The sequence below is a fragment of the Rhipicephalus microplus genome, chromosome 9 (genome assembly GCF_043290135.1).
Source record: "Rhipicephalus microplus isolate Deutch F79 chromosome 9, USDA_Rmic, whole genome shotgun sequence".
Classification (NCBI taxonomy): Eukaryota; Metazoa; Arthropoda; class Arachnida; order Ixodida; family Ixodidae; genus Rhipicephalus; species Rhipicephalus microplus.
The window spans coordinates 40,050,950-40,106,028 of NC_134708.1; the positions used below are offsets into that span (position 1 = coordinate 40,050,950).

At 45.8% G+C, this 55,079-nt stretch overlaps 3 protein-coding genes across 4 annotated transcripts in view; all 3 read left to right on the forward strand.

The window, feature by feature from the left end:
- Positions 1–5,091, forward strand: part of Nca (neurocalcin homolog) — a 120,223-nt gene extending 115,132 nt beyond the window's left edge. The window contains exon 4 of the mRNA XM_037415797.2: positions 1–5,091. This exon is cut by the window's left edge and continues 9,416 nt beyond it. The gene's annotated coding sequence lies outside the window, so the exon portion shown is untranslated.
- Positions 5,092–10,934: 5,843 nt separating this feature from the next.
- LOC142771676 (uncharacterized) lies at positions 10,935–30,203 on the forward strand. 2 transcript variants are annotated; one of them, XM_075873471.1, is made up of 3 exons: positions 10,935–11,132; positions 11,628–11,994; positions 27,438–30,203. In XM_075873471.1, exons 2-3 carry the CDS (start codon positions 11,695–11,697, stop codon positions 27,498–27,500), a joined length of 363 nt encoding a protein of 120 aa, XP_075729586.1. In that variant the 5' UTR covers positions 10,935–11,132; positions 11,628–11,694; the 3' UTR covers positions 27,501–30,203. The 2 variants fall into 2 exon arrangements, 1 of the variants encoding a protein (XP_075729586.1); XR_012886059.1 differs by lacking the exons at positions 10,935–11,132; positions 11,628–11,994 and adding an exon at positions 21,738–22,563.
- Positions 30,204–45,314: 15,111 nt separating this feature from the next.
- Positions 45,315–52,588, forward strand: LOC142771679 (uncharacterized). The gene is made up of 3 exons (XM_075873473.1): positions 45,315–45,455; positions 47,548–47,746; positions 52,270–52,588. The coding sequence occupies exons 1-3, from the start codon at positions 45,319–45,321 to the stop codon at positions 52,474–52,476; spliced, it is 543 nt and encodes a 180-aa protein (XP_075729588.1). The 5' UTR covers positions 45,315–45,318; the 3' UTR covers positions 52,477–52,588.
- The last annotated feature ends 2,491 nt before the right edge of the window (positions 52,589–55,079 follow it).

Below are 55,079 nucleotides of genomic sequence, written 5' to 3' on the forward strand. Positions count from 1 at the left end.
CTTGGCTTTTTCTCTCTCTCTTGTTTACATAACGATGGGCGCTATGCATCTTTACACTACACGACGTATCATTCATGGCTGCAGTGATGTGATTGCAGAGAAATACATGGTGCTTTTCTGCTTGGCACAATTCTCTCGTGATCTGTACTTTGATGCCGAGTTCTTGTGGTGGGCTGTATGATTCCTTCTACAGGCTGTTGATGAAAAGGGAGTGCCCAAAAGGCGAAACACCTTTGTTGTTACCGTCATCTCAAGATTGTCAAAACTAGCACAGGAGTAGAGAGCTCACGATTCTTGGGCTATGTTGATCTTGTCCTGGCGCTAACACACACACACACACGCATAAAGAAAATTTGTCCCCTTCGTGCTGCAGTATTGTAAGGCAGCAGTTTGGCGCCCTGCAACGTGTGCACTTCATTTGAAGGTTGAGGTGCTATTTGAAGTTTGATGTGTAACTTCGTTAGAAGGTTGATGTGGAATGAAATGGCCAGGAGTCCTTGTGCTAGTCCCGGATAAGCATTTGTGAACAGCATTTTCAGGCGTTTCTATGTGTCCATTTTTTCAGCATTCTTGCTACTGCACGCTTGTCTTTAGCGGAAACAGGAAATCAACGGTGTAACTCTTCTTCCTTAAAAGTGCTTGATTTGCGTAAAATAAGTGCTTTTTCATTAAAGTAGTTTGTCAGAGGGAAATATGAGTTGGTATAACGAGGCTTGCCTGCTTGATTGCTCCTCGATGAATAGCAACTACTCACTTAGGGGAATTGGCATTGGTGTAGTTTGCCTACTTTCTGTGGCTTATACCACTTTGGAGGATTTGCCAAGAGTTAGGTGATTTTATAAATTTATATAAATGCAACAGTAATTATGTTCGCTAAGTGTCGTCTTTTTTGTCGACTACTCATGCAAGCGTTTTACTTGTTTCCTGAGTGAAAGCTCTGAAGTAGGAAGTGGCTTTTGGTATTTTGTAAAGTAAGAACTTGGTGGATGAAACGAAAGAAGAGAAAACACATTCAGCAGCACCAGAATGGAAATACATGTGACATTCACTACCATACAGGACTCGGCAGAAGCACAGGTGTAGCTTTTGTGCCCTCAATAAGAAAAAAAGCAGTGCCCATTCTTTAGACAGTTGCAGCTGCTCGCTGTACACATGTCAACTACTCTGTCACACTATTGTGTATGTGCTTCATACTTTGCTGTGGCCTCTGACAGTCTTTATTGCAGTATAGTTTACAGGTAGGTATACAGGGCAATACTTTTGTGGTTGTAGTTGTGCAACTGAAAAAGTTCAGGAATACAGGAACTTATGGGAACAAGCGTATTGACCCAGTGGTATTGCGTTATATTCACTTCGAATCCCTGTTGCACATCACAAAGTTCAGAACTTTCATTGGATGTTGCAACTTGTCTTTACCATGCATGGAGCACGTTTAGCGTCGCATAAGAGCTGTTACTAGTCACGGAAAAGAAGTTCATCGGTGTTTCAGTGCTGTTTCATTGTGGAAATTCTCAGGCATAGTGACTGCTATTAAAAGCATTTTACTGCTCTCGTGCAATTTTGTGCCTAGCAAATGCAAGGACATGATCTAGGCATTGTTTATGGCACTTTGGTTAATTGGAGCGCACTTTGTAGACAGTTTGAAATTTAATGCAGCATCCACTGATGTCTTACACAGGACCTCTTCTGGTGTGTGAGCTCTGTAACAACACTCTTGTGGGAAGAGGTGAAAGCATTAAAGATTGTTAATCTGTGTAGAACAGTTGAGCCCAAGTTCAACTGTAGTAGACAAGTTCTTACACGGGGGCTCGTAAAACATTGTTTTACACTCCACTAATCTGTCTTCGCCATGCATGCCAAAAGTAAAGTTGACGAAGTGCTGTTTTTTTCATACCAGCCAATGTTGATTTTTCATGCACGTTGTCATCTTGACTAGCTTTCTTTCTTGCTGAATGTTGTTTGGATTCATGGAAGCAAATCGGCAGTCTCTGTTGGTGTATGTTGCCTTCTTTATTAAATCATCTTCTTTTTGACCGGTAAAAAGGGTGACTTAGAAGAGGGCCGCCTTTTTTACTGGTCTATACTGGAAGCATTACTGATGGGTGCATAAAGTCAAGGTGTGAAACACGAGCGTGATCATTGTTTTAGGTGGCACCCTTCCTCTAGAGGCAGCAGATTTCGAAACTTGCTCGCTGCGCGCTTAGCACTCCAATTTCAAAACCCTTTGTAGCCTGGAAAGTTCCTCAAGGACTGTAGGCGTGTAGACAACTTGTAGAGCCGAGGTCTTGCTCACTTCATTCGGGCTAAAGGAAGTGTATGTACAGGAACTTCAACTTTACTGTCCGTTGCTAGATTGAAGAGCATTCTGTCATGATCTAACATCAATCTGTTAATGTTGAGAAGTCAGCAGACTGTAGAATTTCAGAATTAAGGTACTACTTTTTAGAAAAAGGTGTAACTAGTACTAGAATCGCAAGCAGTGTAAATAGGAATTGGGCAACTAGCCACCTCCTAGTTAACCAGCTAATCATTAAGTATGAGTGCAATATTGGCTTTAGGGACATTTCTGCAGGTGGAAGGCAACAACTGATTACCACGTCGAACTGGAAAACTTAATTTTTAAAGAGAACTGTAGAAGTCGACCCTCAAATTCAAGCAGCTGTTTACTCTGTTAAACTTTACAAAAAAAGATTTAAGCCGTGCAGTTTTTCTGACTGACTTACTGTCAGTTCAGCAGATGTACTAAACCGTCTTAGCTTCTGCTTTATACAAAGTTTATTGTATAGCTCTACATTGACTCAGGGTCAATTATACAAACGCAAAGACACTTTGCAGCCTTGTATTTAAAGGGCAACTTTGCACCATGATTGTGGGCTTCCTGCACTGTACTTTAATTCAATTCTTAAATCTTCTTTCATTGAATATCTACTGCATCCTATTGACTCGTAAAAACATTTTATCGTATACAGTGACGTGCTTGTTTCCCAAGGCGTTTTCAAGCAATACCTATCTTTATTTAAATAAATGTGTGCTATCGATGGGCGGTTAGTAACGTTGAAAATCGAGAGATGTGCATAAGAATCGGAACTTAATTGAAGTAGCTGATGCTTCAGGTTTCCTAGCATCGCGAATATCTACTGGAAAGCAGAACCTTCTGTCAACAGTTGCCCTACAGATGGCTTCTTTGAGGTCGCAAGCCTGTATTAGGTTTTCACATTAAAGGGGAGATGAGACTGTGGTGTCGCTTATGATCCTGAGCATGAATTCATGCGTCGTACAAGAAACTGACAGCCCAAATGATATGTAGGAGCGCGCGCATTTGTGGTTTCACGTGTCGTTTTGTTTTGCGCTGCGGATTGCGAAGCGGAGCGCCCGAATCTAATTTACTGTTACGATGCTTCGTAAGCCGAGCTGTGTACACAAGAAAAAAACAGTTGTAGCAGTGGTCAGGTCGCGATGTGGTCGGGGGGCTATAGTGCCGTTGCCATGCTGGCTATCTCTTGTACAAAGAAAAGAAAAATGATGGTAGCTTTTTTTCTCGATGGAAAAAAGCATTAATGTCACGCAATCGATGTGCTGTCTACTCGAGTGTTTCGTCATAACACGCAGATGGGGAAACGGGATGAAAAACATACTTGCGGTGTCGAAAAAATGCGTGTGTAAGTGTGCGTGTCTGCGAACACAATCACCCGTGTTTGTCTTTGCGGTGGGGGGGGGGGGGGTGTCCTAAAAGGGATGATGGAATACGAGGAGGATTTTCCAGTGACCCGTCTACGTACTCGTGAATGTGTCGTACGACCATTTTCCCAAGCTGTTCGTGTAAAGCTACTCCGGAACTGAATGTGCTTGTCGAGGAAAGAATTAAGTAGCTCAGAGTCTCCATAAAACTTCTCGTCCCCCCCCCCCCCCCCGGCCCTTTCATTTTAGCTCGCTTAGCGTTATCTTATCGAAACTTATCCAGATGGAAGGTACACTGTGTGTTGTGGAAGCACCGCTGTATCTGCGAACTCTATTTGCTGCTACAAACTATTCGTTCATTCAATTGCACAAAGTGTGAGTGGCATTTGTTATTATTATAGTAAGTACTCTTGTGAAAGACCGATTGTCCTCTCCTATGCGTTCGTTGACTCCTGAACAGTGGCCGTTTCTTCTCCGAATGGCTCAGAGAAACAGGGGGAAACCCGAGGTTATGGCGAGATGTGTGAGGTCGCTCGAAAACTCTGAAGTTCTGTTGACGTATGATCTGTCTGTAGCGGGAACATTGATTATAATCTGGAGTTGAGTTGAATGAACTTTATTTGTCCAACGGTTGTTCCTGTGCCCTGGGCTAGGCTGCCAGGGACACATCGTTCGAGGAACATCTTTCGAGGTCCTCGGCGAAGACGCTGGACGGCCCACACCTGGTCTTCGAGGGCCCCGCTGAAAAGGGCGGCTTACCATTGCTCAGCAAGGCGCTGAAAACATTGTTTCTCTTCGGTCGTCCTGCCCGTAAAGCACCGCCGGCTATAACTGAGCGATGCATTGCTTGACAAGGTGCAAGCGAGATACATATGCACCATTTTCTCGTTTGCTGATGTGATGGGGGAACAAAACACACACACACAATCGAGCGATCCCCGCAAAACTGTTTACGCGAGACGGCGGCGCTTTTCTGTATTTATTTCTCGGATAGTTTTGCAAGCCTGCGGGATTGAAGGAATGTAAGTGGCCAGTCAGTCAATCCGAAATGTGATGGTTTCTAATTCCCTTCGTTAGTTTGTGACACCACGAATTATTTATTCTCCGCACCGCTGACGATGCCATTGCTTCTCCCTGCTTATGTGAGTCATATGGCGTCTTTGTTATGTGCATATTGTGTGTTGATTGTGGATGCGTTGAATCTCTTCATTCTTTCTTGTGGGGAAAAATGGGAGCTCTTGCGAACGCGAGCTGTCTCTTGTACTCTATTTTTTATTCGTCTTCACGTTTCCCCGTTTTGCGTATTCTAAATGTACTCAGAGATGACAAACCTATCGAGAAAAAAAACTGTACATTCTCAGAGCGCGTGCTATGTAGATTAAATGCTAAATAAAGTTCGGTTCTTCCCAAAGAGGGGCACTTGTCTTTGCTTGTCGAATAAAAGCTCAATTGCTTGGACATCATGTGGCACGAAGCATGAATACACTGTGGGGCCACAAGGAAATGCATAAGCCAGAACCTTGCTGTGTCAAACTTTTCTGCCATTTGGAACTCCGTCACGTCACATAAGTCGGTAGATGCCAAACAGGACAAAAACGAAACTTTGCAGATTGAGCAGTAACTTCAGACGGTGGAACGCTTTGCTATAGAAGAGTTGAATGAGGCCGCGGCCCCGAGGTGGCGCCACCGTCGGAAGGGCAGTGCGTCCATCTTAGTGCTCTCCGTGCTGGCGCTCAGCGCGTTCTATTCGTACAAACTGCAACGTCATGCACACAGTGCCTTTCGCCGTTTGTTCAAGTCATGCACGCGTCACGCATACAACCTCTCGCCGTTTCAACAGAACCGGTAAAGTGCGCCACCAGAGAACATAGTGCAACCATGGACCACAGAGATGGCTGGATGGATGGATGCTATGAGCGTCCCCTTTATAACGGGGCGGTGACAAGTATGCCACCAGGCTCGAAAAAAAAAAAAAAACCTTTTTTCTTTTTTTTATGTTGGCCTAATGCCTCTACTTCGATAAATTCTATCTTAATGGAAAAAAGGTAAATTTTCAGCTTAAGTTCTCTGCCATTTACGGCACACTGTCCATATTTTATTTTTCCAATATTTATTTTTGTCCTTTCTCTCTAATTTTCTGCCACCAATACTCTAACCGTCTCTTACTTATTTCTATCGCGGGTGTGTTCAGCTTTCCATTGTTGTCCCTAAAACCCAAGGCTTCCTGTAGGCTCGTGCCCAAACGTACACCTGGGTGGATATCTCCACATTCAATCAGAACATGCTCCGCCGTTTCCCTATCTTTCCCGCAGCATGTGCATTGTTCTTCTTCTTTACTGAATCTTGCTTTATAACTACGCGTTCTAAGGCAACCCGATCTCGCTTCAAACAGTAAAGCGCTTCCCCTTGAATTATCGTAAAATGCCTCCCTCCTTATTTCATTTTTGCCCTTTCGGTAGTTACTCAAAGCCGGTTTTTTCTCCATAGCTGCCATCCAGTAAATCCTCTCCGCCTCCCTGACTTTTCCCTTAACGCTCTTTGTTGACAAATGGCTTACAATACCAGCCGTATATTTACTAGTGAGTCTTCTAGTTCTTTTTCTCCACTGTGTGTCCACGCTCTTCCTATACAAATAACGGAACACCTTCTCTGCCCATCTACTCTCCTTCATATTTCTTAGCCTTTCTTCGAACCTTATTTTGCTCTGCGCTTCCCTCGCCTCAAAACCTGCCCACCCCATATCGCCCTTTACAGCCTCGTTTGTCGTCTTCCCGTGAGCACCCAACGCGAGGCGTCCCACAGTCCTTTGATTTACATCCATTCCCGATTGCACCTCTGCCCTCATGCACACCACTGAGTTCCCAAAAGTAAGCCCTGGAACCATTACACCCTTCCACAGACCTCGAAGCACCTCATACCTATTGTATCCCCACAACGCTCTGTGCTTCATTATTGCCGCATTCCTCTTTCCTTTTGCTGCCGAGGCTTTTTCCTGTACCTCCATGTATCTATCACTCTCATTTACCCATACTCCAAGGTACTTGTATTCACTTACCCTCGGTATTTCTTGGCCTTGTATGGACACCGTCTGATCACAGGGATCATTGAATACCATCAATCCACACTTCGTTACACTGAATCCTAGTCCAAGAGCTTCACCTTCCCTTCCGCATATATTCGCCAGCTGCTGTATATCATCTCGACTGTCCGCAAATAAGACGATATCGTCCGCATAAAATAAACCTGGCGGCGGATGCCGCTAGCGCACCAAGCGGATGACGTCACTTGCAACCCTCTTATAGGTTCTGGCAGATCGTGTATGAGAGGTATTCACGGAGCTTTTCCCGCCACGGGGTGCTAGCTAGTGCGCCGTCGCAGAGTTACTATATATGCTACCTTCAGTAGTGTACAGAGTTGCGCCAAGGTACGCCATCTTGGGTTCAAATGTCTTGCGGGAAAGCCACTCACCACCTGCGTAGGAGCAACGCTCGCGCTTTAGAGTGCTACATAGTCTCTCAATATTGAGGGATTATGGTACTAGCGTTGCTTTATTTATTTTTTCGCTTTCTTTAAATTTTTTAAAAGTATGAGTGAAACTCGGTTGCTCCGGTCACACCTAGAAGCCTTGATTTGATGCTTACGTTCTTGGTATGTAATAATGAAACAAAGTGCGTAGCTCGTTCAACCAGTGAGATACATATTTATGGTTGGTTACACTAGCTTCGCCTTTTCCGCTGTTTTTCCCATTTACAAATATGAAATTATTTTTGCACTTCTGAGCGCAATCCGACCAGTTAGGGATGAAATTTTTTCATCATGTTGGACTCATTCGTTAACTGTGTGAGGGAGCCAGGTGTAGTTGTATCGCCTTCAACTGAATTGAGCTGAACAGCGATCGAGAGTACCCATGCGACGCCCATATTACGCACGGCTCTCTATTGCGCCCGTATTACAATCGCGGCTCACGACAGCTGATGTGAAACAACAGCCGATGTCAACAACGCTTGATCCGCCCGGAATCATCGTAGCGTTGGCTTCTCCGCAGCGCATTTGAACCACTTATGACCACGTGATGGCGCTCGGCGAATAGGGGCGCTGAAGTCCTGTAGGCGGAGCGAGCGGCGCCCGGAAAACAGTGGCGCAACTCTGCTACCTAAAGGTAGCATATACAGTAACTCTACGCCGTCGTAGCCGTGATCCGTCAGCAATCCGGCATATGACAGCGTGATGTGTGGTGGCGCTGCGCTTCACGACCCCGTTTTATTAGAAAAATAGCATTACTCGTGCTGCCAAGAACAATGGTTTTGGTACTGAACAAGGGTTACGGCCTGATGATTATTTTTGTGCGCGAGACCACAAGTATGGATGGATTGATTGATATGGCTGTACCCTTTAGATCGGGCGGCTAATGCCACCTAGCCGTAGTACTTAGTGAACAAAAACTAAATTTATCTTTTTTTAATGGTGAAGTTAAGCACTGGCACTTTGCAGTGAAGAGTTTAATTTTTACTCGTTAATCTTACTCGTTAAGTTTAATTTTTACTTATAAACCGATAATTCTTTTTGGCTTGGCTTCCTGCAGTTTTTTAAGTATTTACCAGTCAATTTTCTGGTTCGCTTCCTCCAATTTGTATCGACATTCTTCATGTACAAGTAGCTGAATACCTTCCTAGCCCAACGCCCCTCCCCCATTTCTCTCAATCGTTTCTCAAATTTTATCTTGCTGCTAGCTTCCCTGCCCTCGAATGATGTCCATCCCCTATCACCTTGTACTCCCTGAATTGGTGTATTCATGTGAGCTCCTAAAGTATAGCTATTCTACGTTGCTTAATTTCTAATCTTGCTTGAACTTCTGATCTCATGCACAAGACCGCATTGCCGAACGTCAGCCCAGGAACCATGACCCCTTTTCATATTCCTCTCACAACATCATACCTATTATAATTCCACAGTACCCTGTTTTTCATCACCGCTGCATTCCTGTTACCTTTAGTCGTCACGTATATTTCGTGTTCCCTTAGGTACTCGGTCCCATTGCTTATCCGTACGCCCAGATATTTGTATTTATCTGTTATCTCTAGCGTGACCTCCTGTATTCTAAGGTCACTACCTTCATAATCATTAAAAATCATGACTGCTGATTTTTCTTTACTGAATCTGGAATCTGACCTATCTCCCTCATTACAGCAGATGTCCGTCAATTTCTGCAAATCTTTCTTGTTATCGGCCACTAGCACTATATCATCTGCGTACATCAATGCTGGTAGTGCCTGTTCAATGAGTTTTCCTTGTTTGACGAAAGAGAGGTTGAAGCCCAGTCCACTTCCCTCTAACTTGGCCTTTAATCCTTGTAGGTACATCATGAATAACAAGGGTGACAGAGGACACCCCTGCCTAAGCCCCCGTTTTATATGCGTGGGCTCAGATACAGGCAGGTGTCGTTTGCTCGAAGGGGGAAGAGCGGGAATGGAAGCAGCGCCACCGCACAGGGGAGCGCGAAGTGGGGTGGAGACGACGTGGCAGCTGCCGCAGAACGTTCAGCTGCAGAGTGGCTACTGCGGCAGTTGACTTTCACCATCACAGTAAAGGAAGGCCTCTCAGTTTCTTTGGTATATCCCTTTAATATCAGCGGAAGAATATTAACGTAGATAAGAATACGGCAAAAAGATGAGGGGTTAGCGTAGGGCTTTGTGCCAAGTTTTCTTAGTACAAAACTGTATCCATGGGCTGAACCATGAACCATGGGCTGGTTTATTCTAAAACCTTCATTATCTTAAAATTCCATAAGGTTTTATAACATCACCGAATTCTTGGTCAATACTCCACAATGGGGGTGAGCCACAGTAGAAGACAAACAAGAACAAGTAACGAGTGAAAAGCAACTATTTCACTCCTTCCGTAATACGTACGTAGTTTTGCTTTTGGGTGTAAGTAATGAATACGCCCCGCCGCGGTGGTCTAGTGGTTAAGGAACTTGGTTGCTGACGTGCAGGTCGCGGGATAGAATCCCGGCTGCTGCATTTTCGATGGAGGCGAAAATGTTGTAGGCCCGTGTGCAGAGATTTGGGTGCACGTATACGTTTAGAAACTCCAGGTGGTCGAAATTTCCGAAGCCCTCCGCTAAGGCGTCCCTCATAATGATGAGGTGGTTTCAGGGCGTTAAACCCCACATATCGATCAATCAATAGATAACGAATACGAAAAAAAGTCTCACTAAATTATATAATCGATTCTTGGATGATCCCCCTGAGTCGGTATGAGCCATGTTTGAGGATTCGTCATTGAGGCGCCTTACCATGGGGCACACGTGCCACGTTGGCAGCGAAGAATAAGCTCAAATAGTTTGGCGTCTGGTTGCGCCAGGCATCTAAGTGCCACAACCGACCGACTTTGACCGCAGTAAAACGCGTTTCATCTTTTTCTCATCATGAGCGAAGGCAGTGCGCAACCCAAGGCCGATGGCAAAGATTCCAAGGCTGCGAGACGTCGTCGTCGGAGCCGCTCTTGGGGTGGTACGGGATCTTTGACTGCACCTAAGAAAAGGTGAGCTTTGCTACGCTAGTTCGACGGGTGAGACAGACGGATGCAGTCGGGCGCACTGGAGCATCAACGCGCCTGTTTTTTTCCCCCAGAGGCGCTGAATGTATCAGCCATAAGTAGGTGTCCAATAAATACAGAAACTAGAGACGAATTCTCCCCCCCCCCCACCCTGAAATAATAACAGCTTCACCTTAATTATCCGGAGCTAAATTTAGGCATGACGCAGGAGCAAGTCCGGAGGCACTTTTTCATTATCGCCGGATTACATAATCGCACAGGTGTGCGCAGAATTTCAGGTATTCTATAGAAACGTGATTATGCTTCCTTAACGTCATCATGGTCGCTGTGTGTATGTACCAGACCGAATCAAGAACCGGCAAATGTGGGCCTTCACGACGCCACTATGCACGCGCCGTTTCCCTAGCGGAAAAGTCGCGAAATGTCTCCTCACCTCCCGGTGATGGCCAAGCTATAGACTGCTCCTGCGCACGCGCAGGTGCCGTGTCTCCTTAGATGCATTCCTTCTACTAAAACGGCATCAGCACGAAAGAAAAAAATGAAAGAGGTGGATTGAGCGCTAGTCGCCAGTGGTTGCGTCAAAGCCACCGGCTTTGACGCAACCAAGCAGCCCAAGTGCTGAACACCGACAAAATACTAGGTTGAAGATTATGCATGGATACACTGAACGCGGAGGCAAGACTATAATCTGGTTTAGCTGATAGTATTAGAACACACGTGATAACAGTTATAAGCACTGAGCCGGTGAAAAGTGTTTCCGATAAGAAGAATCGATAACTGTGCAACGTTCGGTGAGAACCTAGGGAAAAAAAAATACGAGATCCGCCCACAAAACTGCATAGCGCCTTCCTTTTACCGACGAAACAAAATTGTGCTAGTCGGATTTCGCTCACACCGTAAGTACTTTGTCTCGGATAATGTAAATACCACGCGTATTAAGAGGAAATCGTCGCTACTACCTGAAACATTAAGTGCCATAAAGCAACAATGTCAGAACCTCTGCGAAATTTGTGAGGACCTTCAAGTTTCCAACCTAAAACCAGCGACGCAATCGTTTTGTCTGTTGGAAAGTCAACTACTTGAAACACTAGAGAAGTGCTCGATGTCACGAAAATGAATAATGGTTATTTGATGCAGCATTTATACAAATTCTTTGTGGGAGAGAAAGCGATGGCTGCGCGCAGAGCTGACATTGTTTTTTTTTAGGTTGAAACCAAGAATAGTTGGTAATGGTTTTTGAACATCTTGAAAACAGCGCAAAGAACGACGCAGACAAGGTAGGATTGAAGGACACAGCACAGTGCTGAGGCGTGTCCTTCAGTCTTCACTTGTCGTTGTCGTACTTCGCGCTCTCTTCAACAGGTTCAAGGTTTCCTAATATCCTGCCGCAGAAAAACGAAGAAAAAGCGTGTTTCTGAGAAGGCGGGGTCGCCAGCGGCCACGTCCGAGGCGAGCTTGATGCATCCATGGGACGCACCGTCTCTCCTACGCGAGGACCTTTCGACCCTCATGGTGGAGTCAGTTGGGGACGACGTGATTAGCGCCCGAACCGGCAGTTCTTCGCAGGCAGTGGTGAAGGCACTCGCTGACGGCTCCGCGACGACCACTACGCACGATTATGCCGTCAAGCAGCTGGGAAAGAGCAGCGACATCACGAAGTACAAAAATCTGACGTCTACAGCTCCCGCCACGCAGGGTGCAGGCGCCCACGACAGCACCGGTATCGCACGGACTATCACGGACCCGGAGATGGCTGCGGTGAGCATGCTATGTCGCAGATTCGTGCCTTGAATCTAGAACTTCACCCACTGATCTGAGCAGCCGAGTCCCTTTAAAAATAGCGGATTTGCAGCAGGTCTGTCTATAGTCAAGCAATCGAAGCTTTATGCCTTTATCGTTTAGGGTCAGTGAAAGCACAATAGAATTTGAGCAGGTAGAAATGACCGAAGTTCCGTTATCTAAATGGTGGCTCAAATCAAAGCAGGAGCAGAATTGTCTTGGGCTTCATAATTGGTATTTGGACTCTTCATTTTGAGTTACAGCTAAGTGGCGTGAGCCGCCACCCAATCAAAACTGTTCAACGCCTATCCATCCATCCATTCATGTCGTCTGTCTCTGTCGCCCACTCCGTCCGTTCGTTAGGCTTCCATAATCTTGACAAACAATCGCTGACTTGGAGAGACTTGACCTTGATTTGCAACAGCGATCATGCGTGTGCGGGCATGTGTTTGGATACTGTGCCGTCCATGCAGACCCGTAGCCAGGAATATTCTAGGGTTGGGGCTGACTTGCTGAAGATCGACCTTGACTATTCTGGCGAAAGACCTATTTTAGTTACCTAATATTTTCGGTAAAACACCCCCTTCATCATGACTTCAGGAGGGGGGTGGGGCGTAGCGCACCCCTTTTGGCTACGGGCTTGCCTCCATCTTCATTAACAAGAAGCTGAGTGTGTTTAGAATCCCAGAAAAATTTCGCATCCGGTATAGTTTGCACTGAATGTTAGCTAACCTTGCCATTTCAAAGGCAGGGTTCCCCGTATCTTATATATGGATTATTTCTGAAGCAGCATCGGGAATCAGGCTTCGAAGTACCCATCGACACCCATCTTCAGGATGACTCATGTAAATACCAATTGTGGAATATAGTTTTGCTTCCCGGTTATGTTTGAAGATATGATGACAGGTTTGGGGCCTTCACAACAAATATTGCTTGAGACTATACTCATGTCTTCAGGCTATGAACGGAGGAAGGGGGGGGGCGCCCCTCCTAGTCACCTAAGAGGGGGGGCGCGATGTCAGCTGTTTACATAGGAAAGGGGCTGCTGCAACTCGGGGGGTACAGGAGGCTCAAAGCCAGCCCCCATACATTGACATAATAGAGAGAAGGGGTGCTGGGACGAATTCGCCCCCCCCCCCCTGAAGGGGAACCCTACTCATGTCTATGGCCATGAACGTGAACAACACAAGTATATTGGACGTAAACAGTCTTTGCCGGCTGCGATGCGTCGCATTCGGCCCTTGGGTAACGCGTTTGTGAATCCTGCTGTTGAAAAAAAGGAAAAGTAGCACGTCCCGCCCTCACACGAAACCTTTATTTGAACGATATGGCAGAGACTCCTGAATTGTTTAAAAAGAAATCATAGCTAAACAATTATCATAAGCGCGTCTTCCAGATTACGGTGGCGAAACTATATTGTTTTGTTATGCGAGAGGAGAATGTCTTCGAGAACGCACCGGATCAGAGCCGTCCACTACTCGGATGCGCCGCTGTTGAGAAGAGACGCAGCCCGGTGACGTCATCGTCTCCGGAGCAGGCGTGGTGCGCGGTCAGACAGAGATCCAACTTGATAACATGACTTCAGGTGCTACGTGACGCCAAATAGCAAGAAAAATGTTCCAAACTCGCCTCCATGGCTACGAGCCGTTCGTTAACACAAGAATACCTAACCAGGTGTATGGGAAAGCAACCACTGCTTCAACTCAGTTTGCAGAGCATAGAAGACGTTTTCCGAAGGTTGTATAGGTCCCTGTCGCTGCGGCTATTCGATTTTTCATCCACTTTCATTGCTTTCCATTTATGCCGTAATTTCTACACTGCGAATGACGTAATGTATGGTTTACTTTGCTTCATTGCATGTCGTTTCAATTATGTCATGTCGAACAAGAAACCGAGCCCTCAGTACTCGTCACGTTCAGTGGAAAAAAAAGAACACGAAAACGTTAAGGAGGGCATTACACAAGCGCTGTCTAACGATTGAAAGTTTAATAGAAAAGACGTATAATATATAAGCATGAACGAAAACGATAAATTGTTTTTCAAAGTGCGGTAATGATAACAATGCCATGTGCGGTATTGCTACCCCCCGTATTCAGAAACGCTCCTCGACTCGACTTTCACCCTTCACTTGACAGAGTTGAGCACTGCACCGCTGCTCGGCTGAAAATGATGCTGCGCTACTCAAAAATCACAGCAGATTATCGCTGATATGCAGTGACTTGCCGTGCCTATAGAGACAGCGCTCCCTTCGGCTTTCTCAAGTGAAGGTGAAGCGTTGAGTGAAGGGAAGTTCTGCAATACGGGGGTAAGAAGTAATCCCTTCTCCTCTGTTGCCCTTTCAATAGCGTAGGCCGTGACGTCAACATTTCGCGTCTTTTTGTGTCATTCACAAAAAGAACCAGCTCGTCTGCCCACAGGTACGCGCATTCGGCGCTCTTTCTCCTCGCCGTGCGAGGAGAAGCACTCGACTAATAGAAGAGACCAACCGACGAACGTATCCTATAGCGAAGGAAAGATCGAAATGATGAGGGCCTCTTTCAATGTGGATCGTCAAACGCTTGTAACTTCGCTGTTACGACACTCTTTCGAAAAATTCTCGCAGCTATTTGTTTGTTGATAATCATGTACAAGTGGAACATCACAATTAAATTTTGACCTTTTGGTAATCTGAGGGTAAAATTAACGTAATTCTGTGCTCTCGCAGGCGTCTGGCCCCTGCCAGGAGGTCCCGTTGGGGACGCCACCGAAGCGCAAGTCGCGGGGCCAGAGTGTGACGATAGTTATAGCGCGAGAACAAAACGACGACACAGAGACAAGGACACGAAGGACACTGTGTGGTCACGTTTGGCGACGCGCACTCGTACCGCGTCTCGCCGGCTGATCCTTCCACCAATGAGTTCCTGGGTCAGGGTTCGCACCAGCTGCGCATCTTGGCGTGCGCCCAGCTGTCCCTCGGGGCGCTTGCCTTCCACTACCAGTCACTGCGAATGCTGGCGCCGCCGGCTGACGTCGTGGACCACTGGTGCAAGCAGCCGGCCGAGTTCTCCAACGAGAGCACGCAGGCTTGGAAGAAAGCTTCTATTCTCGTGGGTCCAGACGGCTGCTACAGCCGATGCACCGTCTACAGGTTTCCCTACTCGCACGGCGTGGGTGAGTGCACGTAGTCATAACCCGCCACGGTCGTCTAGTTGCTCAGGGTCTCGGCTGCTGACCCGCAGGTCGCGGGATCGAATTCAGGCTGCTCTTTCAATGCGGGCAAAAATTTGAGGCCCGTGTGTGATTTGGGTACACGTTGAAGAACCCCACGCGGTCAAAGTTTTCGGAGCCCTCCACTACGGCGTCTCTCAAAATAATATGGTGGTTTTGGGACGTTAAACCCGGACAGCTATTATTAGCGCACTAAATCAAAGCCGTGCACGGGGGTGGGGGAATCAAGGGCGCGGCCTAGTCACCTGAGAGGGGGCCCCAAGTCTGCACCATACATCGACCTAATAAAAAGGGCGGGGGGGGACGCTGCCACGAATCTGCGTCTCCCTCCCTTCTCCGCATGCCTATCCGCACGGTTTTGACACCTCTCCCCATAAAGTGCCCATGCAAATTCTTGTTACGTTTTTGTATTCCTGCGAAGTACCGTCGCAGCAGTGTTTCCAAAGAAAAAAATTAAGGTTCGTTTAATTAGAAGACACTGAATTCTCCTGACAGGACGCCCAGAGGCGTGTACCCGCTGTAAACTGTGCGGGCGAGACTTAGCCCGCCGCCCTCTGCCCCCTATTGAAGTACCCTGCGCACGCCTATTGCTATATGCTTTCGTCCGCTTTTGAATACGTTCATGATACGTCCGGTTTTGCGTGCCGAAACCGCGATGTGACTTATGAGAAACGCCATACCGGAGGGCTCCGGAAATTTCTCCTCGAAAATGCGATGCCGGGAGCGAACCTGTGACCTTCGGCCAGCTGTGGGGCACCGTAACCGCTACACCACCGTGGCGGACGCGTTGGTACAACTTAAAAGGTGCGCTTAGTCAAATACAAGGCCCCCTGAACAGCCTCTCAAAATACGAAGAACGAGCACGTTATTCTCTCCCAGCGTTGCCAGTCTTTGCGGCACACTTCTTGACGCCGGCAGTTCGCTCAAGACGCCAGCATGAAAGAAGTTCTCGATTGGTCGATGTACCAGATATAACTGTTGTGACATGTCTCCTATTGCTGCTTTGCAATGCAGTCCTATGCCAGTTCTGCCTTGTCTCGCATGCTTATCATGCGCGACAACCTGATATCGCTTCGTTTACTGCGTTCGCGACTGCGCAAGCAGAGGTAGCAGCGTGTTATCGAAAAGCGCGGCATCCTGACTGGCCGAACGCTCAGAGCATTATTATATTCCACGTGTTTTATGCAGAGATAAGCGGCGAAAGGGAGATCGCGCTTGTAGGACGGGCAGTGCAAGCGACAAAGTACTGTCTCTTCTTTGATCTCGGTGAGGTTTAGGGGCTCTTTAGACGCCATCTCGTTCTCGACACCGCTGCAGCGTCGACCTCGGGGCCGGAGACAACCGTCACGGTGCTGTGGCCAGGCTACATCAACCGTTCTCGGTACGAGTTTCCGTGCCACGAGTGGGATTACGACGTATCTCCGGGCGTGCTCACGGCACTCAACGAGTGGGACCTGGTGTGCTCCAACGCGTGGATGGTGCTCGCGGCGCGCATCTACACCTACCTCGGAGGCGTCGTGTGCACGCCATTCATGGGCAAGATGGCGGACAACGCGGGTCGCAGGCCCGTACTGCTGGCCTGCGCCGTGGTCACTGTGGTCGCCGCGGCGTTGACCGTGTTCGCGCTCACCTTCTTGCAACTCGTGCTGTTGCGCATGTTGGTTGCGGCTTCCCTGTGCGGCTTCGCGATCGTCTCCGTCGTTCTTCTCTTTGAGGTTACCTGCGAGGCCAGAAGGTTGGTGATTGCGCATGCTTTCGAGAAGTAGGTGATCAAAACACGAAATGTACTTCCAATTATTAATAATTGTACCTGGGTCTTAGCTCCCAAAACGACGATATGATTATCAAAGACGCCGTAGTGGAGGCCTCTGGGAATTTTGACCATCTGGTGTTTCACTTGAGAACGGGAGAAAAGATGGAACAGACACAGGCGCTAGCTCGACACAGGCTATCGATTTATTGACCATCGCTAAGCGAGAGAGACGAGAGTGATCTCGAGCATTTTTTTTCTCGTGAGACATGTCATCGAATCACTTTGTCTAAACGTAACCACAGAGGGGAAAATACTATATTTCAGAATCGGATTTAGGATTTTGGTTATTCTGGAGATAATGTCGATATGTTTCTGAAAACGTGACGTCAAATGCTTTTAGAAGAGATCCATGATTTACAAGAAATGCCTTCCCGCATTCGAAGAACACAATTAGCCGACATTTTTTTTTCATGCTCCCTGCCCCCCCAACATCGCTTCAACCTTCAACGTGAATTTCCGCTCATCAGGGAACTGGCTTTTGTAGCTGTGGCCCGCTTAAGGCAAGTTTGAGACGCCCGTGGTATAGGGTAGTGAAACACTCATTGACAATACGGGCTGGCACAAACGAAAGAAGCAAGCGTACCAAGGTAATTTCATTGCTGTCAAATGCAGGACTGACTACGTCTGTTACGTCATCGTGGCGTACGTAATCTGCAGCTGGGTTCCGTGTCTAATGAGTGCCGCAGCGCTAGTCCTCGACCGTCGCACGCTGGCATTCGCCTTCCTCGTACCGGTCTCGCTGCTCCTGACAAGTTTCCAGGCAGTCCGGGAGTCCTCGCGGTGGTTGCTAGTCATCGGCAACGTCTCAGACTTCGTCGAGCGCTGTTACACCATGGCGGCACAAAGTGGTCGTCGCTCCGACGCCGACCTGGACCGCACCGTCACACGGCGGCTTCAAGAGACCACCGCCATAGCCGGTGCCTTGACCCCCGAAGGACCTCGCGCCACGGAGGGGTCGCTGCAGCACGGAAGCACCATGTCGGGCATGGTCGTTCTTCCAGGACCCGTTGCGAGGACCGCGTCGCTGGCGCGGCGTTTCTTAAGTCTGTTCATCGTCCTGAACGAGGCGTCATGATGTGGAGAACCGCAAGGAGCGCATGCGTGCTGCGGGGCGCAGCGTTTTCTGTCCTTCTGGCAGACGGCGGTCCTGGTGGTACCCCGCGTCTTCAGCGTGCTGCTGGCGGTGCGACTTCTGAAACGCTGCCATCGCGCTTCTAGCCGTAGTCGAGCCGGCCCGCTCTTGGGGCGGTTCCGTGCTGTTCGCGGTCGTCTTCGCCAACGAGCTGTTGATGACCTCAGTGCTCGTGAACATGGCCTTCGCGTGCGTCTACTGCCTGGAGCTGTACGTAACGGCCGAGCGCGCCGCGGGCTTCAGCGTCGCCTACTCGACGGGCATCCTGGGTGGAGTCACCGTTTCGCTCCTCTTCGGTGGTCAAGACGCGTCTGTCCGCAAAACGTGCGGACTTGTGCTGGCCGTCGTAGCCCTTCTGCTGGTCGACCGGTTGCCCGAGACCAAGGATGCCAGACTGCCCGACGCGGCGACCGGCGCGATCTCGGAGCTCAAGCGATACTGCATGTCCAGCACTTCCAAGAGCTTCGTGGAGACGCGGCCGTCGGCCGACTATGAGGGCTCGCCCCACCTCAAGTGACCGTCAGCTTGCAGCGGAGACCGCGAGAGTGAAAAGCGCGTGGCGATATCATACTTTGTGCAACGTTTAATTGCTGAAACTAGAATTTTACGTAGAACACCTCTGCATACGTGTTCCACTGATTTTCAGAATTTTTTGTACTGAAGTTTTAATTAACTCGTGTGTGCGTGTCTTGCATGTATAGCGTTTCTGTGAAATTAAAAAAAAAACTGCTGAATTTTAAATTGCAGTTGCTAAGAGTATGCAGAACCAACGCCTGAAGAACGATTAAACGCCGCTTTTTATCTGCTTTGCTTAATGTTGTTTGTGGGAAGGAGAATATTATTATGTGCTTGTAAATGATAGTTAGTGGCTATCGCGGAATATTTTACAACAGGATAAAGTTACATTTAAAATTTCTGAAATCTATAGCAGAATATACTGTTCACGTAGCCGAAGCTTCGCACTTACAAGGATTTGTCTCCTGTAGACTGACCTTACGCTTCCCGCAAATTTTACGTCCGCGTATGACAATTTTCGCGCAACGATACGTAACAAATTTTAGTTCCATTATTCAACTAAATTGCTAGCCTTAAAAAATCAGTCTTAAAATTTTTCAAGGTTTCGTCAAATTTGATATATTGAACTGTTTTGCTCAATCGACAGTTGATTCGAGATAAATTTTCAGCGAAAGACGCTCACCTTCTTCGTCAAAAATGCATCCACGATTTGGTTTATCGAAATGCAATGATATTCTAACAAAATCGCAAAACGCACTCTTTTTCAGAAAGTTTGTAGCGTGTGGGAATCTTCGTGGAAGAATGACAATGGTTCTTGGTGCTGACCCAATAATCGCGGTTTCGATCCCGGCAGTGGCGATCGTATTTCGATGGAGGCGAAATGGTAAAGGACTGCATGTGTACTCTGCGTTGACAGCGCACGTTAAAGGACATCAGGTGGTCGCAATTTCCGGAGCCATCGTATCGTGGTTTTCGAATGTAAAGCCCCAGATGTTGTTGTTATTATTATTATTATTATTATTATTATTATTATTATTATTATTAAAATATTTCTCAATGAAGCTCCTCACGACTGCGACACGAGGCTTGTTTTGACGACATGGCTCAAAGGCGTGGGCAGAGGGGCAGGAGGGAGGAGGAGGCGCCCATTTGTCAACTAAGAGGAAGAGGGAAGAGTCCGCCCCAAAGATCCGTTCGGTTGGGGAGGAGGTTCTGCCACGAACGCCCCCCTCCTCTGCTGCTTACGGTTATGGCAGGGCACACGTTGCACGCGTCAGGAACAACGTAGCAGAAGGGACCGTGGACAGCCATGAAAGAACTAGCCGACAGGCTGCCGCAAGGAGTGCTCTTTTGCTGTTATTTTTTTTTCACGCCTTTCAAGTCTGTTTTAAATTCGAAATTCGGCAGATCCCACGTACCTTGGGAATCGACGTTAGGCGAAGCATGCGGATGGAACGTGGCTGTGTTGAATATTTTTGATTGTGAGAAACGTTTCGAAGTGCCGCTGAGGATCTGTACATATGCATGCGTGCAGATGCATACGTTAAACATATATATGGCTTTATATTAGCAGTTATTTACAGCTGCGTAACGGTACAACAGCAACATGGATATTTGCAACACCCGAAGCGGTATGCTGATATGAAGCGCGTGCTGGTGCTCGTGAGGATGGTGTTCCTGATTGATTGATATGTGGGGTTTAACGTCCCAAAACCACTATATGATTATGAGAGACGCCGTAGTGGAGGGCTCCGGAAATTTCGACCACCTGGGGTTCTTTAACGTGCACCCAAATCTGAGCACACGGGCCTACAACATTTCCGCCTCCATCGGAAATGCAGCCGCCGCAGCCGGGATTTGAACCCGCGACCTGCGGGTCAGCAGCCGAGTACCTTAGCCACTAGACCACCGCGGCGGGGCAGATGGTGTTCCTGAACAATGCTACATAAACATTAGCGGATAACGCTTAACTACTATGGAAGTTAACCCGACATCACGGTATGCTTATAAAGTTATATAACCGAAACTGACGTTTCACGAACATTACAGGGTCTGTTCGATAAGTAGTTCCGAGACCTGTTGTGGCTCTACGGTAGATTACTTGATTGCCGAGCAGAAATCGGGGGTTCGATTCCTGCGGAAGCCCTGACATTTTTATTTGCATTAGTCGGGTCAACGCTGCCGACGACAGCTTTTTTCTTAACACTCGCGCGTTAAAATTACCCACGTCTGTTCTCGCCGTTCCTGGGTATTTATAAGCTGTCCATCACCTGTGGCGCATATCCACATACCTGTGGCACATACCGCCCGTGGGTATGTGGCACACGTCTGGCGGGAAGGTTTAGACAACCCTTTCCGATAATACATGAGCGGCCGGATTGATGGATGTATCCGGCTGTGCCCTTTAGATCGGGTGGTGGCTAACGCCACCTAGCCTTAAAGTTAAGCAAAATTTGTTCTTCGGCGCGACACCTTGCGGCCGTGGCGGGTTGTGACGTCACATGCTCAGGAGGTGCATGCGCGGCCTTACAGAAATGCAGGAATGCTCTGCACGGGTGACAACGCTGGGAGGTGCGCTTGTTTAGCCAAAGATCCTTGCTCCCTCAGGTCGGTTTCGTCACATCTATTTCGTAAGACGAAGTGCATTTCTACTGATAAAACGCGCTGGCATCAACGATGCACGCTTTATGGCTGTTTTGAGACATGCTATTATATGAAGATATGATAATGCCAACACCCACGTAAAAATAAATTCTAGACGGCCACATAGAGGGCGTCATTTACGCAGGCGTGTGTTATCAGACGAAACGCGCTTCGTATCGCGAAAGATATTGACGTAGTTATGACGAAAGCGCCCTGAGTGAGTGCGGATCTTCGTTGAAACAAGCACACCTTGCAACGCTGTCACCCGTGCTGAGCAGGCCTGCATCGTTTGTAAGGCTGCGCATGCTCCTGTGCACACGACGTCACAACCCGCAACGGCCGAAAGGTGTCGCGCCGCAGAGCAAGGCCGGCTATCTGTGCTGGCGCGCTATACATAGACGTGGCCGCGGCTACACCTGTCATAACGTACGTATGTTCACATTAGGAAGTATGTGCTGATATGTGTGAGTGGTTTCGAAGTGGTCACCGTGTGTACTCTAAAATACTGAATCTAGTTGATTCTGCAAGAGATTACTGCGTGTCTTATAGCATAACTGCATGCCGCCTTCGCAACAGTCACATCTTACTAGACCTCGTGTTTGCTCATTTCTGCTTCTCGTTTCGTTCCTTAAAATGAGCGAACTTTCGTCTTTTCATTCGCGAAACGAATTCAAGGACACGATCGCTGAATAAGCGGCAACAAACGTGTCGCTAAATTAACCACGTTTTCTCCCCAATTACACTGCGCAGCAGGCACATTGAAGTAGGGCCTCGAACTGGAAGTACCGTAGCAGACGATGCACCATTTCGCTATCCACCTATTGCGCTATCGAAATCTATATCTAGGTGGATGTCAAAGCAGCGAGGCGTTTGCTTCTTACAAACTCGTCGGCAACCACCGAAGTCTGTGATTACAGGATTTTCTTTTTTTTTTTTGCTCCAGGTGAAAATGTTTCCTTTTTGCTCCAGGTGAAAATACTCAGCAGTAGAATAAGCGATCTTAGAACCAGAATGGACGCACAGGAAGCAAAGATAAGCGTTGAATGCTCACGCTACTCCGCTATCGGTGTGTTGTTTGTTGCTTGTGATGTGTGGTGGATACCATCTCCGAACGTCGGTAGTGTAAAAGTGGTGAACTCGACCCGATGCGACTTCGAAGAAGTTGAGTGTCCCGTGGTCGATTGGATGCGCCCAGAAACCATCGTTCAACGTACGCTACGGTAATACTTCGGAAGAGGTAAGCCAAATAACACCTTGTATAGTTTGCAAAGCGGAGTGTGAAGTTGCGCCTAGTTCGTCATTGTCGAAACGCGTGTTATTACACTAATTTAGCAGATAGTGACGTAGGGCCAAAAATGACGCGACATCGTTAAAAATATAATTGATTTCATATTAATGTGAGGTGCGGCCATTTCAGCTTATTCCAGAGCGTCTAAGCAATTGCGGCTTACTAGCTACGCTTCTGTACAGCTAACCTTGAAAACGCGAGTATGTTTCAGGTCATGGAAGTTGAGTTTCCATATAGTTGAAGTTGAAAAAGAAAAGCACCATCCGTGCTCTTCGAAGTACATGCCCATTAAAAAGCATCAGGTTGTCAACAAAAAATGCGGACATCCCTGCCTACTTCACACCATAATCGTGCCGTTTTTTTATTAAGACGTAGTGCTTCATACGATATCTTGAAATTCGATTAATTGTATGCCACGTTTTTTTGGCTGGTACCAATACTTTCATTTGATTTATTGCTTTGTTTTTGCTGTATAGAAATGCTGTCTCGGTGTTTTAAGTATGAGTGATGGGTTGGGCGTGGCGTGGTATGGCGGAGGGCTAAAGCCTCTGTAGTGGGGGATGGCGAAGAGATTGAAAGAGATCGCTATGGTGTCTGGGTAAACATTAAAAAGCTTCTGACGAATGATCGTGCCATTCGGAAGTTATAACCACCGGCTCTGAAACACCGAGAAGCTAGAGACATAGCGCGTAGTTCAAAACAAATTACCTTGGCAACTTGGGTTCCGAGTTTAGAAGTGCTTGTGGTGTGGCTACAGAGGTCAACACATATGTCTAGAACGACGGAGTGTCGTGGTCTGACCAGCAGCAGCGATATCATCAACGGGTCATATCTGAGCATGCACGGCTCCAAAGACGCGCCTGTTTTGCAGTTTCTGTCCTTGTTTATCGCCGCGATAGCTGCTTTGGCCCTTAGAACTACTGCCAATAAAAAGAGTGCGATTCCCAGGATCCTCTTCTTTTACTGAGAACTTCTTATTTGTTTATGCTATTATATAGAGAATGGTTTGCTCGGTCTTTTTTGTTTTTTTTTGCGCTAAACTTTTATATAGAGTAACCACCAGAAGTTCTAGCCATATTCGAGGAATCTCAAGGTTGTCCTCAGCATGCATTCAGTTATATATAAGGAGGTCTTAACTGTCATTTGAGTGCAGCCAGTACGTTATCGCCGACTGCCACATAGAGGGAAGTGATTGGAAGCGTGACGTATGTGCTGACAATCGATGATATTCCGTTTGATGTAATATATTCTATAAGATTGCTGAAGTGACAGTGTTACACACGAGGGACGCGTACTTCAAGGCTTACGTATTCTCTGGGGAAGATTTTTTCGGGCTGCGTATTGAGTTTCATGGCATGCTTGGCGGCTCCGGGTGTCCGGCGTCTGTTTTTGTCGTCAATGAGTACGATGAGCAACCAGGATGCCGGGTGGAACTGAAGCGCAATAAACAACCGCCGGATTGGGACAGCGACGGTCACTCGTGGATACATTGGGGCCACTCGTACTCAGTGTACCGTAGTGATCTTTGTGCAATAAAACGCTAATGCAGGGCACTTCGCATAGAGCGGCTATGTCCAAAAACTTGACCATCTCTACGAAGGGAACCCTGATGGGATGGGATCCGAAGCAGCAGCGTTGCTCATGGGTGGTGTCACGGGTTGAACGGCGCTAACGCAGGTGCTGCGGTAAGCGCTGGAAGATTCGTTTGAATCAATGGCTGGCGTAAGTCTTGTAGGTGACACGTACAGACTCAACGCGTACAGACTCAACGCGTACGTTAGGCGCACGTCAGGTGTACTGCTCGTGAACCGACGAGTCCGCGATGTAGCGAGTGGTGGTCGTGGCGGGTGTTGCAGGCGAACAGCTGTGGGCGCTGCGGCGAGCGCTCAGCTGGCGAGGGAGGGAGTGACGTCAGCGCGCTCTGCGAGGGGAGCATGACATCAACACGCAGCAGTGGCGTGACCTACTAGGCACCGCGCCACCACCTGCGGCGCGCGGCGCGTTCGTACGAAGGGACAGCGTTACACAGGCTAGTAAAAGAGCTGCTTCGCATCTAAAGAAAAAGTAAATAAAACCCACTTGCCCCATTTTCCTACCCCGCCCCGCCGCGGTGGTCTAGTGGCTAAGGTAGTCGGCTGCTGACCCGCAGGTCGCGGGATCAATTCCCGGCTGCGGCGGCTGCATTTCCGATGGAGGCGGAAATGTTTTAGGCCCGTGTGCTCAGATTTGGGTGCACGTTAAAGAACCCCGGGTGGTCGAAATTCCCGGTGCCCTCCACTATGGCGTCTCTCATAATCATATGGTGGTTTTGGGACGTTAAACCCCACATATCAATCAATCAATCAATCAATCAATCAATCAATCAATCAACCAACCATTCTGCTACCCCTTCTAGAGGGCACTGGGACACCGCCCTTCTCATCTGTCTCCGCTGAAGCCTCAGCAGAGTCTGGTGCATGGAGGAAGGAAAAAGAAAGGAGGGAGAATTACGCCGTAAGATTGAAGCCGGCGAAGCCCACCATGCACTGCGCCGTGCTCCCGACCGGGTTGCAGAAATTAGGTGCCTTTTCTCGTCTTCTAACCACTACCACCACCACCATGTCGGCCCAACACCTTACCAAAACGCCACAGCGTGTGGTGGGTTTTAGTGCTCCCTGTTCTGTTTTTGAACCTCCTGCCTGAGCCGGTATATCTGCGCCGAACAAGTGCGTTCCGAATAAAAGTTACGGGACGCCACACTATGAAGTCTCGGCAAGTCTCGTTGCTTGCGTGATCCTGATGCAAAAGGTCACGTGTTGGGCCGACACTGCTGGCTTCAAAACTGTGAGTTGGCTTGCAAAGACTGGCGGCGGGACGTCGTGATCCCTTCTTTCTTCTGTTTGCTCCATGGTCTAGTGAGACCGACTCGAGATGGGGCCTCGTCCTTGGTGTTGCTGACTAGGACGCCGGCCATGTAGCAAGGTGACGCTTTGCGTCCCCCCCCCCCCCCCCAAGTGTTTCATCTTACAAGAAAAGTTTTGGCCTATTTCTCTCGAGTGCCCAGAGTATTGCCTAATTTTTTTCTACTATTTTTAGTTTGATTCCTTTCAAATATTTAGCATGTAAGAATGTATGTCCCAGCAGGACATAAACATAACACATCAAGTTCGTCAGCTGTGCGCACACACGAGCTGCTCTGTTCCACCTCCTTTCTGCTTTAAGCGTGTATGCGATGTCAAATAATTTGAGCTCTGGTTGAAGTGTCGAATTCATAATAAAGCATGAGCTGCATAATTTTGGAACACGTTTCTTTTATTGATACATTCTTTACCAGATCATTCGGATTAAGCTCTACACATAGGCTGTTTCTTTTGCGTTTGGTGTGTTAATTTCTCGCTGAATGCTACAAAATGTCCGGTCGGGCGTTCGTAACACCATGGTCCTTCAATAAGTTAATGAAATATTAACGAATGAATAATTACAAATATAATTAATACAATAATAACAGTATTGCCTCCACCTATAATTTACTCCATATTTACGCAAAACTCCTGTCTGCTATGAGCTCTCTTTAGTTCGTATGTACGCTATCAAAATTTTCAAATTTGGTAGCATATGTACAAACGCATACATGCACACACACGTGCAAAAATACATAAATTATAATTGACCCCCCCCCCCCCCCCAAAAAAAAAAAAATGTCTGGCTATGTTCCTGGTAGCCTGAATTTGGTTAGAGCATGCATGCTGTCATCATAGATGTTCTGCCTGTGAATTCATTGGTGTGAAATGTGACAAACAAGCATCAAGTGTCAGTAGAATTGAGTGACGCAAACCCCGTGGAGTAAGAATTTCCGACTACGTTCGCAATTGCAAAACGCTTATTCAGTCGCTTATCCAGACTCGGAATGATTATCGAATTGCGCAGAAGAGGTCAATTTATTCAAACCTTATTGTACCTTGCTTTTTGTTAGCGACCAGCTGACACAAATAGCAAGAACAAGTGATGCACACTATTGTGTACGAAGCATTTTAAAGGAATAAATACTTCATCATAAAGGTAGGTGTAGTCAGAAACAAAGAAATATATAAGTAGGAATAAAGTGTAGTCAGAAACAAAGAAAAATATAAGTAGGAGTTCGGCATGAAAATGTGGATGACAAAGGCTTTGAATAAGAGAAGTGGTCTAGTGATAGCTGTAATGGTCTGAGAAGGTTGTTCTTCTGGCTGCTCAAATGAAGGGGATGCTCAAAAAGTGGGGGTCGGGGCACGTGTGCCAGCAACTTGGAGCAGGTGACCGGTAACATAAATTATGCTTGAACAGGGCCTCATTGGTGGAACATGATATAACGAATCGCAAAATGGAGTGTGAGAGAGAGGTAGCAACTGCTCTACAGAAAGAACAGCAAACCTTCAGTTCAATTGTCATAAAAATTATACAAAATGCGGGTGCACTTAAACCCCTCCATAACGAAGTAGCAGCTTAGTTTACTATATTCGAAAATTCGTTATGAAACTATATTCCTGAACACTATATCTTATAAAAGGTTGTTCTTCATTTCGCTATAACCGATATTTTTTATATCCAAGTTCGTTTTATGAAAGTTTCAATGTACATGATAAGAGTGAGGTTGAGAGCATATTCTCTAGCCTAAGTCTATTGCCTATAGAACGAAATCGCCCTGCGTCATACCACATTCCCACTTCTACCTTATGCTGGATGAGGAATGAAATGGACTGAATAATAACTTTGTATCTCGATCGTTTCACACGCTTTGTTATGAAAGTGTTTGAACATCTCAGAATTCCAAAGCACGACTGATTTTCTTCTTTTTTTTCGCATAGTTCAGAGGGCAGCAGCAACGACACTCTCTTTGGTCGAGGCAACTTCGTCGGCTGTCTGCGTAACCTGGCCATCAGCGAAAAGCTCATTGACTGGATTGACTCGGTTTCACCACACAACGTACTGCCCAACTCATGCCCTGCCATATAAGCATGTGACTTTATGTACCCTACCTTTACTGTCACTAGTTTATTCAATCTTACATCAGCCGCATTAACCAATCTGCTAGCTTGGTTAGCGTTCACAATCCGTCGAACCAATTTTTTTTTTCTCGGCGCATCCGTACGAATGTGATTACTTACAGTAACGTGCAGCATAGACGCGCGTCTTACCACCACGTTATGGGACTGGTCTATAATGGAGATGTCTTGCAAAAATACTTGCGAAATTGAGAACACACACGATCACCTTAAAAGACGGGGTCTTCCTGAAGAATGATCGATCCCAAGACTTGGTGTTTTCCCTTTGGGAGTTTAGTTTGCGTGCGATGTGGAAAATTTTATTGTACTGTGGGATCTCCATTCCTAAACGCAACCATTTGTGTCTTTAATGGGCCATCCTGCCGCGCAATAAAGATGCCTTTATTCGCTATTATTCCTACCTATGGGGTTGGACTTGGCAATATGATGCAGCAAACATGGGTCTTTATTGGGATTTAATGCTGGTGAAATTAAATAGAAAGAAAATTTTAAATAGGCTGGTTTCTCCCCATCGCCAACTTCGACCATGACATGTCCCATGGATTCATCTCGTAAATTCAGAATTGATAAACTTTTATAGTGTGCAATTTGTAACTGAAGCTTTACTGATGATATTACAGTGTTTTCTTGTGTAGTATATCTATGATCAGTTTAGTAAAAAATTGCTGAAATAAACTGGAATGCGCATTGATATTCATAAGTCAGGTATCAACATTAACACAATGTTTCTGTGAAAAGGACAAACGCTTTATGGTTGCAATGTTAATTTTGCCAAGTTTCAAACGGCACTTCCACTGCCCCCACCTTCAATAGAAAAAGACATTTCCTGTGTGGCGTTGGCTCCATACGTACAAGAGGCCTACAGCTCCGATATTTCTTTATTTGATGTACTGCTTGTTTACGAATGTATACTGCCTCCTTGCGAATGTACCTTTTTGAGCTGGTTAAAACAGTTTTTTTGCAATAATGCTGAAATGGAAACACGGAATAGGTTAAAATAGTGTAGTGTTCACTAGAGCTTGTTATACGCTTGTAACGTTGCATTCACAAAAAGCTTCTGCCTTCCAAGTGATAACCCGCCATCGTTACATGAATAGTGGTCGAATTTACAACACCAAAAGCAAAAAAATGCACTATAACGCTTATAAATTCATCTGTTAGCGAATGTGTTGTAGCGTTGGACACAAACTGTCATGCATTGTCTTGCTAAATACTGACGAAGCTTTATTATAACACAGTGTGTAAATATACAGTATGTTATTACAGTAGCACCTAGCACACGGAGCTTACCTTTCATAAAAAATCTCTATTCATAATTAAGCATAACGCCACTACCGGGGAATTCTAAAGCTTTGCATTGATGTTAAGTTGATTCTACTTTTTATGATGAACTAACGGTAAAATGCACAGTTATCCATCTGGACCAGCTGTCAAATCTACGAAGAAAGGTACCGACAGCATTGCCTTAATAATGATGCTGCGTAGAAGCAGCACACCACGTAGTCATGAGGAGATTGTGTGTTATTGTTGTTGTGTCGCTACTTTAATAAAGATTTCTTTGTGTTGTTAACAAAAGGCCACAAGTGGCAGCATAGGATAAGTACCATGGATGCGTTGATTTCGTGAATCACTGTTGATATCTTATGTATGTATATATATATATATATATATATATATATCAAGGAACTGTCACTACTATGAAAAAATAATGTGTTCGTAATTGCATTTAAGGGGGACATGGATGTATGGTCACATGCTCACACTCGTGCCTTGAAAAATGTGGTGGCATCGAAAGTTGTTCCTTATTAAACTGCCGCACATCACCTTCCCTCAATAGACCGTGAAATTTCTGTGTGTAATGTATGGCTGTTTCACATTGATGGCTTAAACATGTTTTGTGATAAGGTGTACTGTACACGAGGAGTGCTTTTTTTTTACCAAATTGGCCGATTCTAGAACCGAAACTAGTTTAAATAAGGCTCTATTGACACATACATACCCTCAATTTTTCTCTAAAACAGTGATAATAAACTACTACTTCGTTTTTACTTTTCACATGAAACTTGAGAGTATGTGTGGGCCAATACAACCTAGTTTTGGTTAAGCATTCGGCCCATATAAAAAAAAAAGCTACCCAGATTGTTCCGGGAGCCATTTCTTTTTGGGAAGGTTTGCGCGTATTCCAGTAATTGGGTCTTAAAATACTTGTGCCACTAGAACTGAAAACGATGTGGAATCTTCAGAATGGATATAAGACCTTTTTCTTTTTGAGTGACAGCGATTTTCCACCTTGTTCATAAATTTGTCCACAATCATAGCTGTGATTTGTGCTGTAGCACGACCCTCGAAGCCCGCTCGTACCGTTAACCCGGAGGTATCGGGCGAGGGGAGTACCACTTAAGGATGGAGCAAGGTCCGGATACTACTTCCCTCTGCCTTTGAATCCAGTGGCCTCCAGCCGGCACCGGCACGGAATGGAACCCGGTACCTCCCACAATGGAAGCAGACGCTCTACCATATAGCTCTGTGGTAGGAATTTCAGCGACAAATAAATCTGTGTCAATTCTATCAAGGTGCGAGCAAACTCCAGAAAATAAAATTCGAAAAGCTGTAAGGAGTACCTTTAGGAAATGAGTGTGCCAGCGCGATTATATAACCACTGCTCTTCCGATGGTGAAACTTACACTTTACCACACGGCCACTGCCACGGCTTTATAAGGAAGTTTTTAAGTTGGTCTGTACATTAGGTAGCCCTGGTTTTCTGGCGCCTCTACCTTGGCGTAAACAATGTTTTCTGACCTCTGTAAAAAGTGAGGTTGAAGGAATGATTTTTTTGCGAGTAGATTTATCATATGCGGCTGTCTCGAAATCTCGTAATTTTCAGTTTTAGAAAGTATTGTCGTATTTGAATGAAATCGACTGCTAAGAATATTGTGATCAGAGAAGAAAGCCTTTGGAAATCTAGTAATTTTGATTTCTCGAAGTATTACCGTATTTGAATGAACTGGCGTGTTAATGCTTTTTCTATCAGAAAGGTAAGCATTTCGAAAACTCTCAACTTTGCAAAGGCACTTTCGAAAACTCGTATATTTTTTTCTTTCAGAACGTTTGGTCTTGCTTTAATTATAACGATTCCTAGAGCTTTTTCACACCCTCTCCTTAGGGCTTTTTCGAACAGAAAGGTAAGTCTGGCCTTTCGAAAATTCGCAATTTTTTATTACAGTAGGTGCGTTCGCATTTTAATTACATCAATTCCAAGGGCTTTTTTGGTCAAAAAGGTAAGTTTATAGCCATTGAAAAAGTGGTAATTTTCGATTTTTGAAGGTTTCGTAAAGCGTTATTTATATCAATTTCTAGGGCTTTTCTGATCAAGAAGGTCGGTTCTTAGAATTTCGAAAACGCGTATTTGTTATTTCAGAAGGTGCGGTAGTATTTGATTTATATCGATATCAGGGCTTTTCTGATCAGAAAGCTATAGCTTTTAGAAAACTGGCAATTTTTGATTTCAAAAGGTTTGGTCCTGCTTTATTTATAATATTTCTTTGCGCTTTTCTGGTCAGTGAGGTGAATCGGTAGCCTTCCGAAAACTCGCAATCTTCGATTTCAGGAGGTGTGGTCGTGCTTAAACTCTAAAGCCTTTGGAAAACAATTAGTTTTTAATTCCAGAACTTTCGTCTTATTTGAAAAAAAAATGACTCTTGGGGCTTATCCAATCAGAAGTGGAAGTCTTTGAAAAGCTGGTAATTTTGATTTATGAAAGTATGGTAGTATTTGAAAGAAATTGATTCAGGGCGTTTCCGATCAGAACGGTAAGCCTTAGAAGAAATCGTAATTCTTGAGTCCCGAAAGTGTGGTCCTACTTTATTGAAAACCACTCCGATAACTTTTCGGATCAGAAAGGAAAACTCGTAATATCTTATTTTTTGAGGTGTGGCCATAAGTAAAAAAATCGATTTCACGGCTTCTCCGATCAGAAAGGTAAGTCTATACTCTTCCGGAAACTTTGTTGTGTTTTAATTATATGGGCTCCTAGGGCCTCTCTGATCAGAAAACTTGCAATTTTTGATTTCCGAAGGTACGTGTTCGTATTTGAATAAATCAACCGCTAGGGCATTTCTGATCTGTAATTAAAGGGCGGATAAGTGGCGAAATTCAGACAATGGAAACTTCGGAAATTCAGGTGTTGCACTTCCAGCAACGAAACAGATGTAGCTTTTGAAAGTCTTGTATTTTGAAAATTTTTTAAGTGCTTAGGCATTTGGACCAATTTAATTTCCGTGAATTTTCTAAACTCAGAACGTTTACTATGCGCATATACTATGAAAATTTCGTATCTTCTTTTTGGCATCAGAAACGGTCATCACACAAAAAAGTTTAGTCCTCATCAACGCTAATAAGGGTATATTTTTGTCTGACGTCCCGGTTTGCCATAGAGGGCATGCTATGCGTTTTTTTCTAGCTAAAGGGCCCCTGACGTGTTGGCTTCCCCGCAATGCATGGCTGAAACTAGCTAAAAAATTTAGGTTGTTATCAGCCCTGATAAGGCTAAACTTTTGTCTGACGTAACACCTTGCCGCGGAGGGCGTATTATGCGTTTGTTTTTAGCTAAAGGGCGCCTGATGCGTTTGCTTTCCCGCAATGCATTGTTGCAACTAGCGAAAAAAGTTTGGGCCCTTATCAGTCCTGATAAGGCTCAACTTTTGTCTGACGCCACACCTTGCCTTGGAGGGCTTATTATGCGTTTGTTTGTAGTCAAAAGGCCCTTGATGTGTTGGCTTCCCCGCAATGCATGGTCAAAAGTAGCGAAAAAAGTTTAGGCCCTTATCAGCCCTGATAAGGCTCAACATTTGTCTGACGTCACACGGTGCCGTGGAGGGCGTATTATGCGTTTGTTTCTACCTAAAGGGCCCCTGATGTGCTGGTTTCCCCGCAATGCATGGTCAAAACCAGCGAAAAAAGTTTGGGCCCTTATCAGTCCTGATAAGGCTCAACTTTTGTCTGACGCCACACCTTGCCTTGGAGGGCTTATTATGCGTTTGTTTGTAGTCAAAAGGCCCCTGATGTGTTGGCTTCCCCGCAATGCATGGTCAAAAGTAGCGAAAAAAGTTTAGGCCCTTATCAGCCCTGATAAGGCTCAACATTTGTCTGACGTCACACGGCGCCGTGGAGGGCGTATTATGCGTTTGTTTCTACCTAAAGGGCCCCTGATGTGCTGGTTTCCCCGCAATGCATGGTCAAAACCAGCGAAAAAAGTTTAGGCCCTTATCAGCCCTGATAAGGTTCAACATTTGTCTGACGTCACACGGTGCCGTGGAGGGCGTATTATGCGTTTATTTCTACTTAAAGGGCCCCTGATGTGCTGGCTTCCCCGCAATGCATGGTCAAAACCATCGAAAAAGTTTAGGCCCTTATCAGCCCTGATAAGGTTAAACTTTTGTCTGACGTCACACGGGGCCGTGGAGGGCGTATTATGCGTTTGTTTCTACCTAAAGGGCCCCTGATGTGCTGGTTTCCCCGCAATGCAAGGTCAAAACCAGCGAAAAAAGTTTAGGCCCTTATCAGCCCTGATAAGGTTCAACTTTTGTTTGACGTCACACGGTGCCGTGGAGGGCGTATTATGCGTTTGTTTCTACCTAAAGGGCCCCTGATGTGCTGGTTTCCCCGCAATGCAGAGTAAAAACCAGCGAAAAAAGCTTAGGCCCTTATCAGCCCTGATAAGGTTCAACATTTGTCTGACGTCACACGGTGCCGTGGAGGGCGTATTATGCGTTTGTTTCTACCTAAAGGGCCCGTGATGTGCTGGTTTCCCCGCAATGCATGGTCAACAATAGCGAAAAAAGTTTAGGCTCTTATCAGCCCTGATAAGGCTAAACTTTTGTCTGACGTCACACCTTCAGGTGGAGGGCTAATTATGCGTTTTTATGTAGCTAAAGAACCCCTGATGCGTTGGCTTCACCGCGATGCATGGACGAAACTAGCGAAAAAAAAGTTTAGGCTTTTATCAGCCCTGATAAGGTTCAACTTTTGTCTGACGTCACGCCTTGCTGTAAAGGGCGTAATATGCGTTTGTTTCTAGCTAAGGGGTCCTGAAGTGTTTGCTTCTCCGCAATGCATGGTCAAAACTGGCGAAAAAAGTCAAGGCCCTTATCAGCCCTGATAAGGCCGAAACTTTTCTGGCGTCACAATCCGAGGACCTCCAGCCGGCACCGGGCAGAAATCGAAGCCGCTACGTCCCACATCGGAGGCAGACGCTCTACCTTAGAGCTACCTTTGTTTTTTTTCTTTATTGCTTATAGCTACCTTTGTGGTGGGAACTACAGTGACAAATAATTTGTGTCAACTTTATCAATGTGCGACCAAACTTCAAAAAACAAAACTTTAAAGCTTTAAGGAATGAGTACGCCAGGGGGATTCGAACCAGTGCTCTTCAGACTGAGAAACGAACACTGTACCACATGGCCACAGCCATGTCTTCTTCACGCGGTTTAAAAGTTGGTCTGTACTATATGTAGTCCTGGTTTTTGGTGCTCCTACCTTGGTGTACGCAATGTTGTCTGGCCTCCGTAAAGAATGAGGTTGAATGAATGAAAACTTCTTGCGATATGTATATGCATGGTATGGTGCTATCACCAGTGGTTGTCTCGAAATCTTGTAATTTTCAGTTTTAGAAAATATTGTCGTATTTGAATGATATCGTCGTTTTTGGAAATGTTGTGATTTTTTATATCCTTAAGCCTATGAATGAAATTGAACCCTATGGCTTTTCCGATCTCAAAGGTAAGTCTATAATAGCCTTTGGAGAGCTTGTAATGTTCGAATTCCAAAGGTTTTTTCGTATTTGAGTGAAATAGACTCCTACGGCCTTTCCAATGAGGGAGGTAAGCCTTTGGAAATCTCGTAATTTTTCATTTCTCACAGTATAGATGTATTTGAATGAAAGTGACCCGTACTGCGTTTCCGATCAGAATGATAAGTAAAACAAGAAAATTTTGATTTTAAAAGGTATGGTTGTATTTTATTATATACACTACTATGGCTTTTCCGATCAGATAGGTAAATGTATAGCATGAATGGGTATCTCGAAATTTTGTAATTTTCAATCGTGTAATTGATTTAAGCGTTGTTTTGTACATTATGCAGCGCATTTTGTAATGTTAAAGCCGTTTTTTTTTTTGTGCACCTGTCTTGCCACACATGTTTGTTTTATGCATGCTTAAAAAAGAGGTTGAATGTTTGTGATTAACAGCATAAATGCCAATTTTTAATCAGCGAATTTTGAATATTCAAATCTGTTGTCGTATTTGAGTGAAATGAACATCTAGGTTTAGGGCATTTCAGATTGGATAGCTTATTGCTTTTGGAAATATTCAAATTTTTAATTTCCTCAAGCACCGTCGTACTTGAATGAGATCGACTCCAAGGGCTTTTTTCGATCATGAAGGTAAGCTTATAGCCTTTGGAAAACTCGCAATTTTCGGTATCGGAAAATCTGGTCTTAATTTAATGAAATCAACTGCTAGAGCTTTGTCGATCAGGACGGCAAGTGTATGTTAAGTGTTTATTTCGTAATTCTTAATTTCCCGAAGTAGTGTTGTATTTGAATGAAATCGAACGCTGAGGCATTTCCGATAGGTAAAAAACACATGATACATAAACATTCGATACGTAAAAAAATGGTATTTGGGAGATTTTATTAAAAAAGGGGATCTTCCATCCGACGTCTGGTCTGCAAAATATTGCAGTGGGTAAGACTTCCTGCAACCAACTATCCACATCCACAACGATGCTCTGGAAAAATAAAAAGAACAGAACGTGTCACATTAGCAGGAAGGGTGCCATTCTGCGCACCAGTAACGACATGAAGTTGGCTTCTCCCCAACACAGAGCGTGAGAAAATTTTGTGGGGTGAAATAAACACTTCCGAGACGAAAAGGACGCATAGATATCCCATTCTGCAAGGTGTGCCGTCAGAAAAAAGTCGGGCCTTGTCATAAGAGCATCGACTATTTCGGCAGGTTTTCGACATATTCAGCAATGATTGATTGATTTATGGGGTTCAACGTCCCAAAACCACCATATGATTATGAGAGACGCCGTAGTGGAGAGCTCCGGGAATTTCGACCACCTGAGGTTCTTTAACGTGCACCCAAATCTGAGCACACGGGCCTACAGCATTTCCGCCTCCATCGGAAACGCAGCCGCCGCAGCCGGGATTCGATCTCGCGACCTTTGGATCAGCAGCCGAGTACCTTAGCCACTAGACCACCGCAGCGGGACACATATTCAGCGATGAAGCCAATGCTTCAGAGAGGAACCTTTTACTCGGAAGTCTCCCTTTGTAATACACAAAACTGATGATGCAGACAGAAGAAACCGGAAATCCCTGCGAAAATTCGTGGAGAGAGGTGCTTCAATAAAGGAACTGTGCTCAATAAAAAAACATAGCTTATACGCTAGATTCATTAAGACGAAGTTTGTATTTTTACTGCAGATTTGTGGGGGTTTACAACGTGAGCAATTGACATATCTGTAAGGTAATTTCGGTGAGGCTGTGTTTGAAAAAAATTGCCCCCACCTCCCCGAAGGGAATCGTGAGGAAATGTGAACGCGTTTCTTGCGCCGAGAGTGTGTGGCGTAGTAATTTTAATGACATAAATTAATGACGAGACGAGGGTTCGTACCGTAACCATTTATTGACCCATGCATCAGCCAGCGAGTGATCGAGAGTGAGGCGCGCGCTTCACTCCATTTATAGATACGTACGAGTGAGCGGACGGGAGAGCGGGGCGCAGGGAGGAGAGAGAGATAACGGCGAGAGAAGGATTGGTCGTACATGGAGAGGTCCTGCAGTGGGTGGAGTGAGGGTGATAATGATGGCGATGAAAAGAATGTTAAAGTGGCATTTGTATCAAAATTGCAAAATAGAATTAATTTTCACACAAACTGACCTAATATTTGAATAATATGCACCGCCGCCACCACCACCACTGCTAATTGTTTTGTTTAATGTCCTCATATCACCACACCATTATGCATGAGAGACGCTGTGAAGGAGGGCTCCGAAAATATCGCCCACCTGGGTTTCTTCAACGTGCCCATAAATATTTTAAAGTGTACCTAATTGCATCTTAACGAGCACCTAAAATCGCCGAAGAGCAAAGACAAGCAATAGAATAGCAATTTGGATCCACCAGATCTGCTGCTTAAGCGGTCACCACGAGGTCACTGAAGTTGTTTGAATTTTTCAACGCGAGAGCGTTGCAGAATACGTTTCGCGGAAACTCGGGCGTCGGCGTCATTGGTTGTAAGCGAAAAGTCACTCTGTCCATGAACGAAAAATCGAGAACCATGCAAATCTTATAAATCTAATTTCTCAGGTCCGAGTGAGGATTGAGCCCAGGCCATCTGCGAGGCAAGCAGTTGTGTTGGCGCAGAGTCATGACATTTTTTTCTTCGTCGCTTGTGACGATCAGCAGTACAACGAAACAGTAACATGAGCAGCGTATATGCACCTATAGACGGACAGCTCGTTCATTACAAATGATTTGTTAAAATTGCTTTGAAACGAAAAACAATGTATGAATGTCATGTAACAGAAGGAGCTTTCTTAACCGATCATGTACCACCCGGCAGAAACGTTGAATCACGCCAGGCACCGAAATATGTCAACTGAGCGACTAGCACGCAATTTAAAGGCCTATCCGTTACAAAGCGCTTACACGTATGTAATCATCATCAGCAGCAAAAACATTAACAGAGTAAACAGCTGTCACTAATCCAAAGAGCATCATCATACTCATCATCATGCATGAATAGCCGTGCAGGGTTCGCGCGTAGCTCTACAGACGCCTATAATGGGCCCTTCGCTGATTCGCAAGGGAGTAGTTTGGTGAAAGAGGAAGATACAAAAAACGCCATGCCTGTGCGGAAGGCGCAGCACAGTCACAGCGAAAGCTAGAAGAGCGGCCTTTCAGAGCCTTTCCAAAACACTCGTTCGGTAACTACTGCAAGCACACTTGCTTGATAGTCACTAGAATATTTATAATTAACTTTTGGGTAGTAGGCAGGCAATCGCTATGCTATTTTTCGCCATTCTTCTGAGAAGCGTGACATCCGCTAAACACTTGCAAGGAATTTCGCGCCAATTGTCCATGCTGTGGCTGACGACGATGATGAAATATGGCTGAAGTGGGCTTGCGCCATAGTTAATAGGGGAACAAGAACAAGCTTCTGTAATGGGTTGGAGCATTAGACAGCCCACTCATTACGCTATTCGCATTGTTGACGACTGGTGGTTCTTTCGCTGTTTTAAAAGGCTTTACTAGTCGTATTAACGCGATTGATTTCCCAACATCAAGCCTGCCTAAGGCAAGTTTGCCTGCAAGTCGCAAGCACCAGCGTGGCTCAGTGGTAGAATATTGGGCTGGCACCCAGTGGACCCGAGTTAGAGCCCCACTATGCCTTTCAACAGGTCCCAAGCACTGGCGTAGCTCAGTGGTACAATACTAGGCTGGTACTCAGCAGACCCAGGTTTCCAGCCCCACTGTCGTTCGTGCTTTTTTCCCCCTAACTTCGCGCGATGTGGTTAAGGATACCGGCGGCGGTGGCGGCGGACAACTGCACGTGACCCGAGTTGTGATCTGATAAAAGCTTTCGATGTAAAACGACGCTATTGTGTTCCGTCGTGGAGGCACAGTTTAGCACCATTAGGGATGGGAAAGGGGGAAGTAAGAATGACAGGAATAAAAAAGATCCGGCTGAGATGCTGTGGCAAGATAGTGTCTTGTGATCGCAATCGGGAGCACGAAGGTTCGGCTACAGGGTGGCGAGGTCTACAGGAACCGCAACCTCCAGGAACGCTCGCAGGGCTGGTGTGTTCGACCGTGCGGGAAAAAGACAGGCCTCCGAAGTTATCGCAGAGACCGAGCCAGTGTTGGCGGCTCGCTCCGGACGCTGCCGGACCGCAGGCGAAGCAGTCTCCGGTAGTGTCCAGTAGGGGTGGCGGTGGTGTGCCACTTGCCAACCGCAGGCCAGGTTGGGCCGTTGGTAGCAGTTGCCTCAGCCATTGCCGAGAATAGTCTGACTAGGCTGCCGCTTTTGTGGTTCTGGCTTCGCTGTGGTGTGTTATCTTAGCGACGGCCTCCTCGTTCCCAGATATCCTAACGTGCGAGGTAACCCAATGAAAGGCCAGATGCACACCGCTGGCTCTGATGGCTGTGAGCTAGGCGTGCAGCAGCGCCACGGTGATTCCGGCTTGGTCCGTATGTAGCAGAGCGCCTCTAGTGCTGGTCGGGAGTAGCAGAAAATCACCGCGGGCAGTTGGGGTGTGGTAGCAGCATGGCCGTCGGCTACCAGGTGAGAAACCAGCCAGTTCGGCTGCACTGGAGCTGGCCTGAAATGGAAGGTGGTTTCGCATGGTCGTCCCAACTGTTGTAATGACTCACACAGTCACGGCTGAGCTGGGGTTGTCTCGAACGGAACCATCGGTGAACGCCAGGAGGTGCCCCTGTAACCTGTCGTGGAGTTTCTCCACGGCTCAGTGGTGGAAGTCGCACGCCAGTGTCCGGCTTTCGGTGAAGTTCTCCGGCTCCTACTGCATGCCCGAATTCACAAAGGAAACAATTATGGCTTAGTGTGAACTCATCTGCTGTGCTTGCAATAGACATTAAATGATACTCTCGTTTCCATACGGTACGGTTGAGGTATGCACCAAGAATCAAGCAGGTTAGCTGCTCAGAAAGAGATTTGCATGAGGCCTGATTACGATATCGCAACAACCTCTTGAAGGCGCAATTTTTTTAACGTGGTAGCGTTAACAGCTCATTTCACACAAATGCCGCTGTCGGCGTCCGCGCCGTTGGTTGTGAGTGAAAAGTTGAGAAAGACTAAAATAAAACAAATAATAAAAAATCGGTTCTAGTGAGGATCGAATCTAGGCCAATTGCGTGGCAAGCACATTTTCTACCCCATAATCACGCCTCTGTTCTTTTTTATTTATTGACACCAAATCTGCTTGGAAATACAGCGAGAATAACTTTCTCTGCTTGGAACTGCAGTGAAAATAACTAGTATTTTACAAACACGCGTGTCCTGTACACAGGCTTTAGAATACGACACGTAATATCGGAGTAATATTTCGTGGGACAAGCAATCGTGCGTCAGAACATGCCATTATCTTTATGACGTCATGGTTTAAAGCCAGTAATTCATTACAAAAGGCACACTTGTTGCATGCATTCCTTTAAGATCACATACTTTGTGCGCAGCAAGCTCGAAAACATTTCACGCGCGTGATTGCTCGTTGTTTAAAGCATTTAAAGCATGCTTTAAATGGTGTCGGGCCAGTTACTCTCGGTTTCACACTCACAGGAATGTTGTCTTGTAAAGCTCTATACATTGAGGCGCCCTTGTGGATACAAGAGTGCTTCACTAGGGTTTCGGCTACTGCTCGTCCGTCTCGTATACGGCCGGCACTGCCGGCGACGGGCCCTTTGTTCAGCGTCGGCCGCCTCCACACATCTGGGGACGAAGATGCAGCCATATGCAAAAGCTTCACTGGTACAAGCCATATGTTGTTGTTGTTGATGTTTTTTATTTAAAACTAGATACATTTTTTATGAATACATTTTTTTGCATGTCGAATGAACAATCCAAGGTCCCAAAATAAAAACTGTCAGGGGGACCTCCTAACAAAAAGTACAAAGAGGATTAGCTTTTTAGTCAGCAAACAGCGATGAAATCACAGCAATATTTAAAAGAAAATGGTGCAAAATCGTAGGGCCATATGAGCAATAGTGACAATGTGCTTGAAACAAAGAAACCCAAAAGAAAACATTCAAGTCATAAGTCATTTAACAATAAGACCTTCAAGCGCTTACTAAAGGAGTACATTGAGTATGATTTGAGATCGACAGGCAGCATGTTCCTCAGTGTTATGCATGAAAATCTTGCCGTCATTTGACCATAGTTGGTACGTACTTTAGGTAGAAGTAGATTACGGTTAGCTGAAAACCTCGTGTTGTTCGTATTTACAAGAGTAACTCCCGAGAAACTGGAAATGTGTAATTCATCATTAAGGATACGAAACATGATCATTAGAATTTCGTAGCTAAAGAGTTTATGCAGAGGTAAAATGTTCATGTTGCTAAAAAAGGGGGATGATGGTGATGAAAATGGTTTGAAAATAATGAGTCTCAAAGCTTGCTTCTGTAATCGTTCTAGATGATTTACATGTGACCAATATGTATTTCCCCATGATGATACGCAGTATGACAGGTGACTATGAATGAATGTATAATATAAAGATAAAAGGATTTCAGTGGAGAAGTAAGGTCGTGTTTTGATGATCCCGTGAATACTGAAAGACACCTTTTGAATTAAGGCCTGCGAATGCTCACTGAATTTGAAATGTTTATCTAATATCACACCAACAAATTTAGTAGATGAACATGCATAAATAAAGTGTCCATCAAGCGTCACTGCTAATGAAGCGATGTTTGGAAACAAGTGTGGGCAATGGAATACCATGAAATTAGTCTTTGATGGATTGATGAGTAACAGATTCGATACACACCATGAATGAACGTTATTTAAGTCGACGTTTAGCGATTGTTGTAGAATGAGTGGATCCTTGTGTGCGGTAAAAATAGTAGTGTCATCAGTGTAGAGAAGAGCGTTAGTGTGATTCAGACGAAGTGGTAAGTCATTTATAAATAACAAAAACAGGAGGGGTCCCAGGATTGACCCTTGAGGAACGCCAATGTTAGTGGTTTTTGGAGATGAAAAACTCTGGTTTATCTGAACAACCTGCGTCCGATCACCAAGATAGCTTTTAATGGGCTGAAAGGGTGGTCCAGATATGCCGTAACAGTCAAGCTTATGAAATAGGATGGCGTGGTTAATTGTATCGAAAGCTTTAGTAAAATCAATAAACACCGCTCCAAAAAGAAGACCTTCATCAATTGTCAATTGAATTCTGTCAGTAAAAGTTATTAGTGCAACTTCAGTCGAAAGACCTGGACGAAAGCCAAATTGGTGATCAGATAATATGTTGAATTTAGATAGGTATTTCATTCAACGGTTGCAAATTAGTTTTTCAATGACTTTACTAAAGAAAGGTAAAATGCAAATTGGGCGATAGTTGTTACAGCATTCGCGATCACCTTTCTTAAAAATGGGGATAATTTTCCCTGCTTTAAGGCCTTTAGGAAACACAGCAGCCGCGAAAAGCTTATTGATTAAAGAGGCTAAGATTGGGGAAAGTTCTTTTGATACAAGTTTAATTTTAGAAGAGCAGATTTGATCAAGCCCTGGGCCAGTATTCTTTAATGATAAGATGATATTGTTAACTTCATCTGCTACCGTGGGATACAAAAAGAAAGATTGAGGAGTACGTGGAAGACTTGAAAATGAGAGTTCTGACTGAGTGTTTGTATTAGTACTCACAGGGGTGCTGAAATGAGAGCCGAAAACCTCCGCAATAGAATCAGAATCAGTGTATCTGTTTTCGTTAACAGATATAGCAGTTGGGTGCGATTTAGGCTCATTGCTGTTCAGAAATTCTTTAATTACTTGCCACTTCTGCCTTGTGTTGCCACAATTATTTCTAATCTTACTTTGATAGCATTCCCGTTTTGCGTGCTTTATGGCAGCTCCCAGAATATTGGAATAAGTTTTTAGCCGACATTTGAGTGAATGATTGAATGGTTCTGCCTTGACCTTTTTGCGAAGATTGTCCTTTTTCCTTATAGAATGCATTAGTGCCTTAGTAATCCAAGGATTCCTAGGTGCACGGAACCATTGTTTAATTATGGTTTCAGAGCACGACTGACTAATACATTCTCTTACCTTAGCTGAAAAAAAGTTGAATGCAGTTTCAGCGTTACTTTCGTCACATATTTCGTTCCAGTTAGTCTTTCGAATGGTGTCTACAAAGGCTTTTGAATCAAAAGTAGTGTGCACGTTAGTTTTACTACGGCGAATCTCTTTAGAACCGAAACACAAAAATATCGAATAATGATCCGTGATAGCAAAATCCAATACTCCTGCTCTAATGTCAACAGTAGACATACTGTCCAAAATGTGATCGATCAGTGTATTGGAATCGCACCTAGTTGGAGTACGTATTACTGACGAAAAGCCGCAACTAAGAAAACAACGTACGTATTCAGAACAGGATTGGCTCTGTTGATCAGCAATATTAATGTTTATGTCACCACATATAACTACGTTCTTGTTCTCTTCAATTAATTTGTTTAACAAAAGCTCAAGTTCGGCGCAAAACTCTGCATATGATGAAGAAGGGGATCGGTAAAGTACCATAATGATGGTGTTACGGTTGATCATCGACAAATAATGACAGTCAATTTCAATGCAAACGAATTCGCAAAGTGGTGTGCTTAAGGACAAATCAAGTCGCCGCCGGTAAGGCATAGAAGATTCAACCAAAATAGCTGAACCGCCTCCACGACTACCCTTACGATGACAATATTCTGATGGGTGGCCAGGGGTTCCATACAGGGCGCCATCGTGTGAAGTCACCCAAGTTTCTGATAAGCATATGAGCGAAAACGTATGATCGACAACTGAAAAGAAAGCACTAAGGTCATCGTAGTGCTTACGAAGGCTTCCGATGTTAAAATGAATCAGGAACAATGCAGACGTATTGCCCTTGAGAAGTTCTTTGGTGCGTTCGAGTGAAAATATGGTGGCATCCATTTTGAACGATGACTATAGTATAGTAAAATGGGGCTTACAATCACAAGTTATTTAAATACGGCAAGATCTCCCTCGCCAAAGATGCGGTGTACCCGACTAGCTTCCGATTTCCTGGCCTTGATAATGCAGTTATCTGTCCAGAGAAATTTCCATCCCTTGGCTCTCTTCAGCTCAAGGGCTTGCGCAAAAAGTCCCTTATTCTCTGGTGTCAGGTGGTCATTGACGTAGATAGGTGCAACTGAATTCCTTGAAAGCCCAATAGCTGTTGTATTAAGTCTTGCCTTTCTTGCTTTAGCAGCGAAGTCTGTTTTTTTTCGACCTTGAACAGAACCTCGCCATAATATGCGTGCCCTGCCTTCCCGGTACACGGTGCGCTATATCTACATCACTCGGGGCAATCACACAGCCGACTTTTTCGCCAATGGCCTGCACAATAGCGAGGCAGCTCTCGCCATCTGTCTTTGGAATACCTTTTATTTAGACATTGTTCGTCCGTGAATACTGCTCAACGTCAGAAAGCCGCTGCGAGAACAGCCTGCAGTCATCTTTCAGTGATTTGTTTTCATCTCTCAACTCCTTGTTTTCTTTCGCGAGAGCTTCATTTCTTGTCTTGACTGATTCATAAAGTTCATTGAATGCCTCAAGACTATTTCGCATGTCTGAAACCTTAGAGCGGAGAGCTTCTATCTCCCTTGCCAATTCAGCATTTGTAGGCATATTGACAAGATGCAATCACAACCCAAAATGGCAGCAGCGGCAGTGGCTATGACAGAGCACAAAAAAGAGAAAGGACTGGCAAAGCACCAACCTGTACAGAATTCAAGTGGATAGTTAGAAGCAGTCACGCTGCCACAACCACTGCTGCCAAATGATCGCCGTCGTCCAAGAGCGCGTCCTTATGTAGGCTCTTGTCCCCGCTAGGCGTCGGAAGTGCAGACTACGCAGGCGCAGAAGTGCAGTCCAAGCCAGCCCAGCAAGTCAGCCACGAAAGCGAAGAAGCCAAACGTGACACGTGTATTACTTGAATACACGCTAACAGCATACGACGATCAGCCGGAGGTAACAGGTTGAGTAGATCTGCACAGAATTCAAGTGGATAGTTAGAAGCAGTCACGCTGCCACAACCACTGCAGCCAAAAAATTTAGCCACTTCAAAATTTATCGATTACATTGTAGTAACACACAATGTCGACTTCTAAAGTAACATAATTAATTGAAAGGTATGCACTAACTGGTTGAAGTACGTATTAGGGAGATGATATCGCTATTGTGTTCAACTTTCAAACGCGAATATTAAGGATACCGCTATTCTTTTTTTCTTCTTGATAGCCCCAATTTCATGCAGTGATTGGCACGTGCCAAAATGGTTGACTCGTTCGTCAAAGAAAGAGAAGAAGAAGGTGTGAAGGTCAGGCAGGTAGGTACTTGTCTTTGTGTCTGCGTGATGCATTCTTTGTTGGCTATATAAACTGAATAGTTGCGCTGTCAAACACGTTGATGAAGGTACTGCTACCAGCATGCAGGAACAGTCAAGACGGATGTGATCATAGTGCAGCGCAAAGAGACAAAACAGATACATAAAAACACACACCACATGCTCATCTGTGTGTCCCTGTTTTTTTTTTTGCGCTACTGCATGATGACGAGCAAGATCCAACTAGACCAAGGACAAGTCCTTCTACATTTATGAGGGAGAACTGCGCAATTCGTTCAAAAAACAAAAAACAAAACAAAATAGTATTCGAAGTGCATAGACGCAAGGCTTCGTTTGCCCCACTTTTGCCGATAGCGGAAGGACTCGTGATTTTCTTGCCTTCTTGCGTGATGCAGGAGCGCGACTGTCCCTTAACGTCCACAGTCTGCTTCTAAGTGGCCCACATTCAGGCAAATGGAGGCCGCCGAGGCAAGGCGCGCACTGTTGCGGGCCGGTGACGTACGGGTCGCCAGTCATCGTCAGTGGCGCGCGATGTACTACACCCGGGACGCGTCTCCCGGCGGCGATGCCTACTGCGGTTTCCAGCAGCGGCGACCTGGCGTTGAGAGCTACACGCGCAGCGACAGGCTACTCATCGCGGCGCCACCACGCGAAGGAGACGCTAACAAGTCAGTGTTCGATCGCGGTCGTACCCATTGTTACATAACGCGTACTTTGAGCGTTGGCTAAATGATTATAATATTTATAGAACGTGAAATGTGACTGTCGGTGGCACCGGGCTTAGCTGATGAAACGTAATGCGATGGTTCCATCATGGCGGCACAAATCAACAGTATTTGTGCCGTAAGATAGCGTGACGTCACCTGATGATGTCAATTGACGACTTGGTCACTTGGTAATGGCTGAGCCGGTTCCAGAAAATCTACAAAACCACGTGGGGTGCACGTAGTTTTCAAGGAGGTAAAGTTTCGAATATCGATCGAGAAGAGTTACGTCTCTCGCTTTGGAGTTTTCTGAGGCGAATGCAGTGAGAAGCTTGTGACTTTTTAGCATCAAACAACAACAACAACAACAACAACATTGTTATTGTTATTATTATTATTATTATTATTATTATTATTATTATTATTATTATTATTATTATTATTTCGCACCGATACGTTTGCTGAAAGACAGCTGCAGGTAAAAGGTGATGCCTACTACGGGACGGCGTCGGTATATTTCGAAACCGTGAAGTGGACGATAGTTATAGCGCGAGACCAGCGGCCATGTCCTTGTCTCTTTGTCGTCGTTCTGTTCTCGCGTTATAACTATGGTTTACTTCACGGTTTCGCGATATACCGACGCTGTCCCGTAGTAGGCATCACCTTTTACCTGCAGCTGTCTTTCAGCAAACGTATTGAGCAGAAATAAACATGACGATAGTTATAGTGCGAGAACAGAATGACGACTAAGAGACAAGAAGGACATGGGCGCTGTTCTCGCGCTATAAATATCGTCATGTCATACTAACTTGCCTGAACTGCCACACTTCGAAGTTGCGTGAAGTGGAGTTGCGACCAGTAGTTGTCCATTGCGTATGTTAGTCACGTATGGTAACTCCATGTATTACGTTCTGGCACGCACACTATCTCAGCTTTTTTTTCCCGCACAAGATTTCGTTCGCACGAACGTTGAAGACTTGCACAAAAACATTTAAAGATATATATTACTTGTGTTTACAAGGTAGTAATCTTTTCCGTTTGATGTTCTGCGTAAGTTTTCATCCAACTGTTTTGGGGTTATCACAGGAAGTATGAAGAAAAATAATGCCGGTAGCACTTCTGAAAACAAAATAAGTACGGCTCCGGATTACTTTTCATCACTGAGGGTTCTCCAACGTGCGCCTAAAATCTAAGTGCGCTGGTGTTCTTGCAATTCGCTCTTGTGCAAATGCAGTCGCCGGGACTGAGAACCGAACCCGCGCTTTCACGCTTAGCAGCATCCAGTACCATATTCCCAAAGTCACGACGGCTGGTTTTACTCCGATGTATGTAATCTGTGCATGAGTAAAGGGGTCGTGAAGCAATGCCAAATACTACAGACGAATAAATCTTGTGGTAAGTGTAGTAAGCTTATTAGCTAGAACTAGAGGATAGATAGATAGATGAGAGATGATAGAAGATATATAGAAGATAGATAGATAGAAGAAAGATAGATAGATAGAAGAAAGATAGAAAATAGATAGATAGATAGAAAGATAGAAGATAGATAGAAGATAGATAGAAAGATAGATAGAAAGATAGAAGAAAGATAGATAGATAGAAAGATAGAAGAAAGATAGATAGATAGAATATAGAATATAGAATATAGATAGATAGATAGAATATAGAATATAGAATATAGATAGATAGATAGATAGATAGATAGATAGATAGATAGATAGGTAGATAGATAGATAGATAGATAGATAGATAGGTAGATAGATAGATAGATAGATAGCGAGGAGACCGTAAACCTCCTGTATTTTGGTATTGTATTTCCGGAGAAGGGTTATTAGTCCGGAACATATTGAAATCGGGCCACGTGTTGCGCTCTTGCTGCCAGCCTTTGTGTGTTGCCGAGTTAAGTACTGCAGAATGAGTTTGGAGACGAGCTTGGAATTTTAAAGTTTGAAGCAGTTGGAGGCTGTTGAGATGGTTCTTTGTCCTGGAGCAGACGCAAAATACCCGTATTATGATGCTCTTGTGACCTTGTCGATCTTTTGTTCCCGCGTTCCAGCCACGACCTCTCCTGCTTTTCGTGCGCTGTGATATTCCTGGTGTTCCTGGTGGCGTGCATGGTGCTCCTCGCCACGCAGGGAAGCCTGCAGGGCAGTCTTCAAGGAAGACTGCGTGGAGACGTGCAGGATATGGACGCAGCGGCCATTTCTTCACCATCTGGCGGGAACCCCATGCACGAGGACGCATTGAAAAGCGAGGTGCGTTTGCTTCCCGTCATTCAAACATACCACAAAGGCCCAAGAAAGAATCGTCGCATAGGGGAGTTACATTTCAAAACTTACACTGCAGGGTCTCCAATGCATTCAGTCAAGACTACATGAAAGCGAAAGCCATTCCAGTTCTCCCACTTGACTCGATCATGATTATCCACTAAATAAAAGTTGCTTAATTTAGTTTCTTTTAATAATGTCGTAATATGCCTCTAATGATCTGAAGATATCCACCAAAATATTCGTAAAAAGGAATTATGTAGGGCAGTGAACGGTACTACGTATTTCTTCTTTACACTCTCAGACGAATTTCTTAAAAAAAACTATAGCATTTACAGCACAATTTACATTCAGGTATCGAAGTGGGTGCTAATAACCTTTACATGCATATGAGTACAGTCACATCAGTCATATATATGTGAGTATGTATCCTTATAGGTGGCCTCATCTGAATATAAGTAGTCATACAAGGCAGAATATGGTTTTTGATGTAGTTGTATATGGTAGTATACGGTCTCATATGAACCCTCATATGACAATATATAAGTCCATGTAATATCGCCATATATGAGTACATGTACATTTATTTTTTGGCCACATATGGCAGTGTACTAAACATATATGTGTCATTTATGACATTTTTGTAAGAGTTCTTTTGCAGTTAACTGCTATTGAAATTCGGCCACCATGGTCTCGATTGGAACCGACGACCTCTGCTTTAAAGGCCCATTAATAAGCAAAAATGTTTTTTCACGTATTAGCATAAGTAGAATTTTGCAGTATCGAAAACACCACTCTTACCCCGACATGGTGCTCGGCAAGCGAGGAAACAAGCGAAAAAAAAATGGGTGGTGACGCCACCTTCAGCTTCCTGCACCAAACACCATGGCGTCATAGATAGTGAAAGTGTCTGCTGGGTCCTACGTAGATTTTAATCGACAAACATCAAGTACATTGTCATATCTGGGTGTCACAGGTTTAGAATATGAAGTTTTAGAAAATTTCACTGAGTTAATACACGAAAAACACATTTAAAAATTTCTCACGTCACGCGCAGAGATTCGTGTGCACAATTTAGAAATGAAATTTAAACTTTGACTTTCTTTCATAATAATAAACTTACATTAGTGAAACACATGGCATTAGAATTCTCATAGAGCAGTTCGTCAACCAACTCACTGTTTCTCTTCAGGGTCCCTTAACAGCACGACGCCGTCCAACTTAAGATCGCGGCGGGACGCATTAACTCAATAACCACAGTTTGTTGTGCCTGCGTTTATTTTACCCCAGCTTAAATTGCAGCTCGCTGAGACACACCGCACGCGGGAATACGTGGCTCAAAACATCGTCACCTGTATCAGATTAAAGAGACGAGGCATTCTCGAAGATGAAATGTGGCTGGCTCCATCGACGGCCCGTCTTGAAGAATTTTAGATGCGAAGCAGCTCTTGCTCGGGGCTGTGTCCGTCTCGAGGCGACCGTTACACTCCCTCACTGCGCACGCACCAGCTCTCCACCACTTCTCGCGCTCATGTGAGCAGGTGGTGGTGGTGATGGTAGTGGTTAGAAGAAGGCACCTAATTTCTGCCGCCCGGTTGGTTGCACGCCGCAGCGCCTGCGGGGAGAGAAAACGGGAGAAAAGTGGATAGAAGAGAAAAAAGGTTAGGTGAGCTGTGACGAAAGCGTCTTCAGCACGAGCAGCAGTCCGGCAGCAGGTATAGGGGTGGCAAGGGTCCCGCTCTTAGCGGTAGGCCACGATGCCCGTCTCATCCAGGAGCCCCGCCAGGCCCCAGAGTGCAGGTAGATAGGGACGAAATGAGAATAGCAGGTGCTCCAGGGTGGTGGCAGGAAGGCCATGTCTCCGGTGGGCCGCGGTGACCCCCAAGCGTTTCTGTGCCAAGGCAGGGAAGATACAGAGGTACTCGATGGTCTCGGGGTCAGCGCAGTGGCTGCAGGCTGGGAAGGCGCAGCATCCCTTGAGATAGCAGCGGTCCACGGTTCGCAGTGGCAGCAGGTCAGCTCGCTCCCTCCTTGTAGGCCTGCCTCGGGAAGACGCTTTGGTCCCCGCCCGCTGGCCACGCTCTGGTCCGGCTGGAGAGAAGCGAGGAGCTTCTTGATGCGAGCCTGCGTGAAGCCGCTGGCCGCCACGGCCTGGGTGATGGCGGTGCCCGGCTGGTGTGTTGGCCAGGGTGTGTGCCTTCTCGTTGCGACTATGCCCACGTGAGAGGGAGCCCAGTGGAAGGGGACGGACGTCTCTGTCGCCGCAAGGGCCTGGTACTTGGATTCCAGGAGGCTCCCCGTGAGCCCGGCGCAGCGGTGATTGGCCAGCGTCTGCAGGGCCGCCTTGCTATCGCACAGGACTGCAACCGCTTATGCAGGGACGTCCTCGGCCAGTAGGTCTGCCGCCAAGTGAAGCCCCGCCAGCTCTGCTGAAATGGTGCTCGCCGGAAGGGTAGTCGACGCCGCCTGCTGACGTCCCTGGTTGGGATGACGCAGGCGGCCACTGCTGTACTGTCTGGCATGACGGATTTGTCGGTGAAGACCTGGCACCGGTCTGCTAGCTGCTCATGGAGTTTGGAGACGGCGGCATGTTGCAGTGGTGCAGCAGACGTTCGGCGCTTTGTTGCCCCTTCCAAGGACAGGTGGACCTCAGGTGGCCGGTGATGGGGCGGTGGAGAAGCCACCAGGACGACAAATGAAATCGGCAAATGACAAATGAAAATGAAAACCACAAATGGAAACGAAATATGGAAAAACAAGTGAACGACAGCGATGCTTCGCATCCCTGAGGTTCTCTTTAGTGGGAGAATGAGTAATTTTTTTTTAATCTGCAAGATTTCACTTGCCCCGAACTACTGATTTCGGAATGCAGTACTAAAGTATTGGTTATTATCGCCTGAACTTCGGCCTTAAAGGGGCTCTGAAACACTTTTTCAACTCTGGAATGGATTCACTAAAAGAGCGTATTCCTTCACAAATTCAGTGCCGCAGAAATGTATTGTTCCGTTCAGTACGAGTGAAGTTACAAATATTTGCCGCATGCTGCAATCACATTCTCTCTTCTATCGTCTCGCCGAAAGCACTGGAAGCTAAGCTGGGGGGGGGGGGTGACATGGGCAAGGAAAATACGTCACGTACGTCTCGTGACCTTGAGAACTTTTTCTTTTCTTCTTCGAACACGCGTCTTTTTCAATGTGATCGCGCACGCACGCGTGGACACGTCGTGGCATCCCACGGCGATCCCAGTTACGACCGAGCGCACCATGTTAAAAGCAGCCATTGCCATATAGATGGCCTTCTACGAATGATTTTTGAGCTTCCCTAGAGTTAAGGTTGAGACGATGGATGCAGTACCGATTGTTCAGATGTCCACGACAACAAGTTGAAGGACGAGACATGCCCAGTTGCTCACTTCCTTGCAAACTTCAGTTTACTTACACACTGACACTGATTTACAGACTGGGGTGGTCACCAAACCGACGGCACTGGGCTGTATTAACGTCGGCGTTAATTGCCGAGCGCTTGACATACTTCACACATTGACACCAAATTGTCGATGTAGTACCAAACCCTGGATCAGAGTCGGCGCCAAGCACGACCTCTGTCCCGCTTCCCGATCTTGTTCTTGAGCACCAAGCTCCCCTCATCTCAGTTTCTTTGCATTAAATACCTCCAGTCTCATCAGAGACCACCTCGGGGAACGAACCCCCTTCTTGATCTCCACCGATGTAGCAAACAACTCTTCTTTCCTCAGAGACATGTCTCCGCCTCTACGTTCCCACACTTTGCTATCCTTATCCTCCAAGAAATTTGCTAAAAAAGCTTCGTCATTTCGTCAACGTACAGCTTAAAAATACTTTCGCGTGACAAAAAACCTGGCTTAACAGCCGGTCGGCTGTCTGGAGTTAGTTCTCACATTGCTGCCGTCTATCCACACGTATTGTTACAGCAAGTCGCCACCTTATCCTGTATGGAGCGGTGTCGCGACAGGGACGACATGTTCCCCAGTCAGGCTCACCGTGAAAACGCTTCAGCCGTTTGGCTGACTCGCCAGCACAGGTGCGGTGAACAAAAGCTCACGAGGTTTGGTAACAAAGGTGCGTGCAGAGGTGGACGGCTTAGTACTTCGCCTGCGACGCCACTTGTCATTATCTTCTCTTTGTCAGGCTATTGACTGGCCATCCTTCGCTTGCCTTAAACTTACCTCCCGTCAATGGCCGAGAGAAGAGAAATCAATTTTTAGCTGTCTTTGATAATTAATTGTGAATTCCTGGCCGAGTGCAGCACTATTATATTAGGCTCGCGTGTTTTCGGAAGCCTCTACTGTCTATCGGCAGTGTTTTATGACCATGCTTAAAAATTGTGGCAGGGCCCCTTTAACTGTACCAGATTATGTGTGTTTTACTTGTATCTGATGACAATGTATTAAGCGACAACATTCTGCAAAGCTTCGTGCAAGCAACCCTGGCTGAAACGTACGTATTCGCGTTCTTTTGATGGACGCCACGCAGGCCCGACCACGTGAAAGACCTAATCAGCAGCCCTTAACCGCCTCCACGCACACTCGCCGACTCCACAAGATTGACACCACAAACCTCCACCGGGAAACCACTTCGGCTTCGGTCCCGCATTCGAGTGCACCAGAGCGGAGCATACCTCCTGCGCCTCGAACGGATCTCTCTACCAGCTCTGGGGACCCTGTTCGTACAATGACGTGAGCCTCGAGAGATATTTCATCTCGGAGTACCAAATTATAGGATGCATAGCGTGAACCAACCACACACACACATGCACGGTGATGTTTTCGACAGCAAACTTAGTTTTCGTCGTCAGGGCATAATCAATTATTTGTACAAATGAGTTTTTACCAATTACGTCATCCCCAGCATGCACTATCATCAGGCTGTGTAGTTATTACTTGCGTGTATTTCCAGTCGAATGCATAACTATTGCGCGTAAGCTTTATTTTTACTTTCACCTTTGTTGTTGCTTTTTTCGCGTATGCCCCTACAGTTTTAGTACGTTACACCCGGATGCTAATGCAAATAAATGAATAGATTAACTAGCAAATAAATAAACAAAACTATTTGAACAGTCGCTCACATTACCAAAAAATTTTGCGATGAAGGCAAGATGATGCAGGCCTGCGTGCTTAGGTAGAGGTGCATTTTGAAGAACCCCAGGTCCGAGGTCTTCGCCACGGCGTCTCGAAATCAAAAAAGGCCTGAAAACAAAGAAGTGTATAAGAATACTTCTGCAGGGTTACCATTGACTTCCCAGTGTTTTCAAGGCACTTTTTTTGTTGAGATTTGCTGAACATCCCTGCGCACGCTTTTCAAAAGGGCTCGGCTGTATTCGTTTGTGCTTTCAGGACAGCGGCTGCAGCAGTATTGGAGAGAGGCGAGCCTACAACCTTGCCACCACCTTCAGCTGCGTCGCCAAGGTTCTCGGGAGACAAGCCCGAAACTGGATCCAGATACTTCGCCGAGGCGAGGTCTACGCCCTCAACTAAAGTGAATCGTGAAACTACAAATGACAGCGTGGTTAGGCTCCACCCGCTACTGATAGATACGCCCCCTAGAGATTCCGAGGACGACAAGGATTATGATGACGGGCAACGCCTCGGTGGTGGTGACGAGGAGTATAGGCCCTCCACTAAAGTCAGTCCCGGACCCACAGGCGTGGTCAGAATCCACCCGCTGGTGATCGGAACGCCACCTGAAAGCGACGAAGACGATGATTATGATGACGGGCAACGCCTTGGTGGTGGTGACAAGGACTATTAGGCCCTTCACTAAAGTCAGTCACGGAACCGCAGGCGTGGTCAGAATCCACCCGCTGATGATCGACACGCCATCTAAAGGCGATGAAGACGACAAAGATTACGACGATGAATGGTGACAAGGACCGTAGGCGTTAGGATTGTTGTCCTATGCTTTCATTAAGTTTCGCGAGCAAATCGCGTCAGTAGTGTCAGGTGCATAGAGCATTTGCAATACATGTACACTGAATCGTCCGTTTCTTGAAAAAATGTTTGGACCCTATATCGTTGAAGTTTTAGTTAACGCTCTGGAAGAAAAGCTAATTTCTTCACATTTACATAATGATTACTACAAATAACAAACTGTATATTTTCTTGTATTCATTGCTGTTATCATTAGCGTAGCATCTAACAGAGATGTACTGGCTCCTAAATTCCCCTTTCGTTTAAATCAGGTTCTGGTAACATGAATGGCCAATTTCCTGAAGCTCAGTGTTCGTGGTCTCTTGCCAACAGCGCACGGAAGTTGCAAAATTAAGTCGGGTCTACCAATGAGAACACCGAGTCGCAAATTGTTACAGAGTGGGACAGTGGTTTGCGCCTACGGCCACGAACACAGATTCCGGGCTACCGCTCACGCAGGTCAATTCCACACCGATCTTCCGCACCTTTAGGGCCTGAAAAGCGATGATCAAGGCAAGGATACTAAGCAAACTGCTACACGAGCACGTGAAGAAGGCCGTCGTGACGTGGCGGTGATGTGGGGATCTCGGAGGCCGTGCTGAATTGCCGGAAACCTTCTTGCGAGAGGGATCTTTCTGTTTGACTCAGGAGAGTAAGTCAAAGAAGTCCAGGAAGAAATGGGAGCATGAAGAATGGGAACTAAAGAGATGATAGTCGAGAACATTTTTTCCTAAATGTTCTTGAATCGCACAACAGCGCTGCCTAAACGAAGACAAAGCAGAGGCGGGAACAACGCACCTTACGATTCATTTCGTGTGGCGAATCGTTTGTTCGGTTCGTTTTCCTGCTTCGCGTTCGTTCTCACCACGCTCTTGCCCGATTCAAGACATTCAACCAACTAGCCAACTAGTTCGCCCTGTGAAAAATTCTCGAACCTCTCGAACCGGTAGTATCGCTGGGGTCGGCGTTTCGACAAAACGTTTCGATAAGGAAAGCTTCAGTTTCAGCATTGAAGCAGACAAGACCGCTTGCCGAAACGCCTGTACCACTGGCTCATAAATTTTTCATCTCTTAAAAAAGAAAGAATCGCAAGCTCCTTGTCTCGTTGTAGCTCTCACATTTGCTCTATTAAGGAACGCCAGGCGGTAGATGCAAAAGTTTCAGACCTGTATTTATTTAATAGAGTGCGAGTTATTCTGGGATACAAAAAAAATAAAATTGGTTGTGGGTACACGTTTATCAAAAACGCCAGGCTTGCGTGGAACACTTGGTGTGTCGCAGCAAGAAGCTTTGATTGCTCTGCGTGTTCACGTTATTCATGTTGTGCTGTGTTTGAGAGCTCAAGCGAAAGCTGCGAATGTGCTGCGTGTTAACGTT

Bases quoted from the DNA above. Each gene is read 5' to 3' on its own strand.
- LOC142771679 (XM_075873473.1), top strand. From the start codon at position 45,319: ATGTACTACACCCGGGACGCGTCTCCCGGCGGCGATGCCTACTGCGGT. The intron at 45,456-47,547 runs GTCAGTGTTCGA...CCCGCGTTCCAG, and splicing joins CGCGAAGGAGACGCTAACAA to CCACGACCTCTCCTGCTTTT. The intron at 47,747-52,269 runs GTGCGTTTGCTT...GACGCCACGCAG, and splicing joins AGGACGCATTGAAAAGCGAG to GCCCGACCACGTGAAAGACC.
- LOC142771676 (XM_075873471.1), top strand. From the start codon at position 11,695: ATGCATCCATGGGACGCACCGTCTCTCCTACGCGAGGACCTTTCGACC. The intron at 11,995-27,437 runs GTGAGCATGCTA...TTTTTCGCATAG, and splicing joins CGGACCCGGAGATGGCTGCG to TTCAGAGGGCAGCAGCAACG.